Raw genomic sequence first — 72,089 nt, 5'->3', positions numbered from 1 at the left:
ATAAGGCAAAAGTTAAAAGTAAGAGGGCATCCAGAAGGAGCCAGTTCAGGTTCGGAAATATTGGTCCGAACTTTGCGATGGTTAATTACGGTGAACTGTCAGTGTCCGCCTCATAAACTGACTGTAACCAGGATTTAATGCATGCTCATCTAATTGCAGAAATTCTGAAGTTTCAGTCAGTCATTCACTGCTCTGATGGTGGCTGTGCTGTGGACCCTACCCTCCATAGCTGGCAATCTGTGAAATTAGTGGAACTGATGAAAACTGGAGCATTCCGCATTAATATCACTGTTAAATACTCTATTAAATGTTAAGCCTTGTTGGAATAGGTGTAATTGTGGTTTTAACATCGTTGATCTGGCCCTGATAAACTCATTTTCATATTTGTGGAGTGTCAAATTTCTACATTGATAAAAAAAAATTAAATTAAAAAACTTACATCTTTTTAAAGTTTGTTCATAATAGTTCAGCTTCTACCTTATCCCCATGTGAAAATTCCAATATTTATTTTTCTGTCTGTAACATTTTTTATAAAGTATAGTTAAAAAGCTGCTTTTCATTTCCTGATTTGCTGCCTGTGAAAATTCTTCAATTGATTAGCTGCTTAGACAGATTGTTGACGTCACTGCAGCTCTTCACTGGGATTCCCTTAACCTGCGTTATAATCAATTGCATGTTGAGAAAGGTTAATGTGTCACCACAGTGATCTCTGTGGGCAGCTTTCTTGAAGGCCACAGGCAAGCGTCTTTCCTTCATCGCTGGCTGCAAATTATGGGCTTTCGTAATTCCTTTGCATATGTGTACAATAGTTTTATCAATTATATAGAGTATTGATTTTGGGACATGGGGCACATGTTTTATTGAAACCTGTTGAGTAGCACTGTGATAGACATTTTTAACGTTAAAAGTATCACACTGTGTGACACACAATAGCCACTATATTAGAGTGAAAATTTATCACCATGTGATTGCACAATCTAGCCATCAGCCAAATGCTCTGATTATGTCTGGTGTCAGGTGTGTCTCAGAGAATAATTCAATAATGGTGAAATATATAATTTTTCAACTCTTAAATGTTGTTTAAATCTTTATTTTGGACACTAGAGATTTCACTTACTGAGTAACAAATTGTGTTCTTTTAAGGAAGCATTTTGAATTTTGGGTGATTTGTGGAAACCATTTGCCAGAATGCAATCACAGGATGATATCATCTCACTACAATATTGTGGCTATTCTGTGTTGCACAGCGTGACACCTTTGTAGTTTTTGCTTTGTGTTTTATAAACTTTTTAAACTATATTAAGCTGATGAGAAATAGAAAGACTTCCATGTTCAAGTTCAATTTCCCCCCCAAAAATGTGAATTTCGCAGCCAATTATCCACCTATGTTTCATTAGCAGAAAAGATTACTCCCTACTCCTGTGAAACAGAGATCGTAATTACTAACACCCAAGCGAGAGAAAGGCAAAAGAAAGAAATGCAAGAGATAGAAAGGCAAGAGATAGAGAAAGGCAGTTAGACCGCCAGACAGAAGAGAAGCAGGCAGATAGTGCAGGAATCACCTGAGTCCATCTCGCTCTCCAACCAGTATTCACGGTAGAAAACACTAAAAACATCCCAATAGTGGATAATCAAGGGGCCATAGGTAGGAAGGAACTTAATACAATCACTATCACTAATGAAGTAGTAGTAGCGCGACAGCTACAGGAATAATGCAGGGAACAGCGCCAGCCCTTATACATGGCCTTCTTCAACCTTACAAAGGGTTTTGACACTGTCAACCGCGAGGGTCTATGGAGCGTCCTCCTCCGTTTTGGATGCCCCCAAAAGTTCGTCACCATCCTCCGCCCGCTCCACAACAACATGCAGGCCGTGATCCTTATCAACGGATCCATCACAGATCCAATCCACGTCCGAACCAGGGCCAAACAGGGCTGCGTCATCGCCCCAACCCTCTTCTCAATCTTTCTTGCCACTATGCTCCACCTCACAGTCAACAAGCTCCCCGCTGGAGTGGAACTAAACTACAGAACCAGTGGGAACCTGTTCAACCTGCGTCGTCTCCAGGCCAGATCCAAGACAACCCCAACCTCTGTCGTCGAGCTACAGTACGCGGACGACGCCTGCGTCTACGCACATACAGAGGCTGCACTCCAGGACATAGTCGACGTATTTACTGAGGCGTATGAAAGCATGGGCCTTACGCTAAACATCCATAAGACAAAGGTCCTCCACCAGCCTGTCCTCACTGCACAGCACTGCCCCCAGTCATCAAGATCCACGGTGTGGCCCTGGACACCGTGGACTATTTCCTATATCTCGGGAGCCTCCTATCAACAAGAACAGGCATCGACAACGAGATCCAACACTGCCTCCAGTGCAGCCTTCGGCCGCCTGAGGAAAAGAGTGTTTGAAGACCCTGAAAACTGCCACCAAGCTCATGGTCTACAGGGCTATAGTAATACCTGCCCTCTTGTTTGGCTCAGAGACATGAACCATGTACAGTAGACACCTCAAATCGCTGGAGAAATACCACCAACAATGTCTCCGCAAGATCCTACAAATCCCCTGGGAGGACAGACGCACAACATTAGCGTCCTCGACCAGGCCAACATCCCCAGCATTGAAGCACTGACCATACTCGATCAGCTCCGCTGGGCAGGCCACATAGTCCGCATGCCAGACACGAGACTCCCAAAGCAAGTGCTCTACTCGGAGCTCCTTCACGGCAAACGAGCCAAAGGTGGGCAGCGGAAACGCTACAAGAACACCCTCAAAGCCTCCCTGATAAAGTACAACATCCCCACTGACACCTGGGTGTCCCTGGCCCAAGACCGCCCTAAGTGGAGGAAGTGTATCCGAGAGGGCACCGAGCACCTCGAGTTTCAACGCTGAGAGCATGCAGAAATCAAGCGCAGACAGTGGAAAGAGTGTGAGGCAAACCAGTCCCACCCACCCCTTCCCTCAATGACTATCTGTCCCACCTGTGACAGAGTCTGTGGCTCTCGTATTGGAATGTTCAGCCACCAAAGCACTCACTTCAGGAGTGGAAACAAGTCTTCCTCGATTCTGAGGGACTGCCTATGATGATGAGTAGTACTCGGTAAAATAATGGGATGAAAGGCGAACAAATCCCCTGGACCTGATGGCTTGCATCCTGGGGTCTTAAAAGAAGTGGCTGCAGAGATAGTGGATGCATTGGTTGTAATCTACCAAAATTCCCTGGATTCTGGGGAGGTCCCAGCGGATTGGAAAACTGCAAATGTAACACCTCTATTTAAAAAAGGAGGCAGACAGAAAGCAAGAAACTATAGACCAGTTAGCCTAACATCTGTTGTTGGGAAAATGCTGGAGTCGATTATTAAGGAAGCAGTAGCGGGACATTTGGAAAAGCATGATTCAATCAACCAACATGATTTTATGAAAGGGAAATCATGTTTGACAAATTTGCTGGAGTTCTTTGAGGATGTAACAAGCAGGGTGGATAAGGGGGAACCAGTGGTATATTTGGATTTCCAGAAGGCATTGGATAAGGTGCCACATAAGAGGTTACTGCACAAGATAAAAGCTCACAGGGTTGGGAGTAATATAGTAGCATGGATCGAGGAGTGGCTAATGAACAGAAAACCGAGAGTCAGGATAAATGGGTAATTTTCCGGTTGGCAAACAGTAACTAGTGGAGTGCCGCTGGGTCATCAACTATTTACAATCTATATTAATGACTTGGATGAAGGGACCGAGTGTAATGTAGCCAAGTTTTCTAATGATACAAAGATGGGTGGGAAAGCAAATTGTGAGGAAGACACAAAAAATCTGCAAAGGGATATAGACAGGCTAAGTGAGTGGGAAAAAAATTGGCAGATGGAGTATAGTGTGGGAAAGTGTGAGGTTATCCACTTTGGCAGAAATAATAGAACAAATTATAATTTAAATGGAGAAAAGTTGCAAAGTGCTGCAGGTCGGAGAGACCTGGTGGTCTTTGTGCATGAAACATTAAAAATTAGTATGCAGGTACAGCAAGTAATCAGGAAGGCAAATGGAATGTTGGCCTTTATTGCAAGGGGGATGGAGTATAAGAGCAGTGAAGTCCTGCTACAACTGTACTGGGTATAGGTGAGACCACACCTACAGCACTGCGTACAGTTTTGTTCTCCGTATTTAAGGAAGGACATACTTGCATTGGAGGCTGTTCAACAAGGTTGATTCCGGAGATGAGGGAGTTGACTTATGAGGAAGTTGAGTAGGTTGGGCCGATACACATTGGAATTCAGAAGAATGAGAGGTGATCTTATTGAAACATATAAGATAATGAGAGGGCTCGACAAGGTGGATGCAGAGAGGATATTTCCACTCATAGGGGAAACTAAAACTAGGGGACATAGACTTAGAATAAGGGGCCGCCCATTTAAAACTGCGTTGAGGAGAAATTTCTTCTCTGAGAGTTGTAAATCTATGGAATTCTCTCCCAGAAAGCTGTGGAGGCTGGGTCATTGAATATACATATGGCGGAGATAGACAGATTTTTGAACAATAAGGGAATAAAGGGTTATGGAGTGGGCAGGGAAGTGGAGCTGAGTCCATGATCAGATCAGCCATGATCTTACTGAATGGCGGAGCAGGCTCGAGGGGCCAAATGGCCTACTCCTGCTCCTATTTCTTATGTTCTTATGCTCTTATGTGCCCTTAAATAAAAACAAATCTAGAGCCCCCTGGATGTTGAGGGACATTCAGGGTAGGATAAAGAAGAAAAGAGAGGCTTATGACAGATACCGAGGGCTAAATATTGTAGAATCTCTCGAGGAGTAAAGAAATTGCAGGGGTGCAATTAAAAAGGATATTAGGAAAGTAAAGAGAGAGCATGAAAAATTCTTGGCAAGTAAAATCAAGGAAAACCCAAAGATGTTTTATAAATATATTAAGAGCAAGAGGATAACTACAGAAAGGGTAGAGCCTATTAGAGACCATTAGTGTAATCTGTGTGTGGGGACAGAAGATGCGGGTATGGTTCTTAATGAATACTTTGCGTCTGTTTTCACAAAACACAGGGGTGATGCAGACACTCCTTTCAGGGAGGAGGAGTGTGAAATATTAGATGGAATAAACATAGTGAGAGAGGAGGTATTACGGGGTTTAGCAACTTTGAAAGTGGATAAGTCCCCAGGCCCAGATGAAATGTATCCCAGGCTGTTAAGCGAAGCAAAAGAGGAAATTGCAGAGGCTCTGACCATCATTTTCTAATCCTCTCTAGCTTCAGGTGTGGTGCTAGAGGACTGGAGGACTGCTAATGCGATACCTTTGTTTAAGAAGAGAGAAGGGATAGACCCAGTCAGTCTAACCTCAGTGGTGGGAAAATTATTGGAAAGACACGGATTAATCAAGGACAGTCAGCACGGATTTGTTAAGGGAAGGTTGTGTCTGACTAACTTGATTGAATTTTTTGAGATGGTAACAAGGAAAGTCGATGAGGGTAGTGCGTTTGATGTAGTGTATATGGATTTTAGCAAAGCTTTTGTTAAGGTCCCACATGGCAGACCGGTCACGAATGCAAAAGTGCATGATATCCAGGGCAAAGTGACAAGTTGGATCCAAAATTGGCTCAAAGGCAGGAAGCAGAGGGTAATGGTTGATGGGTGTTTTTATGTCTGGAAGGCTGTTTCCAGTGGGGTTCCGCAGGGCTCAGTACTAGGTCCCTTGATTTTTGTGGTATAAATCAATGATCTAGACTTGAATATAGCGGGTATGATTAAGAAGTTTGCAGATGATGCTAAAATCGGCTGTGTAGTTGATAATGAAGAAGAAAGTTGCCGACTGCAGGAAGATATCAATCAACTGGTCAGGTGGGCAGAACAGTGGCAAACGGAATTTAATCCAAAGAAGTGTGAGGTAATGCATTTGGGGAGGGTGAACAAGGAAAGGGAATATATATTAAATAGTAGGACACTGAGAAGTGTAGAGGAACAAAGGAGTGCATGTCCACAGAACCCCGAAGGAAGGCCAGGTAGATAAGGTGGTTAAGGCATGCGGAATGCTTGCCTTTATAAGCTTAGGCATAGCATACAAGAGCAGGGGGTTTACACTTGAACTGTATAAAACACTAGTTAGGCCACAGCTGGAGTACTGCTGTTCTGGTCACCGCATTACAGGAAGGATGTGATCGCACTGGAGAGGGTACAGAGGAGATTTACGAGGATGTTGCTGGGAGTGGAGAATCTTAGCTATGAGGACAGATTGAATAGGCTGGGTTGGTTTTCTTTGGAACAGAGGACTGGGGGAAGACCTTATTGAGGTGTATAAAATTATGAGGGGCCTAGATATAGTGGATAGAAAGAGCCTTTTTCACTTAGCAAAGGGGTCAACAACCAGGGGGCATAAATTTAAGGTAATTGGTAAAAGGTTTGGAGGGGATTTTAGGGGAAATGTCTTCACCCAGAGGGTTATGGGGGTCTGGAACTCACTGCCTGAAAGGATGGTAGAGGCAGAAATCCTCATCACATTTAAAAAGTACTTGGATGTACTCTTGAAGTGCTGTAACCTGTAGGGCTACAGACCGAGAACTAGAAAGTGGAATTAGGCTGGATAGCCACCTGTTGGCCAGCACGGACACAATGGGCCAAAATGGCCTCCTTCCGTGCTGTAAATTTCTATGATTCTGTGATTCTATGTATCTTTTCTCATTCTAATTTGATTTTTTTAAAGTTGAATTCTGAAAGCAACCTAGCATATATAAGCCAAACAGATACAAAGGAAAAGAAGTATAGGAGGAAACAAGTTGAGGATCATAGAATCATAAAAATCTACAACACAGAAGGCGGCCATTTTAGCCCATCGTGTCCGCGTCGGCTGACCAAGAGCTCTCCAGCCTAATCACACTTTCCAGCTCTTGGTCCATAGTCCTATAGGTTTTGGCACTTTAAATGCACAACCAAGTATCTTTTAAATGTAGTGAGGGTTCCTGCCTCTACCACCCTTCCAGGCAGTGAGGTTGAGACCTCCACCACTCTCTGGATGAAGAAATTCCCCCTCATATCTCCTCGAAACCTCCCCCAATTACTTTAAATCTATGCCCCTTGGTTGTTCACCCCTCTGCCAAGGAAAACAGGTCCTTCCTATCCACTCTATCCTGGCCCCTCATAATGCAATCACATCGTTCCTGGTAATGTGGTGACCAGAATTGCACACAGTACTCCAGCTGTGGCCTAACCAGTGTTTTATACAGTTCAAGCATAACCTCCTTGCTCTTGTATTCCATGCCTCGACTAATAAAGGCAAGTATTCCATATGCTTTCTTAACCACCTTATCTACCTGGCCTGCTACCTTCAGGGATCTGTGGCCCTGCACTCCAAGGTCCCTTTTTTCTGCTACACTTTTCAGTGTCATACCATTTAATGTGTACTCCCTTGCCTTGTTAGACCTCCCAAAATGCATTACCTCACACTTACTCAGATTAAATTCCATTTGCCACTGTTCTGCCCATTGATGAGCACATTGATATCTTCCTGCAGTCTACAGATTTCTTCTTCAGTGCAAGGGACCCTGCACTGTGTCCTGCGGAACCCCACTCGAAACAGCCTTCCAGTCATAAAAACACCCATTAACCATTACCCTTTGCTTCCTGCCTCCAAGACAATTTTGGATCCAACTTGCCACTTTATCCTGGATCCCATGTGTTATGTTTAGAATAACTCTATAAGACTGTATATCTTAAGCTCAAACTGTTGTGACCTTGGTCTCTTTATTGTAACTCCAGAGTGATAAGGCAGCATGGTGGATTGCCTTTGAAACCTGCTTGTCCAGAGTGCACAGGTGACCCTTAGGTCTCCCACAGGTGTGCCCCCTGGTGGCAAGTCTTACACTTTAGTAGTGTTTACATACATAACATCATTCTCCCCCCCACCTCCAAACTCTTATGTACAAGTTATTTACAAGTTGAGGCGATCCGGGGCTCTGCTTTCATAGAAACATAGAAAACAGGTGCAAGAGTAGGCCATATGGCCCTTCGAGCCTGTACCCCCATTCAATAAGATCATGGCTGATCATTCACCTCAGTACCCCTTTCCTGCTTTCTCTCCATACCCCTTGATCCCTTTAGCAGTCAGGGCTATATCTAACTCCCTCTTGAATATATCTAATGAACTGGCATCAACAACTCTCTGTGGTAGAGAATTCCACAGGTTAACAACTCTCTGAGTGAAGAAGTTTCTCCTCATCTCAGTCCTAAATGACTTACCCCTTATCCTTAGACTGTGACCCCTGGTTCTGGACTTCCCCAACATCGGGAACATTCTTCCTGCATCTAACCTGTTCAGTCCCGTCAGAATTTTATATGTTTCCATGAGATCCCCTCTCATTCTTCTAAACTCCAGTGAATACAGGCCCAGTCGATCCAGTCTCTCCTCATATGTCAGTCCTGCCATCCCGGGAATTTGTCTGGTGAACCTTCACTGCACTCCCTCAATAGCAAGAACGTTCTTCCTCAGATTAGAAGACTAAAACTGAACACAATATTCCAGCTGAGGTTTCACCAATGCCCTGTACAACTGCGTTAAGACCTCCCTGCTCCTATATTCCTAGGTTGATCGCCTGAGTTGAAGTTCTGGCATGGGTGAGTCGGTCGGATCATTGCTGCACTGCGGTGTGGCTGGTCTGATAGAACTGTCAGGCATGGTGCTTGAGGTCGATTGCTGGTTGCGTGTGTGTGGGTGGATCAATGATGGTTATGTCCTCTTCAAACTGTTCTTGGTTGTCAGTGAACCGCAGTTTGGTCTGATCCAAGTGCTTTCTGCACATTTGTCCATTCAAAATTTTTACAACAACACTTTATTCCCCTCCTTGGCTAACACAGTGCCAGAAACCCATTTGGGACCATGACCATAATTAAGAACAAACACAGGGTCATTGACCTCAATGTCACGTGATACAGCCACGCGATCGTGGTACATGTTATGCCGGTGATGCCGGGTTTCTACATGATCATTGAGATCCAGATGGACTAAGGAGAGCCTGGTTTTGAGTGCTCCATTGGCATTGAGTGCTTCATTGTCAATTCTGCAGGGGGAACCCCGATAAGCGAGTGGGGTCGCGTGACCCCGATAAGCGAGTGGGGTCGCGTGCGGTAGCTCAGCAGAATCCGAGATAACCGGGTCGGCAGGGAACCGTCCATCACGTGTTTCAAGCTCTGCTTGATGGTTTGGACTGTCCGTTCCACTTGACCATTGGCTGCGGGCTTAAATGGCGCAGACCTGGCATGCTTGATGCCATTGCGGGTCATGAACTCGTTGAATTCCGAGCTGGTGAAGCATGGTCCATTGTCACTAACAAGGACGTCGGGCAAACCATGGGTGGCGAACATGGGCGGAGGCTTTCAATGGTGGCAGTGGATGTACATGACAACATTATTATACATTCAATCCACTTAGAGTAAGCGCCCACTGCTACTAGGAACATCTTTCCTAGAAAGGGGCCAGCAAAATCTATGTGAAACCTTGACCACGGTTTGGAGGGCCATGACCACAGACTCAGTGGGGCCTCCCTTGGTGCGTTGCTCAACTGTGAACAAGTTTTACATTGTTGTATGCATGACTCCAGTTCCGAGACAATGCCGGGCCACCAAACATGCGACCTGGCGATAGCCTTCATCATGACTATGCCTGGGTGGGTACAGTGAAGGTCGAATATAAACATTTCCCTGCCTTTTTTTGGCAAAATTCCCCCATAGGAGGCAGTCCGAATGGATGGACATTTCAATTAATTTTGTGACCAGTCTGCCATGTGGGACCTTATCAACAGCTTTGTTAAAATCCATATACACTACATCATACGCACTGTCCTCATCGACCCCCTCCTGGTTACCTCTTCGAAAAATTCAATCAAGTTAATCAGACACGACCTTCCCTTGACAAATCCACACTGACTATCCTTGATTAATCCATGTCTTTCCAAATGTAACCAGAGAGGATTGGAAAATGATGGTCAGAGCTTCTGCTATTTCCTCTTTTGCTTCTCTTAACAGCCTGGGATACATTTCATCTGGGCCTGGGGATTTATCCACTTGCAAAGCTGCTAAGCCCCTTAATACTTCCCCTCTCACTGTGTTTATCTCGTCTAAAGGATGAAGGGCCTCTAGGGTCTCACAACCTACCGTTTGAGAAAGTTAATGAAAATGGGAAGGGGACTGGATGAAGAACTAATGATGAGGTGAATGACAGTCGAGCAAGGGGAGGGGGCATACATGGCTGTAGTTCAAAAGGGGAAAGAGGAGATAGTAAGAAGTTGAAAGAGGGACTGTGATGGGGGAGGGGCTTGAAGAAACTTGATAGTTGGGGAGGGAATGGAAAGAGGCCACTGAGGGTCACATTTTCTCCAGAACCCCCATTCCGAATGAAGCCGACAGTCATTTGTGGCTCCTTTCTGCACAGCACACAGCAAACCACATTACACACCTCCCACCCAAAATGGGGAAAAAAGATGTTGGAGGTGATAGAGAAAAGCAAAAAAGAAGTTAGGGAAGAGAAGCAGAAAAGGGAGAGAGAGGCAAAAATCAAAGCGACCAGAGAGAGAAACAATAACAGAAACACGAGAGATAAGAGTTAGACCATATTCTCCGACGCGCAGCACCAAGGAAGGTTGACGAGTATTATCAATAATTAGGAGTTCAAATACCAATATAAAAACAAATCAGATGAATTAATACAATTTACAGTAACACCACGATTCGCACTTTTAAATTAATATTTCCCACATTACAACAGTGACTGCACTTCAAAGGTCCTTGATTGGCTGTAAAGCGCTTTCGTGAAAGGTCCTGAAAGGTGCTGTTTAAATGCAAGTCTTTCTAATATGTTTCAATGGATCGATTTGTTTAAAATTTTCGACTATTATTTCGAGGTACTTATAAATTACCATACTTTTGATATTCTCTCCCCTTAATAATCCCTAAAATACTGATTACTCGTTCTAAGCAACTTAATACATTAAACATAGCGACATACTGCACCTTCCCAACACTAATTTAGAGATACACCGATTATATATAGCATTATCTGTCCAAAATGAACTGAAACTGTATGTAAATGAAATATACAGATCGGTTATTTCCTTTAAAATACATTACAGGAAGAAGGATGATCTGCTGGCTCTCAGATAATATCTAAGATAGTGTCTTCAAATCAAGAACAATCGGAAGGTAGTATAATTCCGACAATAAACCAGGATTCCGAAAACAAGAACCGAAAACAGTGCCCAGCCAGGATAATATTAAGTACAAATCGCTGCTCCAAGTGAAGCTGATGATCTGACGGTCCCTCCGCCAGGCTGCTGTCGGCACCAACTCTCCACCTCAACTCGTTTCCAACAACACACCATCACCATGCTCTCTGATCCGCCTATCACACCATTCGACGCGCAGAATAGTTTATATGTTCCATTACTAAAAAAAAAATCCAACAGCAGCTTTCACTGAGCAACAGGTTCATCCTTTTATCTGCATATTTAGAATACTAACTTTTCGCTAGCGGTAAGAACTACGGATGAAAGTTATTACGTTCAGGACTTTTTAAGTGTAGTTATTTTATTGCAGATCATCGCCCTGACCCAGGCATTCTTTATGTTTAAGATTTCCGCTAACACACCATGAAGCTTAAAAATTGCCTAATATTACAATAGCCATCGGTGTCTAACTTCGTGTTAAACTATTTAAAAACAAATGCATGTTTCCTCAAACCAGATCTTCAAATATTGAAGCAATTCAATCGTGACTCATCTCAGTAACTCCTGGTTGCATTAAAACTGCGAGGGCCACATTTTCAGCCAATTGGGAAACTACCTGAAGTTTGACCTGATTGTGTGGTGAATCATTTCATTCCACTCAGAAACTGTCGTACTGTATATGATGAGGTTTACTTAGCAGCCTTGATAGGTGGGTCCGTGGAACAAGTTCTTTCATTAACAACATTTTGTCAGGATGCAGACTGTGGATGTGTTGGTTCAGCACTTTAGTGTACCTGACCATAAGGTGCCGGTTTTTTAGATGCACTGGAGAAGGTGCAGAAAATATTTTTTTTAAGCGCCTTCCCGAAATTGCCTCGCGGGAAATATCCCTTTTGCGGAATTGCCCCGCGGGAGCGGCGCTGCCGCCGCTCGGTGCCCCGACAGCTTTTTGTGTCGGTGCACTTCTGGTTGATCAGCGGCACGGCCGTCCTTAAAGGGGAGGTGGCGCTGCTGGCGAACCCATTTTATTTTTGTCAGTCGGCCTCACAGTTATGCCCCGTGGGTTTGGCCGGGCCGCCATCAGGCAGCCTGGCACCCGCTCTTGGGTGTCAGGCCGCTCGCCAGGCTTAAACCCTCCCTACTGGCCCAGTGAACCTATCTGAAAAATATGCAGAGCTCGCAGTGGCCCTCCCCTTTAAGGCACTGATGACTGTTCGGGGCAGCCGATCTGCTGCAAGGGCACCTCCACACACTCAGCCGCCACAACATTCGCCCCAACCGGGAAAAACTTAAAAAACAGAGGGTGCTCCCTGTTTTGGGCGCTGGGCAATTTCAGCCCTGATTTTTCTGGTACACTCATAATAAAGGATGAAACTGAGTACTGTGCACAATGAGCAAGTGTGATCTTAGCTCCTTTAATAAGACCAGAGTGCAGGTGGGTGGCCTGCTTATATATCGTGCTCCCAAGGGATGCTGGGATCCCCTGGGACGCCAACAGGTGGGCCCTCTGGTGGTCAGGTGTCATACAGGTTACAAGGGGTTAAATACATAACATCACTTCCCTGTGAAGTCAACAGTACACTTATTTACAAGGTGAGACGATCTGGGGCTTTTCGCTCCCTTGTCGATCGTCTCGGTACAAATGCGGGTGTGGATGGGTTGGTCAGTTCTTCACTGGGCTGTTGGGCAGCCGGCCTTGCCGGGCTGCTGGGGATGATGAGTTCAGTTTCGTGGTAAACCATGATGTCAGTTGCCACTTGTGTGTGTGTTGGAGGGTCAAATTTGGTGGTGTCTTCTTCGGGTTGTTCGTAGCTGTTGGTGAACCGTAATTTGATTTGGTCCAAGTGTTTTCTCTGCATTTGTCCATTGGTCAATTTGACCTGAAACACGCTACTCCCCTCTTTGGCTGTGACCATGCCAGCGAGCCATTTGGGACCATGTCCACAATTGAGCACAAACACAGGATCATTGATCTCAATATCGCGTGACAAATTTGCGCGGTCATAGTACACACTTTGTTGATGCCGCTTGCTTCCACGTGATCATGGAGATCAGGGTGGACAAGAGAGAGCTTTGTTTTTAGCGCCCTTTTCATGAGCAGCTCGGCTGGGGGAACCCCGGTGAGTGAGTGAGGTCTGGTGCGGTAGCAGAGCAGCACTCGGGACAGCCGGGTCTGCAGGGAGCCTTCTGACACTCATTTCAAGCTTTGCTTGATGATCTGGACTGCCGTACTGCCTGGCCGTTGGATGCGGACTTGAACGGGGCAGATGTGACATGTTTGATCCCATTGCGGGTCATAAATTCCTTGAATTCAGCACTGGTGAAACACGGCCCATTGTCACTGACGAGGACATCAGAGGCAAGCCGTGCATGGCAAACATGGCTCGTAGACTTTCAATGGTGGCCGTGGACGTGCTTACTGACATTATTGCACATTCAATCCATTTTGAGTAAGCGTCCACGACAACCAAAAATATTTTGCCTAGAAATGGGCCCGCATAAGCCACGTGGATCCTCGACCACGGTTTGGAGGGCCACAACCACAAACTTAGTGGTGCATCTGTGGGTGCATTGCTCAGCTGAGAGCAAGTGTTGCACTGGCACACGCATGACTCTAAATCTGAGTCGATGCCAGGACACCACATATGGAGTCTGACTATGGCTTTCATCATTACAATGCCAGGGTGGGTGCTGTGCAGTTCACATATGAACGTATCTCTGCCTTTCTTGAGCAAGACCATGTGATTGTCCCACAATAGACAGTCCGCCTGCAGGGGCAATTCGTCTTTGAGTTTGTGGAACGGCTTAATCGCTTCCTGCATCTCCGTTGGGACACCGGACCAGCTCCCATGGAGGACACAGTTTTTTACCAAGAACAGTAAAGGATCCTGACTGTTCCAGGTCCTGATCTGGCGGGCCATAACGGGGGACTTCTCGTTCTCGAATGCCTCCTTGACCATGAGCAAGTCCGCTGGCTGCCCCAGTGGTGGGCAATGGCAGCCGACTGAGAGCATCTGCGCAGTTCTCTGTGCCCGGTCTGTGGCGGATTACATAGTTGTATGCCGACAGCGTGGGTGCCCATCATTCGATGCGGGAAGAGGCATTGGTATTAATCCCTTTGCTCTCAGGGAACAGCGATATGAGCGGCTTGTGTTCAGTTTCAAGCTCAAACTTGAGGCCAAATAAGTACTGGTGCATTTTTTTCATCCCGTAAACGCACGCCAGAGCCTCTTTTTCAATCATGCTGTAGGCCCTTTCGGCCTTGGACAAACTCCTGGATGCATAAGCAACTGGTTGCAAAATCCCCGATTCGTTAGCCTGTTGTAACACACACCCGACATCGCAAGCTAGCAATAATCGTTTACAAGGGTTATACAGGACAAGCAGTTTGTTTGAACACAACAGATTTCTGGCTTTCTTAAAGGCAGCCTCTTGTGAATTCCCCCATACCCAGTCGTCTCCCTTGCACAGTAGCTCATGTAGGGGTTCTAGCAGGGTGCTTAACCCAGGTAGGAAATTACCGAAATAGTTAAGGAGTCCCAGGAATGACCGCAGCTCCGTCATGTTCTGTGGTCTCGGCGCGTTCTTGATGGCCTCCATCTTGGCGTCGGTGGGTCTGATGCTGTCTGCTGTGATTCTTCTTCCCAAGAACTTGACGTCCTGCACCAGGAAAACACACTTCGAGCGTTTCAACCTGAGCCCACACGATCCAACCAAGAACCTCTGCCAGATTCTTCAAGTGCTCAATGGCGTCCTGACCTGTAACCAGTATGTCGTCCTGGAAAACCATGGTGCAAGAACCGACTTTAGCAGGCTCTCTATGTTCCGCTGGAAGATAGCCGCGGCCGACCGAATCTCGAACAGGCACCGGCTATAGATGAACAGACCTTTGTGCGTGTTGATGCAGGTGAAGCCTTTCGAAGACTCCTCCAGCTCCCGCGTCATGTAGGCCGAGGTCAGGTCCAGCTTGGTGAATGCCTTCCCTCCAGCCAGGGTCGCAAATAGGTCGTCTGCCTTGGGTAGCAGGTACTAGTCCTGTAGCGAAAAACGGTTAATCGTTACTTTATAGTCCCCACAAATTCTAACCGTGCCGTCCTCTTTAAGTAGTGGGACAATCGGATTAGCCCACTCGTTGAATTCCACTGGTGCGATGATGCCTTCTCGCTGCAGCCTGTCCAGCTCAATTTCCACTTTTTCACGCATCATATGGTACCGCCCGTGCCTTGTGGCGGATGCATCGCGTACCAAGAACCAAATGGATCTGCACTTTCACCCCCAAGAAGCCTCCAATGCCTGGCTCGAACAACGATGGGAACTTGCTCAGGATCTGGGCACATGAGGCATCGTCGACCGACGAAAGCGCTCGGATGTCGTCCCAGTTCCAGCGGATTTTTCCCAGCCAGCTTCTGGCAAACAATGTGGGGCCATCCCCTGGCAAAATCCACAGCGGGAGTACGGGTACTGCTCCATTATAGGAGATTTTGACTTCTGCACTGCCAATTACAGGGATTAGATCCTTGGTGTAAGTCCTTAGTTTGGTGTGAATAGGGCTGAGCTTGGGCCTGTGTGCCTTTTTGTCCCACAGCCTGTCGAAGGCCTTTATATTCATTATGGACTGACTTGCACCCGTGTCCAGTTCCATAGATACTGGAATACCGTTCAGTTCAACTTTCAACATTATTGGTGGACATTTCATAGTGAAGATGTGTACCCCGTACACTTCTGCCTCCTGAGTATGAGTCTCCTATTCAGCCTGATCCACAGTGGATCGATCTTCCTCTGCAATGTGGTGGTTTGCAGGGTTTCTAGCTTGCCTGCACATTCGCTGGAGGTGTCCCATTGTTCTGCAACCGTTGCACGCAAAGTGCTTGAAGCCGCATTGATGGGGCCGATGATCACCTCCACAATGCCAACAAGGTGTTAACTGCCTCGCATTAACGATTGATGGTGGACTCTGGGTCAACTGAGGTTGGGCAGCAGCAGTAGGCGTGTACATTCTGCCATACACACTTCTGCTCGAAACAGACGTTACTTTATGCACAGTACTGGCCGAAACTTCTTTACTCTGCGAAATCTGTTTGGTGTTGTCGCTGGTGGACATAAATGCCTGGGCTATCGTTATGGCTTTACTTAGATTCAGAGTTTCTACAGTCAACAGTTTGCGAAGGATTGTCTCATGTCCAATGCCCAGTACAAAAAAGTCTGAGCATTTGTTCTAGGAATCCCTCGAACTCACAATGTCCTGCGAGGCGCCTTAGTTCGGCAACATAACTCACCACTACCTGGCCCTCTGATCAGTGACACATGTAAAACCGGTATCTCACCATCAAAACGCTTTCCTTTGGATTTAGGTGCTCAATTCTTCGTACACAATTCTTCGTAGGATTTCTCTATTGATTTTGCTGGAGCCGGGAGATTCTTCATGAGGCCATAGGTTGTTGCCCCACAGACAGTTAGGAGGATCGCCCTTTTTTGATAGCGTTCTCGTCCCCTTCCAGCTCGTTGGCTATGAAGTATTGGTCGAGTCTCTCCACGAAGGTCTCCCAATCGTCCCCCTCTGAGAACTTCTCCAGGGAACTGACTGTTCTTTGCATTTTTGCGTGGTTGTTCGTTACCTTATCGCCAATTGATACACTCATAATAAAGGATGAAACTGTGTACTGTATACAATGAGCAAGTGTGACATTAGCTCCTTTAATAAGACTCTAGAGTGCAGGTACCTCGTGGGTGGCCTGCTTATATACTGTGCTCCCAAGGGATGCTGGGATCCCTTGGGACTCCAACAGGTGGGCCCTCTGGTGGTCAGGTGTCATGCAGGTTACAAGGGGTTAAATACATAAGTTTCCATTTGTGGAGTCCAAAACTAGACGATATAGAGAGTTCTGGAGAACATAAGAAATAGGAGCAGGAGTAGGCCATTTGACCCCTCGAGTCTGATTCGCCATTCAATAAGATCATGGCTGATCTGATCCTGGCCTCAACTCCACTTCCCTGCCCACTCCCAATGACCCTTGACTCCCTTATCATTCAAAGATCTGTCTACCTCCACCTTAAATATATTCAAAGACCCAGTCCCCACAGTTCCCTGGGGTAGAGAATTCCAAAGAAATTCCTCTTCATTTCTGTTTTAAATGGGTGACCCCTTATTCTGAAACTATGCCCCCTGGTTCTAAATTCCACCATGAGGGGAAACATCCTCTCTGCATCTACCCTGTCAAGCCCTCTCAGGATCTTATATGTTTCAATGGCCCTGAAATCCCAGTCCTCTGCTTCCCACGGGCGCGCGACAGAAAATGGTAAAAAAAGATACGCACCTACCTTGTCCTGCTGCGCCCACCAGCGATCCCGGTCCTGAAGCCTCCTCTCCCTGTACATCGGAGCATGTCGGGACATCCGTAAGCTGGAGCTGCAGTCACATGGCTCTGGGCAGCAAATCCAGGTACAGTATTTTCTCATTCATAATAATGGGAACTCCGTAAGTAGGAGTTCCCATTATTATGATTGAGGAACACACCCCAAACACCCAAACACAAATAAAAAAATAGAAAAAGTACACCACATATTTAAGATTAATTTAAATTAAAGTTAATAAACGTTTTATAAAAAAATGTGTTTTCTGATTTTAAAAGTTTTTTAATTATGGTTTAAAATAAACTTACCTTAGTGGGTAGGGTTTTTAACATTAAAAAGTGTTTTTTTAATTTTATTTTACTATGTTTTTGTATGTTTTAAAATTCTTATGCCTGTAAAAGTAGACTATGCACCTGCTTTTACCAGGTGCAAGAGTTTTCAGAACATCAGCTGGGCAAGGTATGGATAAGTACCGTAATCTTGCCCATGCGAATGTCCTGGCTGCAGGGATATGGAGGATCTGTCAAGCCAGAACTTGACAGATCGGAACAGCCAATTTTCAGCGCATGCTGAAAACCGGCTTTTGCATACCTTCCCTGGTCCGTACACACTCTGTACGGATCTGGGGAGGCCGGGATTTCTAGGCCAATAAGATCACCTCATTCTTCTAAACTCCAATGAGTATAGGCCCAACCTGCTCAACCTTTCTTCATGACAAATCCCTTTAACTTCTTTATGCTGTGGCTTAGTGGGTAGCACTCTCACCTCTGAGTCAAAAGTTTGTGGGTTCAAGTTCCACTCCAGGGACTTGAGCACAAATATCTAGGCTGACACTCCAGTGTCGGAGGTGCCGTCTTTCAGATGAGACGTTAAACCGAGGCTCTGTCTACTCTCTTAGGTGGACGGAAAAGATCCCATGGCACTATTTCGAAGAAAAGCAGGGAAGTTATCCTCGGTGTCCTGGACAATATTTATCCCTCAATCAACATAACAAAAACAGATTATCTGGTCATTTTCACATTGTTGTTTGTGGTAGCTTGCTTGTGTGCAAATTGGCTGCTGCATTTCCTACGTTACAAGTGACTCCACTCCAAAAATACTTAATTGGCTGTAAAGCGTTTTAAGACGTCTGGTGGTTGTGAAAGGTGCTTATATAAATCCAAGTCTGTCTGTCTGTCTGTAAGAGTGGTGAGAATATGGAACTTGCTACCACATGGAGTAATTGAGGCAAATAGCATAGATGCATTCAAGGGGAAGTTAAATAAGTACATGAGGGAGAAAGGAATAAAAGGAAATGCTGAAGTAAGGTCAAAGAAGGCTTGTGTAGAGCATAAACACTGCATGGAACAATTGGGCAGAATGGCCTGTTTCTGTGCTGTAAATTCTATGTGATACCTTTAGTGTTTACTAGATAATTGTCTACTACTAGATGCCAAAGACCACTCCTGTAAGTGATCTGTGGTTCCCTACAAATGTAGTGCGACTTTATACACAATTGGCCAAATTTTGCTACAGAAATAACGGTGAGGCTATCAGCAGTCACCGTTAGTAACATGTAAATAAGACAGCAACGTCTGGTGACTGCACATGCGCAGCCAAATGCAGAAATCCGGAAGTTGCTGTCCAGGATGCGATGCTCCTCCACAATGCTTCCTGAAAACATCTCGCTGTCTGGTTCCCCATTCAAATACATTGAATAGCGTGAAGTTGCTGTACCTACCTCATAGATAAGGACTAAATTCGCTCCCAAAAAGTTAGGGCTTGTTCATTCCAGTGTAAGTACCCTTTTGATTGCGTGGCAAGTCTTAATTACTGCCAAACAACCTCTCTGGCATTGAAAGTGAACGTTTGCAAGTGTTGAGTCTCATTCCTTCAGATTTTAATAATTGTTGGAGATTTAATTAAATGTTTTAAACTTTTTCTTTGTCTCTCTCTTAATCCAATCATTCTTTCCCTCTATTTCTTTTGCTTTCTATACCTGACTGACGTTTCCTGGTTCGAACTCTGTGCTGCTCATTAACAATTCTGATTGGTTAAGGAGGTACACAGTTTCTTGTCCTCTTCAGACAAGTCTTAGATGCCCTGTACCAGGCACTGCGCTGTTTCAATAGTTGTCTGACGGGAACTTCCAGTGCAAAATCCCAAAGAAAGTATATGGGCAAGTGCAAGTATAACAAACGGGCCCAATATCTGCTAATTAGCATTGCTTTCGGGTAAAACAGAAACACTTGTTATTGTATTTAGTTTACTAGATATGATGCAAGCCCTTTTGTGATCTTAGACATTAGATCCTCGCAGAAGAAACACCATCAGACCATGGTTTAACTTACAAACTATTAACAGGTTTATTAAAAGTAGTAGGTAGCTGACAATACAGCAGCCTGCAATGTTTTGCTGAATTTTTAACTCAGACTCTCTTTGGGTACAAAAATAACAAAGGGAACAGGAAAACTCCTTGAATGCTTACAACAAAGCAAGTCTCATCCGCCTGCCCCATTGAGGAGTTATCCTGTCAGATTCCCGGACCAATTCTGGCTACTGAATGTCAACCTGATTGTTACAGTTTACTCTAATGACATGACCAGAACAAACCAGTGTTCAGTCTATTGGCAGACTTAAAAGAAACAATCTTGGGGTTAGTTTTTTAGACCATAATGCATTAAAGTTACAGGGATTCGAGGCTTAATGGAAAACAGGAGGATGGAGAACTAAACAGAAACAGGTAGGAGTCTTATTTAAAGTTAAGTTTTAAAAAAAAGCTGCAAAATGCTGCCTGGGCTCATAATTAATGACCAAACAAGCAAATATTGGTTTTATTCCCCTTTCCTGGTGGCCTTCTTTATTCCTTTTTGGAATGTAGCAATCCTTAAGCTAATATTAAACATGAGCGATTAGTCTTCTAGCACTTCCTGCTGACATTATACCATCTTTCACTCAAACGTACTTTTTCTGCCAGAATGTTAGGTCCAATTAAGTGTTAGCATGTAGCAGCTGGATAGCAAGCATACTGTCCCTCCATGGTGACAAACTTTGAGCTCTGAAAGCAGTGGTTCACTTAACACACGTGCAGGACAGTGATGTTGGTGTGGCGACACAAGCATCCGAACATTCATGCGTGCAAGCGCATAGCGCACTAGCACCTGGTTTACAAAGTTAAAGCATGAACTTAAGGAAGAAAGTACACAATGTACATTTACATTTCTAGAAAACTTTACAAACTTCTATTAAAAAGAAATTGATCAAGGTCAAAAATAAAGTTATAAGTATATAAGGAAATTAATTTACCAATATTTTATGCAAAGTGGAGCAGAAAAGTGAAAAAATCTGCACTTGCTTATGAGAGAGAAAAGAACTGTCATGTGCCAACCAATGCTTTGGGCATTCCTGACGTGACAACACTGTCAGGGTGCACCTGGCAACATAACGCCATTTTGCAGCATGACTATATGGTGTCCTGGTCTTCACCCTGGTTAGCTAGATTAGATTCATATTCCAGCCTGGATGCAGAAGGTGGTGTGCTGATCTGATTTCCAAGTTATACTTAGCCTTTTTCCCTGATTTGAAGTAGAAACTGTTTTGCATCAATCCACAAGTAGCAGCATAAAATCAAAAATAAAGATGACAAGTTGTAGGCCACATTTAGTAAAAGTTTACAATGTAAGATTTCATAGCAGAGATATAAATCTGTGCAATCTCTAAGCCATGCCTTCACTAACATTAAACTTACACTAAAACTTATTCAGGAAATCATTTTTGACATTGCTTAATTAAAAAAAATGGTACACACAAACACAAACCAATGTTTATCATCTAGCTGCCGCATCTCTAGCATCCTTTACTTTCTTTCTCTTTTTTATCTATTAGTGTCTGTTCAAGACTCAATCTAGCATCTTTAAAGTCTGGATTCAAGGCCAATGCTTTCTTGAAGTCTTCCAATGCCTGGTCAAAAAATCCTGGAAAGGAAAAAATTGCAAGTTAATTTTGTTTTTTCTATTATGTAGTAATGTGCTGTTTTTTTCAGAACTGATTAAACTACTGTGGACCTTAGAAAGTGGCCATTTTTCACAAGAAAATGTGAAAATATCTTGTGTTTAAAAGGGACAATTGATTAAAAATCCCTTAGAGCATTCTGTCACAAATAACAAAATAATAATGTGATGCGAGAGATTATAATTTTCTTTTGAATTTGTTCTCAGGATGTGAGTGACACAACAAGGCAATATTTATAGTCCATGCCTAGTTCTCCTTGAACTGCTGCAGACCTTGTGGTAATGGTATTCCCACAATCGTGTGAGGAAGGGAATTGCACGATACTGATCCAGTAGCAATGAAGGAACAACAATGTATGGCCAAGTAAGGATAGTGTATGACCCGGAGGGCAACTTGGAGGTGTTGTCTATAAATGAAGATGATCAGATACAGCAGAAAGTTGTTGCAAATACAAATTAAACCAATATATTATAAAGCAGTGATAGTGACTCATATTTAGTTTTTTTATTGCAGTGAAAATGCAAAATTCCTGTCAAATAAACCACTTTTTCATCTCAATCAAGATATTTTTCAACCAAATAAATATCTGAAAGAGTTACTGAAGATAGCATGATGGCTTTAATGATAGTGAACTTTCAACTGCAGTATAAATCTCAGCACTCATTGCCATTCAAACGTAACCTGCCCTTACTGGATGAATGATAACAGACTTCTGTCTAGCCATGAGGTGGTAGACTGTGCATTCTCCTCAAAGGACTGGCAAGATCAGTCCTACTATATAGCAGCTAACACTGATCTTTACTAGCAGTCCAAGCCAAAAGAAGCAGCAATATAGTAGGAAGTAGCCTTTAGGAACCTTTTTGTTCCATGTTGAGAAGTCAACATACGACGTATCAAGGACCATAATGTAGGACACCACCAAGATTAGAAAGAGTAAAAAGAAAACAAAGTAAATGGGCGGCCCCTTATTCTAAGATCATGCCCTCTAGTTCTAGTCTCCCCCATCAGTGGAAACATCCTCTCTGCATCCACCTTGTCAAGCCCCTTCATAATCTTATACATTTCGATAAGATCACTTTTCATTCTTCTGAATTCCAATGAGTATTCAATCTTTCCTCATAAGTCAACCCCCTCATCCCCGGAATCAACCTAGTGAACCTTCTCTGAACTGCCTCCAAAGCAAGTATATCCTTTTGTAAATATGGAAACCAAAACTGCATGCAGTATTCCAGGTGTGGCCTCACCAATACCTTATATAGCTGTAGCAAGACTTCCCTGCTTTTATATTCCACCCCATTTGCAACAAAGGCCAAGATTCCATTGGCCTTCCTGATCACTTGCTGTACCTGCATACTATACTTTTGTGTTTCATGCACAAGTACCCCCAGGTCCCTCTGTACTGCAGCACTTGCAATCTTTCTCCATTTAAATAATAACTTGCTCTTTGATTTTTTTCTGCCAAAATACATGACCTGACACTTTCCCACATTATATTCCATCTGCCAAATTTTTGCCCACTCACTTAGCCTGTCTATGTCCTTTTGCAGATTTTTTGTGTCCTCCTCACACATTACTTTTCCTCCCATCTTTGTATTGTCAGCAAACTTGGCTACGTTACACTCAGTCCCTTCTTCCAAGTCATTAATATAGATTGAAAATAGTTGGGGTCCCAGCACTGATCCCTGCGGCAGCTCACTGGTTACTGATTGCCAACCCGAGAATGAACCATTTATCCCAACTCTCTGTTTTCTGTTAGTTAGCCAATCCTCTATCCATGCTAATATATTATCCCCAACCCCGTGAACTTTTATCTTGTGCAGTACCCTTTTATGTGGCACCTTGTCAAATGCCTTCTGGAAGTCCAAATACACCACATCCACTGGTTCCCCTATATCCATCCTGTACGTTACATCCTCAAAGAATTCCATCAAATTTGTCAAACATGACTTCCCCTTCATAAATCCATGCTGACTCTGCCTGACCGAATTTTGCTTTTCCAAATGTCCTGCTACTGCTTCTTTAATAATGGACTCCAACATTTTCCCAACCATAGATGTTAGGCTAACTGGTCTATAGTTTCCTGCTTTTTGTCTGCCTCCTTTTTTAAATAGGAGCGTTACATTTGCAATTTTCCAATCTGCTGGGACCTCCCCAGAATCCAGGGAATTTTGGTAAATTACAACCAATGCATCCACAATCCCTGCCACTACTTCTCTAAGACCCTAGGAAGCAAGCCATCAGGTCATTTGCACTTCCAGACAGTGGCAGTTATTCTACTATGGAAGGCACATGTGGCATAAGAGGAGCTGCACACTTACTCAATCCTTCTTCTTGCTCTTATTGTAGGCCAAGTCAGCGCATAATCGGCGGAAGCAGCAGCGGATCGGAGGCAGAGAGCCTGATCTGTAGGACCTCACCGAGGTAGAGCAGTGAGTGTCGGCCCTCATGGGCACCCCAGTTCGCCTGGTGGCCAGCGGCGAGGCCGAGCCCGCTACGGGTAGTGATGGTATGTGAATGGCTTTTGTGATTGATGTGAGTTCCTTGCCTGCTAATATCAAGTGGCCTTGCCCATATAGATGTCCAATGCCACCTTCCTCTTATCAACCTGCCCCCTCCCCTGCTGCCAACCACACGTCTGTTGCTTTGTGCTTACAGATGACCAGCCAGAAGCGCAGTAACCTTCCCTTGAGCCATCGACATCTGGGCACGGGGGAGATGAGAACAGAGGGGACGAAAGTGTGTTCACTGAGCGGGAGACCCCATCAGTCCCACCGAGTGTGGGGACTCCATCAGTTCCACCGAATGTGGAGACTCCATCAGTCCCACCGAGTGTGGAGACCCCATCAGTCCCACCGAGTGGGGAGACCCCATCAGTCCCACCGAGTGCGGAGACCCCATTAGTCCCACCGAGTGCGGAGACCCCATCAGTCCCATCGAGTGGGGACACAAATTTGGGGGGAACGACGTTTCCTTTGAGGGCTTTAATGAGTCTGAGGCTCCTGGCCCCAGTGGCCTACAGCAACGCCGAGTGGGAAGGGAAGCTTCGGAGGCCAGCTCCAGTCTGGGTGAGTCGGCCCAGTAGTCCTGCTCAGACAGGCAGACATAGAAACATAGAAAATAGGTGCAGGAGTAGGCCATTCAGCCCTTCGAGCCTGCACCACCATTCAATGAGTTCATGGCTGAACATGCAACTTCAGTACCCTATTCCTGCTTTCTCGCCATACCCCTTGATCCCCCTAGTAGTAAGGACTACATCTAACTCCTTTTTGAATATATTTAATGAATTGGCCTCAACAACTTTCTGTGGTAGAGAATTCCACAGGTTCACCATTCTCTGGGTGAAGAAGTTTCTCCTCATCTCGGTCCTAAATGGCTTACCCCTTACCTTAGACTGTGAACCCTGGTTCTGGACTTCCCCAACATTGGGAACATTCTTCCTGCATCTAACCTCTCTAAACCCGTCAGATTGTAAACGTTTCTATGAGATCCCCTCTCATTCTTCTGAACTCCAATGAATACAAGCCCAGTTGATCCAGTCTTTCTTGATATGTCAGTCCTGCCATCCCGGGAATCAGTCTGGCGAACCTTCGCTGCACTCCCTCAATAGCAAGAATGTCCTTCCTCAAGTTAGGAGACCAAAACTGTACACAATACTCCAGGTGTGGCCTTACCAAGGCCCTGTACAACTGTAGTAACACCTCCCTGCCCCTGTACTCAAATCCCCTCGCTATGAAGGCCAACATGCCATTTGCTTTCTTAACCGCCTGCTGTACCTGCATGCCAACCTTCAATGACTGATGTACCATGACACCCAGGTCTCGTTGCACCTCCCCTTTTCCTAATCTGTCACCATTCAGATAATAGTCTGTCTCTCTGTTTTTACCACCAAAGTGGATAACCTCACATTTATCCACATTATACTTCATCTGCCATGCATTTGCCCACTCACCTAACCTATCCAAGTCACTCTGCAGCCTCATAGCATCCTCCTCGCAGCTCACACTGCCACCCAACTTAGTGTCATCCGCAAATTTGGAGATACTACATTTAATCCCCTCGTCTAAATCATTAATGTACAATGTAAACAGGGGGGCCTCAGCACAGAACCTTGCGGTACCCCACTAGTCACTGCCTGCCATTCTGAAAAGTACCCATTTACTCCTACTCTTTGCTTCCTGTCTGCCAACCAGTTCTCAATCCACGTTAGCACACTACCCCCAATCCCTTGTGCTTTAACTTTGCACATTAATCTCTTGTGTGGGACCTTGTCAAAAGCCTTCTGAAAGTCCAAATACACCACATCAACTGGTTCTCCCTTGTCCACTCTACTGGAAACATCCTCAAAAAATTCCAGTAGATTTGTCAGGCATGATTTCCCTTTCACAAATCCATGCTGACTTGGACCTATCATGTCACCTCTTTCCAAATACGTTGCTATGACATCCTTAATAATTGATTCCATCATTTTACCCACTGCCGATGTCAGGCTGACCGGTCTATAATTCCCTGTTTTCTCTCTCCCTCCTTTTTTTAAAAGTGGGGTTACATTGGCTACCCTCCACTCCACAGGAACTGATCCAGAGTCTACGGAATGTTGGAAAATGACTGCCAATGCATCCACTATTTCCAAGGCCACCTCCTTAAGTACTCTGGGATGCAGACCATCAGGCCCTGGGGATTTATCGGCCTTCAATCCCATCAATTTCCCCAACACAATTTCCCGACTAGTAAGGATTTCCCTCAGTTCCTCCTTCTTACTAGATCCTCTGACCCCTTTTATATCCAGAAGGTTGTTTGTGTCCACCTTAGTGAATACCGAACCAAAGTACTTGTTCAATTGGTCTGCCATTTCTTTGTTCTCCGTAATGACTTCCCCTGATTCTGACTGCAGGGGACCTACGTTTGTCTTTACTAACCTTTTTCTCTTTACATATCTATAGAAGCTTTTGCAGTCTGTTTTAATGTTCCCTGCAAGCTTCCTCTCATACTCTATTTTCCCTGCTCTAATCAAACCCTTTGTCCTCCTCTGCTGAGTTCAAAATTTCTCCCAGTCCCCGGGTTCGTTGCTATTTCTGGCCAATTTGTATGCCACTTCCTTGGCTTTAATACTATCCCTGATTTCTCTTGATAGCCACAGTTGAACCACCTTCCCTTTTTTATTTTTACGCCAGACAGGGATGTACAATTGTTGTAGTTCATCCATACGGTCTCTAAATGTCTGCCATTGCCCATCCACTGTCAATCCCTTAAAGTATCATTCGCCAATCTATCCGAGCCAATTCACGCCTCATACCTTCAAAGTTACCCTTCTTTAAGTTCTGGACCATGGTCTCTGAATTAATTGTTTCATTCTCCATCCTAATGTAGAATTCCACTATATTATGGTCACTCTTCCCCAAGGGGCCTCGCACAACAAGATTGCTAATTAATCCTCTTTCATTACACAACACCCAGATGGCCTTCCCCCTAGTTGGATCCTCGACATATTGGTCTAGAAAACCATCCCTTATGCACTCCAGGAAATCCTCCTCCACCGTATTGCTTCCAGTTTGGTTAGCCCAATCTATATGCATATTAAAGTCACCCATGATAACTGCTGCACCTTTATTGCATGCACCCCTAATTTCCTGTTTGATGCCCTCCCCAACATCACTACTACTGTTTGGAGGTCTGTACACAACTCCCACTAAAGTTTTTTGCCCTTTGGTGTTCTGCAGCTCTACCCATATAGATTCCACATCATCCAAGCTAATGTCCTTCCTAACTATTGCATTAATCTCTTTAACCAGCAATGCTACCCCACCTCCTTTTCCTTTTATTCTATCCTTCCTGAATGTTGAATACCCTTGGATGTTGAGTTCCCAGCCCTGATCATCCTGGAGCCACGTCTCTGTAATCCCAATCACATCATATTTGTTAACATCTATTTGCACAGTTAATTCATCCACCTTATTACAGATACTCCTTGCATTAAGACACAAAGACTTCAGGCTTGTTTTTTTAACACCCTTTAACACCCATGGACCTGGACTTGGTGACTATGTCCAGGGAGAACACGGATATGCACTGTGACCTCATGGGTGCATTGGGTAGGGTCCCGCAGAGCATCACTGCACTTGTTGAGTGGCGGAGGCTGCCTCACGCATTGCTGGTGTATCTCAGGACTCCAGCGAGCCCATCATTGACCACTCACAGAGGCAGATGGGCTAAGCATCCGCTCACAGAGGCAGATGGGCTAAGCATCCGGAGCACGATGTATGACCACAACTTGCTGACCTGCTGTCCTCTCTGTGTTCCCTACTGTCCAGCAGGGAAGTGACGGTGCCGAAGCAGGCCAGCAAGTTGTGGTCACACATCGTGCTCCGGATGCTGACGCTCTGCCCCGTGTGAGTAGCACTGGTCCACTGGAAATGGAAGGTGCTGTTTTCCCTCAAGATGACAGCATTCCGGTTTCCACCACTGCCACTCCGACCTTGCACGTAACGTGGTCTACCCCCGAGACATCACAGACTGCTGTCGCCGATGCTGAGGCGGAGGCGTCCGCAGCTGGATCTTCCAGGCCCAGAGCTGGTCCAGGGCGTCCTTGTAGCCATCTGTACTGCCTAGCCCACACACACAGCAGCCCTCAAGCAGCCTTGCTGTAGGCACTGAGGCATCATTGAGGAGGAGCAGTAGGCGTAGGAGCGAGGTAAAGGTTAGTGGGGCGGAAAGCTAAGCCAAGTCGGATTAACGACTGGGACCACGATGGGGACATGCACTGAAAATTGTTAATCCCGCCTGTAAATATTTAAGGTACATTGCTGCAGTTCATTGTTGTTGAGTGCTTTGCAACAGGACATTGTATTTTGTTTGTTTTTTTCTTGGGGGGTGGGGGACAGGGCCAGGGGGGGGGGAAGGTGTTTGTTTGTTTCAGTAAAATGTGACTTTGACCATTTGCCATTGGTGTATTGTGTATTGTAGTGTCTAACTTCATTTTTTTTTACATAGAATTACATAAGTTGTACAGCACAGACAGTCCATTCAGCTATTTTCTGATCGTTTTTCTGCTCAGCCAGAATGGGGACCAATTCAGTCTGGGCTGTTATAGTGCATATAGTATCGTGGTGGAGGTGCGGCGAATGTTTGTGGCAGAGGTGCGGCAAATGAGGGTACGGGGCCCAGAAGAGCCGAGGGCCCAGGGGCAGCACGGGCCAACCTACACTGCGATATGTGTGCACTCTAGGTCCGTGCAGCAGAGCAGGTCTCCAGTCGTCGTGGTTAACCTTTGCCACTGGATAAAGGCCTATCTCTGTCAAGCCCGTGTGGTGGCTGATGTGCAACGGTCACCACACGTTAAAAAAATCCATGCACAGGTATCTTCCACCCCCTCAACTGGAGTTCAGGACTGGAATAATGGGTCCTTCATTGAAACATCTGTGAACTCATATGGAAGCAAGTCATCCTCGTTCGAGGGACCACCAATGATGATGATGATGATTGTGTATCATTGCAAAATTCACCGGAGATGTGCCATTATGGCACATAGCTTGGCCAGTAGTAGCTGCATCGCTCAGTTTCCTCCATTCCATTATGAGCTGTCAATGTGTGGCTCTTGGTCCAGCAGCATTGCGACGCTGTCTCCTCCGTGGATGGTGTGACTCATTCGGGGCCTCGCCAGGCTCCTGTTCATCATCCTCCTCCTCCTGAGGTGGTACTGCAATCCCCATTGGCATTTTCTGGCCCCTCATGATGGTCAAGCTATGTAACATGCAGCACACCACAAGGAATTCCGAGACCTGTTGAGGGGAGTATTGAAGGCTGCCTTCAGAGCGGTCCAGGCATCGGAAACGCTGCTTGAGCACCCCAATTGTCTGTTTAATGATGTTGTGGGTGACCGCATGGCTCTCATTGTAGCACTGCTCCGTTTCTGTGGTGGTGTTGTGGAGGGGGCATCATGAGCTAGGTGGCTAGGCCGTATCCTTTGTCCCCGAGCAGCCAGCCGTGCTATTCCCATGGTGGCCGAAACAATCGTGAGATAGTGCTCTCATGCAGGATGAATACGCTCCCTGGATAGCAGGCATTCACTGTCAGGATGCACTACGTGTGGTCGCACACGAGCTGCACGTTTAGGGAATGGTATCTGTTGTGTCCTTACACACAACAGCAAATCAACACGAGGCACCTACTGGAGACAAGGTCACTCTGTGACCTGTACCTTTATTCGCAGGACCAAGAAGTGATGACCCTGCGTGGGACCTCCCTTTATATACCTGGATGACCAGGTGAGGAGTGTCTCCCACAAGTTCACCCCCTGTGGTCAAGGTGTGCATTTCTCAGGTGTATACAGTGTACAGTGTTGTTACATAAAGGTTACAGTTATGTGAGGTTACAAACATGACATCACCTCCCTCCCAACGTCTTTGGGTCAAAGATTGAGTCTTTCAGGTGGTCGACATTCTCTCGTGGAGCGCCGCAGTTGGGGCTCTGGTTGTTGAGCCTTGGCATGCATCTTTTTCACCTATGGTGATTCCGGCTCGTCCGAGCTGACCGCAGGGACTGTGCATGTTGCTGACGGTTCTTGTTGCTCGTTCATTGGCAGTGGTGTGGGCAGCATTTCATGATTTTCCTCAGGTTCCTCAGTGTCCATGCTGAACCTTTTTTTTACTTGGTCCAGACGCTTGCGGCATATCTGCCCATTGTTGAGTCTGACCACTATGAACCTATTCCCCTCTTTACCAATTACAGTACCCTCGAGCCACTTGGGCCCCACAGCGTGATTCAGAACAAATACTGGATCATCGATTTCTATCCATCTCCCCTTTGAGTTATGGTCGTGGCACTCATTTGGGACTGGCGCTTGCCCTCAACAATGTCTGACAAGACTGGATGAATGAGGGACAGCCGAGTTTTTAGTGTACGTTTCATGAGTAGTTCCGCTGGCAGGACCCCCGTGAGCGAGTGCGGTCGGGACCTGTAGGCCAGCCAGAGGCGCGATAGACGGTATTGAAGGGAGGGTCCTTGAATCCGGAGCATGCCTTGCTTTATGATTTGGACCGCACGTTCCGCCTAGCCATTGGAAGCCGGCTTGAACGGTGTTGTCCTGACATGTTTGATGCCATTACCCGACATGAACTCCCGGAATTCATAGCTAGTGAAACACGGGCCGTTGTTGCTAACTAGGATGTCCAGCAAGCCGTGGGTCGCAAAGACCGCACGCAGACTCTCCAATGTGGTGGATGTCGTGCACGAATTCAATATGATGCACTCGATCCATTTCAAGTACGCATCAACAACAATGAGGAACATTTTTCCCATGAACGGGCCCACGTAGTCTACGTGAATACGTGACCATGGCTTGGTGGGCCAGGGCCATGGGCTGAGTGGGGCCTCCCTGGGGGCATTGTCCAGCTGGGCACACGTCGTGCACCTACGAACACAGTGTTCCAGGTCTGCATCAATTCCCAGCCACCATACATGTGACCGGGCAATGGCCTTCATCAGCACAATGCCTGGGTGCTCGCTGTAGAGTTCCCTGATGAATGCCTCCCTGCCCTTCTGGGGCATAACTACCCGGCTGCCCCATTGTAGGCAGTCGGCTTGGATGGAGAGTTCATCCATCCGTCTGTGAAACGGTCTGACCTCTTCAGGGAAAGCTCCGTGTGCGGGCGCCCAATCCCCAGTCAGGACACATTTCTTAATCAGAGATAGGAGGGGATTTCTGTTTATCTGATGTGCTGTGATGGGGGAGCCTGCGCTGTCAAAAGCATCGACAGTCATGACCATCTCAGCGCTTTGCCCCACTGCCCCCTCAGTGGTGGCCAGTGGAAGCCTGCTGAGCGCGTCAGCGCAATTTTCGGTGCCTGGCCGGTGCCATATGGTGTAGTCATACGCAGCCAGCGTGAGAGCCCATCGCTCTATGCGAACTGACGCATTGGCATTGACAGCTTTGCTGTCGGACAACAGGGATGTTAATGGCTTGTGGTCCATTTCTAACTCGAACCTTCTGCCAAAAAGGTACAGATGCATCTTTTTCACCCCGTAGACACATGCGAGTGCTTCCTTTTCAACCATCCCATACCGCCTTTCTGCTTGGGAGAGTGACCTGGAGGCATAAGCCACAGGTTGGAGTTGGCCCTCATCATTACTCTGCTGCAACACGCACCCAACCCCATAGGATGATGCATTGCATGTCAAAACCAATTTCTTACAGGGGTCGTACAGGTTCAATAACTTATTAGAACAAAGAAGATTCCGCACCCGATTGAAAGCCCATTCCTGACAGTCCCCCCAAAACCAATCGCAACTTTACGCAGGAGCACGTGTAGCGGCTCCAGCAATGTACTTAAGTTCGGTAGAAAGTTCCCGAAATAGTTCAATAGTCCCAGAAATGAACGCAACTCTGACGTGTTGCCGGGCCTGGGCGCGCAACGGATCGCCTCCATTTTGGATTTTGTGGGCCGGATCCCGTCTGTGGCAACCCTCCTGCCCAAAAACTCGACCTCTGGGGCCAAAAACACGTACTTGGACTTCTTTAGTCGCAGGCCTACCCGGTCCAGTCGGCGTAGCACCTCCTTCAGGTTGTGGAGATGTTCCTCGGTGTCTCGACCCATGATAAGGATGTTGTCCTGAAATACGATTGTTCCGGGGATGGATTTTAGCAGGCTTTCCATGTTTCTCTGAAAGATAGCGGCTGCTGAACAAATGCCAAATGGACACCTGTTGTAGACAAACAGCCCCTTGTGCGTGGTGATGGTGGTCAGTAGCTTGGATTCTTCGGCCAGTTCCTGGGTCATGTAGGCCGAAGTGAGGTCCAACTTGGTGAACAGCTTGCCGCCTGCCAGCGTGGCAAAAAGATCCTCCTCTCTCGGAAGCGGGTATTGGTCCTGAAGGGACACTCGGTTGATAGTGGCCTTGTAGTCACCACAGATCCTGACCGAGCCATCCGTTTTTAGAAAAGGGACGATAGGGCTTGCCCAATTGCTGAATTCAATGGGCAAAATTATGCCCTCTCTTAGCAACCTGTCCAACTCACTCTCAATTTTCTCTCGCATCACAAATGGCACAGCTCTGGCTTTGTGGTGCACTGGTGTGGCGTCCGGGGTGATGCGTATCCTTACTTTGGTGCCTTTGAAAGTCCCGACGCCAGGTTGAAATAATGACTCGAACTTTAGTAGGACCTGTGAGCATGAACTTCGCTCCACAGATGAAATGGCGTGCACATTCCCCCATTTCCAGTTCATCTCAGCTAGCCAGCTCCTCCCCAAAAGCACGGGACCATTTCCTGGGACAATCCAGAGTGGCAGCCGGTTCTGAGATCCATTATGTGTGACCACCAACATTGCACTGCCTAGCACTGGGATGATCTCTTTGGTGTACGTCCGTAATTGCGTGTCAATGCGTTCTAGTTTGGGTCTGCTAGCTCTGAGTGGCCAGTTTCTCGAATTGTTGGATACTCATAAGTGACTGGCTGGCTCCTGTGTCCAGCTCCATGCGTACCGGGATGCCGTTTAACAGTACTCTCATCATCATAGGTGGCGTTTTTGTGTATGAGCTGTGGATGTTTGCCACCTGGACCCAGTGAACTTCAGCGTCCATTGCTTTGTCCCAGGCATACCCCTGCCTTGCAGACCACTCTTGTGGTTCATCCACTTCGTAAACCAGCCTCGCTGCGGGCTTCCTGCACATCCTGGCTAAATGTCCACTCAAGTTACAATTTCTGCAGATGAATTGTTGAAACCGGCAGGTCTTCGCAGCATGTTTGCCCCCGCACCTCCAGCATGAGCTGAGATAGTTGTGAACAAAAGAGCTGTTATCAGGCATTCCTCTCTGATTGTCTCTTGAGCACTCTGTTTGTGGATGTCAATGGTCCCATCCCGGGACGTATTGTCCCTTGTGATGGTGTAAATGTCTGTTCAACCTGCCATTGTCTCTGTTGCGGACCCACCCTAGAGTCTGTTATTGCCTGGTTGGTGTTGACTTGCCCTCGCCTGCCTGCGGGGTTCTGAGTCGCGTTTACCATGTTAACTCCCTGCTCCATCGCCACATTGGGAGCAGAGTTGCGCACGTATATGATCTTGGTTTCCTCCTTCCCCGCCATGAAGGTTTGAGCCATCAATGCCGCTGCTTCCAAGGTCAAGTCCTTGGTCTCAATTAGCTTCCTAAAAATCCCGGCATGACCAATGTCCTCAATGAAGAAATCCCGTAACATCTCCCCCCTGCAGGCGTCTGTGAACTTACAGAGGCTGGCCAAGCGCTGAAGGTCCGCAACGAAGTCCGGTATGCTCTGCCCTTCCCGACGTCGGTGCGTATAGAATCGGTGTCAGGCCATGTGTATACTACTCGCCGGTTTGAGGTGCTCATCGATCAGTTTGCTGAGCTCCTCGAAGGTCTTGTCCACCAGCTTCTCGGGTGCAAGCAGGTCTTTCATCAGCACGTACGTCTTAGGTCCACAGCTGGTCAGTAGATGCGCCCTTCGCTTGTCAGCCGCTGCCGCTCCCAGCCAGTCCTTCGTGACAAAGCTCTGCTGGAGCCTCTCAACGAAATCGTCCCAGTCCTCACCAACACAGTACCGTTCCTCCGTGCTACCGGTGGCCATTCTCTTGAGTCGTTGATTCCCATTTCTCGTCGCCAAATGTTGTGTCCTTACACACTACAGCAAATCAACACGAGGCACATACTGGAGACAAGGTCACTCTGTGACCTGTACCTTTATTCACAGGACCAAGAAGTGATGACCCTGCGTGGGACCTCCCTTTATATACCTGGATGACCAGGTGAGGAGTGTCTCCCACAAGTTCACCCCCTGTGGTCAAGGTGTGCATTTCTTAGGTGTATACAGTGTACAGTGTTGTTTCATAAAGGTTACAGTTATGTGAGGTTACAAACATGACAGTATCCCTTTCGGTTTCTGAACACCTCTGCATTGTGTAATGGTGCTCGCAAGGCCACATGTGTGCAATCAATGGCTCCTTGAACCCTTGGAAAGCCCACAATTCTGCCAGACCCACATGCCCGCTCATTCTGGCTCTCACTGCTTATTGGGAACATTATGAAGTCCATTCTGCGGACGTACAGAGCCCTTGTGATGTGGCGAATGCAGCGATGTGCAGCATATTGAGAGATGCTGCATATGTCCCCTGCTGCAGCCTGGAAGGAGCCAGAGGCATAGAAGGCCAGCTCCACAGTTACCTTCACTGCGATGGGCAGCGCAGTCCTGTTGCCACTGTAAGACTGCAGGTCTGCCTGTAGGAGATGGCATATCTCTGTCAGCACTTCCTTTTGGAAATGCTGCCTTCTCACACATTGCTCCTGAGAGCTGGAGGTATGAGTGTTGCTGCCTGTAAACCTGTGAGGGGTAAACCCTCCTCCTCAGACAACTTCGGCCTCTCCTCATCTGTGGGCCAACATACCCAAGAGCACTTCTATCTTGACGCCGCTTAACAATAGCATAGAGCAGGATATGCTGGAGAACTAGTAATGCCCCCATTAATATATTTCACTGAGATTATAAGGCAGATACCGCTTTAAAGTCTGAGCTTCACGCAGCGTGCTGTGCACAAACATTGCAATCAATGTGACCTCCGATTTAAGATCCTTCTCCCTCAATTTAAACATGCAGCAAATAGTGTCTACTTAACCGTGGGACCGGTTGGTTTTTCAGGCGTCACTTGGGGCAGACTTTAAATGCGGCGGTAGCAACTAATTTTGCAATTGGGGCACCAGCGGAATGTTGCATACCAATAAGTATCATGATCTGAATGAAACTACAGGGCGGGGGGTGGGGGAAGTTTTTGCGCTCCCGGAAACCCTGTGTCGAATTTGCCGGCTGGGTGGTAAAAGCTGGCCGCCCGGCGGTAAGCATTTAGACACTTTTATCGTCCCTCCGGGGTGCTAACAGAGGCGCAAGGCAGCCGAAAATCCAGACTAAAATGCCTGAAAGGCAGACAAGAAAATAGGACATTTTTACCAATGCCAAACTACCAGTATGATCAAAGGTACAGTTAAACACAATTTAAAGGCAGAATTTCAAACAGTAGATATCAAAAACATATGATTCACAATCTAATCTCACAAAATTGATTTCACTATTCTACTATGGAAACACATGTAGACTGTAAAAGAAAAATGTTACCCAGTCTATATCGTGTCAGTCCTCGATTATAATATGGAACTTCAAAATCTTCTTTGTTTTGAATTGCTAATGTGTAATCATCCATAGCTTCATAAAAGTCTACTCTGAAGTACTTGATTTGGCCTCTGTTGTTGTATGCTTTAGCCAGGTCCTTGGTACAACACTTGCTGAACAAGAAAGAACAGTATTTTAAGTTACAAAGATGTTATTAACATCAATCTTACAAGCTGTGGAGTAATTTTCTGACTTTAAATTTCAATAAATGGTTGGAAAATCATATGCATCACATGGCCAAACTTCTGCTATGTGCTTTTGGCAGGTAAGGCAACTCAGAAAATGACCACTAATATCCCAGGGTCAAATGCACCAAGTGCCTTCTTGTGAGGCTGAATTGGCTTGTCTTTGAGGAGCTGAATACAAGCGATTGCACTTGTAACCAGGAAATGTCTAACACTATCTTGTATGGATGAGGACTGAAAATAGCACGTTAAATGGGTTTTAGATGTATTATTCTATTGATTTTTTTAACTCACCTTGTTGTGTAAATATTCAAGAGAAACTCAAGATGAACAATTGTTTGATTGAAATAAAAAGTAAAACTCAATTCTGGAAGTATGAAAGAACAGAAAAAATTGAAAATACATAATAAAAACAGAAAATGCTAGAAATACTCAGCAACACAGGCAGCATCTGTGCAGAGAAACAAAGTTAACGTTTCAGGTCGATGACCTTTCGTCAGAACCGGAAGTTAGAGATTTAACAGTTTATAAGCAAGTACAGACACAGGGGAAAGGGGGATGGGAGAAAAAAACAAAAGGGAAGGTCTGTGATCAGGTGGAAGGCAGAAGTGATTAAATGACAAAAGTGATGATGGTACAAGGTGGTAATGGGACATGCAAAGAAACAAAAGATGTGTCTAGAGGAGCTGTAAATGGCAACAGCATAGTCATTACCAGCGCCTGCTGTCCAAAAAAAAATAGGAGCAAGGTTATGATCACAACCCGCCTGCCCGAGATGTCTGCGCTCCTCTAATTCTGCCCTCTTGAGCATCCCTGATTATAATCGCTCAACCATTGGTGGCCGTGCCTTCTGTTGTCTCGGCCCTAAGCTCTGGAATTCCCTGCCTAACACCTCTCCGCCTCTCTACCTCTCTTTCCTCCTTGAAATCTACCACTTTTTCCAAGCTTTTGGTCACCTGCCCTAATTTCTCCTTATGTGGCTTGGTATCAAACAAGTTGTTGAAATTGTTCAACTCGATGTTGAGCTCAGGAGGCTGTTAAGTGCCTAATCTAAAGACGAGTTGCTGTTCCTTGAGTTTCATTGGAACAGTGTAGGAGGCCGAAAACAGAGAGGTCAGAGTGGGAGTGGGGCAGAGAATTCAACCGGCAAATGACCGGAAGCTCAGGGTCATGCTTGTGGATTGAATGGTGGTGTTCAGCAAGGCAATCGCCCAATCTGTGTTTAGTCACCCCAATGTAAAGGAGATGGCATCGTGAGCAGCAAATACAGTATACTAAATTGCAAGAAGGCATTCGATAAGGTGCCACGTAAAAAGGTTACTGGACTAGATAAAAGTTCACGTGGTTGGGGATAATATATTAGCATGGATAGAGGATTGGCTAATTAACAGAAAACAGAGAGTTGGGATAAATGAGACATTTTCCAGTTGGCAAACAGTAACTAGTGGGGTGCAGCAGGGATTGGTGCTGGGGTCTGAACTATTTACAATCTATATTAATGACTTGGAAGAAGGGACTGAGTGTAATGTTGCCAAGCTTGCTGATGATACAAAGATGGGTGGGAAAGCAAATTGTGAGGATACAAAAAATCTGCAGAGGGATATAGACAGGCTAAGTGAGTGGGCAAAAATTTGGCAGATGGAGTATAATGTGGGAAAATGTGAGGTTATCCACTTTGGCAGAAAAAATAAAAAAGCAAATTATAATTTAAATGGAGAAAATGCACTACAGAGGGACCTGGGGGTTCTTGTGCATGAAACTCTTTTTGGAGTTCACCTGCAAAAACATAAAACATTAAACGGTGCCACCCGACCTGGGTGACACTCCAGACATTTACAAGGCCCTTTTTTTTTCCCCCCTTTTTTTTTTCTTTCTTTTTTTGGGTTTTTTTTGGGCACTAAAATCACAATTTTCCCCAGTGCCCCCTATAAAAGGGAAGGGGGACACTAAAAGCACCGGCAATTAAAACAAATTAAGCTTAAAAACATAAAATCAAATAAAAATTTGGTTGCCGGGCGTGATGATGCACTCCAGTCCCTCCGGTGCCCACCTCTCGTTCTTGTGCATGAAACACAAAAAGTTAGTATGCAGGTACAGCAAGTAATCAGGAAGGCAAATGGAATGTTGGCCTTTATTACAAGGGGGATAGAGTATAAAAGTCCTGCTACAACTGTATAGGGTATTGGTGAGGCCACACCTGGAGTACTGCGTGCAGTTTTGGTCTCCGTATTTAAGGAAGGATATACTTGCGTTGGACGCTGTTCAGAGAAGGTTCACTAGGTTGATTCCGGAGATGAGGGGGTTGATTTATGAAGATAGGTTGAGTAGGTTGGGCCTATACTCATTGGAGTTCAGAAGAATGGAAGGTGATCTTATCGAAACATATAAGATAATGAGGGGGCTCGACAAGGTGGATGCAGAGAGGATATTTCTACTCATAGGGGAAACTAAAACTAGGGGACATAGTTTGAGAATAAGGGGCCACCCATTTAAAACTGAGATGAGGCGGAATTTCTTCTCTCAGAGGGTTGTAAATCTATGGAATTCTCTGCCCCAGAGAGCTGTGGAGGCTGGGTCATTGAATATATTTAAGGCGGAGGTAGACAGATTTTTGAGTGATAAGGGAGTAAAGGGTTATGGGGAACGGGCAGGGAAGTGGAGCCGAGTCCATGATCAGATCAGCCATGATCTTATTGAATGGCGGAGCAGGCTCAAGGGGCCAAATGACCTACTCCTGCTTCTATTTTTTATGTTGTTATGTACAAGTAACAGTGATTTACTTTGCTAAAAAAAAATGGCTGAACAATGATTATTACAGTGAGAGGCAATGGACGCACTTCAGATGGACTATTTTTGGGTGTGATGTACAGAGGGGTTTTTCTGTAAGTTATAGTCCGAGCTGCAGTTCACTGGCTTTATTTAACACTGGGTTTGGTGCTGTTTATCACTCGTCACTCCGAAGATTTTGCAGCTGTACGGAAGATTCCACGCAGTGTGTTATGTATAAAGAGCGGCCCGACTTGTGTTCGTTAATAAAGTCACTGCTCACAATTCCCTGGGTGCTCGTCGCTGCACTAAGATCCTGACTCACTTTTTCCATTCCCCTTCCGTGCAAATATGAATGAATTTGGTGTAGAATTCTTCTGCCGCTCTGAAGTTCTGCTTGTGGAATTGCAACTCTGCTTCTTTCAGAACGGCCCCACATTCCATTTCTCACACATTCCTTCCGCGTTCCTGTCTCACTTCCTGTAACAGACAGACCTTCTGGCCCAAGCCGGAATACGTCATACATTACAGGAGGGTGGGGCTTGTTTGACCTGCGGTATCTCAATGTATAAATAACGCAAGGAAATTTACTTTGAAGAAGCCAAAGTGTAAAGAGAGATAGAGAAGGCTTGACATGTTACATTTTTGTTTTAAAACATTCACAATTAATTTAATATGTTAAACTGCTACACTGTGCAATGTAGTGCTCACCATAAAGGGATGTCAGATTTGTTTTTGGTCCATGATAAATACCGGGGACCAATGCAATTAAGCTTTCATTATATTGGAGCATAAACAACCATGGGACTGAATTTCCACAGGGTTTCTCAAACTCATTCACAATAACTTGGGGGGGGGGGGGGGGGGAACTGTCAAACCCGTGGACGGCATAAATGGTTGAAAGAAAGAACTTGCATTTATATAGTGCCTTTCAGGACATTCCAAAATGAGACCCAGACCAGACGGGTCCGTCCGTTCCAGAATAGACTTCCTGTTTGTGTCCCACATGCTCAAGATCAGATTCACCGACGTCACGTCTTCTCTGACCACTGCCTCCGACTGGCCGACTGCCTCCCACAGGAAGACCAGAAAGTTGGCAGAGGGATATGGAAGCTCAACGTAAAACTTTGAGGAACTCAAAAGGGATTACAAAGGTTGGAGAACCGTAAAACCCCTCTGTGATTCCCCAATGCACTGGTGAGAAATAATCAAGACAAACATCAAGAGGTTCTTCATCCTCAAAGGTGTTCAGGAGGCGAGAGGGAGACAGAGGGAATTGTCCCAACTCCAGAAGAGTATGCAAAACCTGCTCCTGCTGCAGTCGATGGGGGTCGATGTCGCGGAGGAACTCGAAGAGGTGAAGGGCCAGCAAGCCTCGCTCTTTGCCTCAGAGTCCTCCAAAATCATTTTCCGCTCCGTTGAGCAGGATGAGACGTGTTCGCGTTTCTTCTTCCAAAAGGTACACAGGGGGAGCTCTGTGATCAGCAGCCTAAAGGAAGAAGGTGGTTCTGTGATGTCTTCACAGCCCGACATGCTGAGGATCAGCAAATCCTTCTATGCAGGGCTGTACGACGTCAAGCCCACAGGCCGCGTGGCCTCCCTGTCTTTCCTGTCGTCTATCTCAGAGGTCTTAGATGACAGCGAACGGGAGAGTCTGGACCACCCGCTAATTCTGGTAGAGATGACAAAGGCCGTCCGGTCCCTTGCGACGAGTAAAACTCCAGGAAGCGACGGCTTACTGGTCGAGTTGTATTCGGCTCTGTGGGACTGGATGGGCCCAGACCTGCTGGAAGTATACGGGGGTATGTTTCTGGTCGGCAGTATGTCAGAATCAATGAGGAAAGGCATCATCACCCTCATCTACAAGCAGAAGGGGGATAGGGAGGAAATCAAAAACTGGCGGCCCATCTCGCTGCTCAATGTGGACTACAAGATCCTGTCAAAGGTCATTGCAAACAGGGTCAAGTCTGCTCTAGAGCTGATGATCCACCCGGACCAGACCTGCGCTGTCCCCGGCAGGAAGATCTCTGACAGCCTTGCGCTACTCAGGGATACGATTGCCTACGTGCGGGACAGGAGGGTGGACACCTGTTTAATCAGCCTGGACCAGGAGAAGGCCTTTGACAGGATATCGCACACGTACCTGATGGACGTGCTCTCCAAAATGGGGTTTGGGGAGGGTATCCGCAATTGGATCCAACTGCTCTACACAGACATCAGAAGCACAGTTCTAATCAACGGGTGGGAAAGTGAAAGCTTTCTGATCAGGTCTGGAGTCAGGCAAGGCTGTCCCCTCTCCTCTGTCTTGTTTGTGTGCTGTATCGAACCAATTGCCGAGTCCATCAGGAAGGATGCGAGCATTAGAGGGGTGGCGATCCCAGGCAGTGGAGGCGCTCAGGTCAATACCTCCTTGTACATGGACGATGTCACTGTCTTTTGCTCGGATCCGCAGTCAGTCCGCAGGTTGCTCACAATCTGCGACCAATTTGAACTGACCTCGGGAGTGAAGGTAAATCACAGCAAAAGTGGGGCCATGTTCTTTGGCAACTGGGCCAACCGATCCTTTATTCCCTTCACTGTTAAGCCAGATTACCTGAAGGTGTTGGGAATATGGTTCGGAGCGGACGGGGCGTGCGCCAAAAACTGGGAAGAGCATACTGCCAAAGTGAAACAAAAACTGGGATGGTGGAAGCCGCGCTTCCTCTCCATCGCAGGAAAGAACCTGGTCATCAGGAGTGAGGTGCTCTCGGTGTTGTACGTGGCACAGGTCTGGCCCATACCCCGCTCCTGTGCTGCGGTAGTCACCCGGGCCGTCTTCCACTTTGTCTGGAGGTCCAAAATGGACTGTGTCCGCAGAGACACGATGAATAAATCTCTGGACAGTGGAGGAAAGGATGTTCCTAATGTGGCCCTCATTCTGATGGCCACCTTTGTGTGCAGCTGCATCAAGCTGTGCACCGACTCCCAGTGCGCAAACACTAAGTGTCACTACGTGCTGAGGTTCGACCTGTCCCCGGTGTTGCGAAGGATGGATCTGGCCACGCTGCCGCGAAACGCCCCCACCAGTTGTACCATGCCTGTCCACCTGTCCTTCGTGGAAAAGTTTTTCAGGAAAAACCCCTTTGACCACAAAGCCATAAAGCAGTGGTCGGCATGTAAGGTCCTGGACGCCCAACGAAAGAAGGAGAGGGTGGACCCTGCCGGGTGGTTCCCCGAGCAGACTGTCAAACTCGTCTGGCAGAATGTCTCATCGCCAGAGCTTTCACACAAGCACCAAGCCGTAGCTTGGTTGGCGGTAAGGAGGGCCCTACCTGTCAGATCCTTCATGCACTGCCGGGGTTTCAGAGACACGGCACTCTGCCCCTGAGTTGGCTGTGATGCGGAAGAGACAGTCATCCATCTCCTTTGGGATTGCCCCTTTGCAAGGCAGGTCTGGATGGAGATGCAGTGGTTGCTGTCGAGGTTCATCCTGAGCAGCTCCGTAACACAGGACTCTGTGCTCTACGGGCTGTTCCCAGGGACACACGCCGAGACAGACATCATCTGTTGCTGGAGGGCCATCAACTCGGTGAAAGACTCACTTTGGTCTTGCCGAAACTTGCTGGTCTTCCAGAGCAAGGAGATGTCCATGTCTGCATGTTGCAGACTGGCGCAATCCAAGATCCAGGAGTACGTGCTGAGGGACGCACTAAAAATTGGTGCAGTCGCCGCAAAGGCACGGTGGGGAAGAGCCACAGTGTAAAGCCCTTCCACCACGGTAAACCCAGGGGCTGGTATCAGTATAAAACTCCCCTCGGGCTGCAATGATAAACCCTTTGTATACATAGAGCACCGTGATCTGAAAAAACTTATGCAGTGCCATGTATAATGCAAGTTCTGTTTAGTAATGTATGTTGCAAAGAAATGTAACTGTACCCTCACTGTGTCCCGTATGGTGACACATGTAATGTAACTTGGTGAACGTACCACAATGTATCCTGGATTGTATGAATTGTACCTTGAAATGTAAAGTAAAGAAATGTACTGAACGGAACTGCGGTCAGCATCCAAATGTACTGAACTGCTTTCGAATGTATTGTGCAAATTTTTTATATGAATAAAGTATATTTTGAAATTAAAAAAAAGACATTCCAAAATGCTTTATGGGCAATTAAATACTTTTGAAGTGCAGTCATTGTTGTAATATAAGCAATGCAGCAGCCAATTTGCACACAAGATCTCACAAATAGCAATAAGATAATGACCAAATCATCTGTTTTAGTGTTGTTGCTTGAGGGATAAATATTTGCCAAAACACCAGGGAGAACTCCTCTGCTCTTCTTCAAAATAGTATCATGGGATTTTTTATGACCAATTGAGAGGACAGACAGCACCTCGGTTTAACGTTTCATCCGAAAACCGACATCTCCAACAGTGCAACTCTCCTCAGTACTGCACTGGACTGTCAGCCTACATTATGTGCTCAAGTCTCTGGAGTGCGACTTGAACCCAGAACCTTCTGACTCAGAAGGAAGAGTTCTACTCACTGAGTCACGACTGACAGCTTGAAGCATAGAAACTCTTAGGACAACTGAAACTTAGCCCCCCACCGACTACTATGGCAGAGGTCTTAGCATCTCTCATCAATGCCCCACGATCGTCTCCTTAGATAGGCTTAGCGATAATCTTATTGCTATCTTTGAATCCATTGTCATGTAGTTTAGTGGACATGTTGAGACACTACCCAATGACACGGGTAGTCATAACATGGCCATTATTAAAGCTGCCAAATCTAGATACATTTTTTTCACCCTTCTGTCAAACTGACTGATTGAGCAGCTGCACAGTTGCGAGAAAGCTTGCAGGGCCAGGCTCGAGAGGTGGGTGCCGGAGGGACTGGAGTGCATTGTCACCCCCGGCAACCAAATTTTAATTTGATTTTATATGTTTTAAAGTTTAATTTGTTTTAATTGCTGGGTTTTTAGTGTCCCCCTCCCCTTTTATAGGGGGCACTTGTAAATTATATGATTTTAATGTCCCCCAAAAAAAATCACAAAAGGAAAAAAAAGCCAAAAAAAACAAACAAAAAAAAAGCGGGCAGTTATAAGTGTCTGGAGTGTCCCCCAGATCGGGGGGCACAATTTAATGTTTATTTTGTACTCCCTAAAAGAGTTGCAGGGCCAGGCTCCCAAAACAAAACACAAAAAAAGCACAAAAAAGGGCCTTGAAAAATGTTTGGAGTGTCCCCCAGATCAGGGGGCACTTGATTTAATGTTCACTTTTTCTCCCAAAAAGAGTTGCAGGGCCAGGCTACCATTGCAGTTGCCAAAGTGGGACAGCCTGCAGCCCTGCTAACTGAAGCCCCTTCTCACTAAATCAAGAGTCAATTCAATCTTACAACATCTCACAGATACACAGCAACCAGTCTCCTCACATGTTGTAGCAACTAGGAGAGCATTTGGAAGTAGCAAATCAAGTAGTGGAGCACACCAGATATACATGGGGAAGCACTAGGGTGGCAAACACTAGCCACACAGATCATATTTTGGGAGAAATAAAGTTGGTGTCATTTTTGTTGTACTGTTTTCAGAGTGTTCTTATTATGGTATTGGATACTGTATCGTCAGATGACAGAAATAGCATGATTTGCAGTAGGTGTTGACAAATGAATAGTTGAGATGTACAGTTGTTGACGGCATGGTGTAGATGCAAGTTAATGCAAAGGGTCAATGGAGTAATTATGAGGTCTTCTCAGTCATGTATTCAACCAGCATTGTAACCCATGTATAATCTGACCTAAGTTGTAAACTGTGAGAACACTGACCACTAGGTGGTGAACTTGTGGGAGACACTCCTAACCTAGACCTTCAGGTATAAAAGGGGGAGCTCTACCCACTTCCATCACTTGAGTGCTATGGAATAAAGGACAGATCACAGACTGACCTTCACTCAAGCATGGGCCTCGTGTGCATTTATACTGTATAGTAAGGATGTATCAACGGCGACGAGAAACTGGGATTTAAACCACGCGAGCATGGCCACAAGCAGAACAGACGAGAGGTACTGTGTTAAGGAATGGTTGGGACAGAGATTCAACATTGTTAAAGCAGCACACAGTTCTCCAGGCAGACAAGGGCAATCGGGCATGTAGTCGAACCCAGAGGGGGAGTTCGACAGAGACAATGGCAAGCTGAACGGCGATTCACACCATTGCAAGGGACAATGAGGCCAGTAATGGGGCCATCAACACCTGTTAATGGCGCACTCAAGGGCAATAACAGGGGCAGTCAGGGACGATCGACTGGCAAGGGTCCTTTTGTTTCAAACAGCAGCTCATGCTGGAGGCGTGGAGGCACACACTCAGCCAGAGTTTGCAGAGATGAGCAAAATACCTGCAGAAATTGCAGAAATGAACGCTGGGGGAAATCGCTGGAAGCTGAAGTTCAGCGAGTTCATGTGGAGCACATATACAGTTCATACACCAGGACGCCACCGATAATGATGAACGTGCTCCTCAATGGCATCCCAGTATCAATGGAGCTAGACACGGGGGCTAGCCAGTCCCTGATGGGTATCAAACAGTTCAAAAAGTTGTGGGCATCCAAGGCCAGGAGGCCAAAATTATCGCCGATTGACGCACAGCTACGGACATACACAAAGGAGATCATTCCGGTGCTAGGCAGCGCCACGGTAGTCGTGACCCACAAAGATTCGGAGAACAGGTTGCCACTCTGGGTTGTCCCGGGGGACGGTCCCGCACTACTGGGGAGGAGTTGGCTTGCTGTCATGAACTGGAAATGGGGCAATGTCAATGCAATTTCCTCTGTGGAGCGAGTATCATGCTCACAGATCCTGGACAAATTTGACTCATTATTTCAACCTGGCATTGGCACTTTCATGGGGGCCAAGGTAGTGATTCACATAAACCCGGTCGCCAGGCCAGTACACCACAAGGCCAGAGCGGTGCCGTATGTGATGCGGGAAAAGATAGAAGGCGAATTGGACCACCTGCTGAGGGAAGGCATCATCTCGCCAGTCGAATTCAGTGACTGGGCGAGACTGATTGTGCCGGTGCTCAATGCGGATGGGTCGGTCAGGATATGTGGTGATTACAAGGCCACCATCAATCGGGTGTAACTCCAAGAGCAGTACCCGCCACCGAGAGTGGAGGACCTCTTTGCAATGCTATCCAGTGGCAAATTTTTTCAAAATTGGACCTGACCTCAGCTTACATGACCCAGGAGCTGGCGAGTGAGTCGAAGAAGCTGACCACCATCACGACACACAAGGGGTTATTTGAGTAGAACAGATGTCCATTTCGGATTCGCCCGGCGCCGTGATCTTCCAACGAAATATGGAAAGCCTCCTCAAGTCGATTCCAGGGATGGTGGTTTTTCAGGGCGACATCCTCATCACGGGTTACGATACTGAAAAACACCTCCACAACCTGGAGGAGGTGCTACGCAGACTGGACCAGGTAGAGCTGCGACTGAAAAAGGCGAAGTGCGTCTTCCTAGCTCCAGAGGTAGAATTCCTGGGGATGAGGATAACAGCAAACGGGATCAGCCCTACTGCGTCCAAGACGGAAGCGATCCAGAGAGCACCCAGACCCCGTAACACGACGGAGCTGCGTTCATTCCTGGGGCTCCTGAACTATTTTGGTAACTTTCTTCCCAAATTGAGCACGCTGATAGAGCCACTACACGTGCTCCTACGCAAAGGTCGTGAATGGGTCTGGGGGGACAGCCAGGAAAGGGCTTTTAATAGAGCACGCAATTTGTTATGTTTCAACAATCTGTTAACGCTATATGACCCATGTAAGAAACTTGTGTTAATGTGCAATGCGTTGTCCTATGGTGTTGGGTGTGTGTTGCAGCATATCAATGCCAAGGGTCAGTTACAGCCGGTAGCTTATGCCTCCAGAAGTCTGTCCCAGGCAGAAAGGGGCTATGGGATGGTAGAAAAGGAGGTGCTCGCATGTGTATATGCATTAAAGAAAATGCACCAGTACCTGTTTGGCAGGAAATTTGAGCTGGAGACAGATCACAAACCCCTAACATCCCTTTGCAAATGCATCAGCCCGCATACAGAGGTGGGCACTCACGTTAGCCGTCTATGACTCCACAATTCGGCACAGACCGGGCACCGAAAACTGCACCGATGCACTCAGCAGGCTCCCACCACTGAGGGGGCTACCGAGCATGCTGCTGAGATGGTCATGGCTGTTGAAGCTTTCGAAAGTGAAGGCTCACCCGTGACAGCCCGTCAGATTAAAGTCTTGACAAATAGAGACCCGCTATTGTCTCTAGTCAAGAAATATGTCCTGAATGGGGACTGGGCAGCAATGTACAGGGCATGCCCTGAGAAATTTAAACCATTTCACAGGCACAAGGATGAACTCTCGATTCAGGCCGATTGCCTATTGTGGGGAAACTGCGTAGTCATGCCCCAGATGGGCAGAGAGGTGTTCATCAGAGAACTCCACAATGAGCACCCGGGCATTGTCACGATGAAGGCAATTGCCAGGTCACACGTTTGGTGGCCGGGGATAGACGCAAATCTGCAACTTTGTGTTCGCAAGTGCAACACGTGTGCCCAGCTGGGTAATGCGCCCAGGAAAGCCCCCCTTAGCCCCTGGCCATGGCCTGCCAAGCCTTGGTCACGCATCCATGTGGACTACGCAGGTCCTTTCATGGGAAAAATGTTTTTGGTTGTAATAGACGCCTACTCCAAATGGATCAAGTGTGACAGTTTAAATTCAAGCACATCCTCTGCCACGGTAGTAAGTCTACAGGCAATGTTCGCCGCCCATGGTCTACCGGACATCTTGGTCAGCGACAATGGCCCGTGCTTCACAAGCACTGAATTCCAGGACTTCATGGCAGGCAATGGAATTAACCATGTTAGAACGGCACCCACCGTTCAAGCCGGCCTTAAACGGCCAGGCAGAACGAGCAGTGCAGATAATCAAACAGGGGATGCTCAGAATCCAAGGGGGTTCCCTACAATGCCGCTTATCACGCCTCCTGTTGGCCTACAGATCCCAAGCACACTCGCTCACAGGGGTTCCACCTGCAGAGCTGCTAATGAAAAGGACGCTCAAAACCCAGTTATCCCTTATACACCCCACCATGAAAGAAATTGTCGAGAGCAGGCGCCAGTCACAATATGACTACCATGACAGGAATGCGAGGGCGTGATGTATTGATGTAAATGACCCTGTTTTTGTCCTCAACTATGCTGCAGGGCCCAAATGGCTCGCAGGCACTGTGGTTGCCAAAGAGGGAAATAGGATTCTGGTAGTTAAACTTACCAATGGACAAATCTGCCGCAATCATGTGGATCAAACAAAAAGGAGGTTCAGCAACCCCATAGAAGAAGCAAAGGAAGAACATGATATAGAGTTCACTCCACCACAGGTGACCGAACACCGGAACCAAAGGGAGGAGAGCCCAGTCACTGTGGGCAGTCCGGACATGCCTGAGGCACCGCAAACAGCTGACACTCAGGCCAGCGCCCAACAACCGGAGCCCCAACTCAGGCGCTCTACAAGAGAGCGTAAACCACCAGAGAGACTCAACCTGTGATCCCAATGACACTTTGGGGGGGGAGGTGATGTCATGTATTCAACCAGCATTGTAACCCATGTATAATCTGACCTAAGTTGTACACTGTGAGAACACTGACCACTAGGTGGTGAACTTGTGGGAGACACTCCTAACCTAGACCTTCAGATATAAAAGGGGAAGCTCCACCCACTTCCATCACTTGAGTGCTATGGAATAAATGACAGGTCACAGACTGACCTTCTCTCAAGCATGGGTCTCGTGTGCATTTATACTGTATAGTAAGGACGTATCATTCTCAATCATAGCTGCCATATAGATTGCACAAATGCAAATATGGGCCACCAGCAGCATCCTCAGCCTCCTGCAAGTCATCTTCTTGATGAGGCTCAGGGCCCCCCATCTCTGGCTGTTCCATATTGATTCCTTTTTGTACAATAACGTTATGAAATAAACGGCAAACAACAATGCTGAGTGATATTTTTGCTGGGCTCTCCCTTAGACCATCCCAGTTGTTATACCACTATGGGCTTGAAGCCTACAGTGTCACCGTCCTAAAATTAAAGTTAATTCGATCACCATATTAAAGTCAACAAATTTTAAGTTACCTAAAGCTATTCACTCAAAAAGTGAACTACATCACAACATGGACTGCACTTCAAATGTACTTAATTGGCTATAAAGGTGCTATATAAATGCAAGCCTTTCTTTTATGATTATATAGTATCAGATTAGGGTCTCAGATGTTGAATGACCTGATTTTATAGGCTTCTTCCCATGAGGATCAATACCAAGGAATAGTTTTTCTTCTAACTTGCGAAAATGACAGACAAGACCAGCTGGCCCATCGAGCCTGTCCCATACAGTCATGTTGCAATTAAGTATCAATGACCCCTATGTTTCCACCCACCAGCAGACATCTAATCTGGGAAAACAGAAAAGAAAATATCCCAGACAAATTCAGGAAAATAAATTCTGGGATAACTAGGTTTGTGACTGGTTCAGCAAGGATTAAAGGTAATGTAAAATTTTAGAAATGTACTAATACCCATATTGATCCTTTTAATTGTGATACCATACAGCAAATCTCTTACACTTGGAATTGCAAGCTTTAGGTTTAAGGGATTTTTCAAAAAAAAAATTTCTATTGAAGGCAAGAAGCTTCCTCCTTGGAGTATGTTGCTCGCAAGAGCTATTCCAATCTGTTGACTATTGACACTGGGTGACATACTTGTCTTTTCAGTTTTAAAACAGAAGTTACTGTGAGGAAAAGTTAAAAGTTGATCCGTATTCTGTGCTCAAGCCAGATCTCAGAACCTGTTTTTGACCAATAACAAAATAAGCGAGCCCCAATTGTGACGAGAAATTTTCAGAGATCCTACAAAGTAATGTGCGTACAGAAAAAACTCACAGCAAATTCAGGGAATGCTAATTTGATTAACTCCTTTAACAAAGGATTTGGATTAATCAGTTCAGGACCAGGACTGTATGTTGTAAGGGTATACACAGATAGGAACATAGGAACAGAGATTAGGCCATTGAGCCCGTCAAGCCTGTTCCGCCATTCAATGAGATCATGGCTGATCTGTGAGCTAACACCATTGGCTAGATTTTCCACGTTTTTTGCATGCTTAACGTCCACTTAACGTCCATTTTACCGCTGAAATGGCGTATAACGCCCATATATCGCCCATTTAGCCACAAAATGGAAACTGACAGGCATTTTTCGGAAACTTATCGCCGAGCATTACTTTCCCCATGTGCGTAACGCTGGGAAAAAAATAATACCACCCGCTCTCTTTTTTCGGGCGGAATCATCAGAATAGGCAAAATCAACGGCCATAATATTGCCCAGCGTTACTTTCTGCACATAATTAACGCCGAGATTCAATAATACCGCCCGCCCATTTTCTTTTGTCGTAAAGAGCACATTTGGCGAAACTAACGCCCAGGAGATCGCCCACCGTCACTTTCATTATCTCGCACACATATCGCCCACAATATCTCTTGTTCAACAAACCGCCCAGAAAAAGTGGAACTGTTCTGAACTAAAGCCAGCGGTGTAGCTGCCATTTTTTAAATTGCAGGTCGCTTCATTCAAAAGGCTGCTTCAACTTCGGGGGAGTTTGCATTTACTCTGGAGTTTTTCTCAGTGAAGTGACCATCTCAAAAGACATATTTTCAGACTCTGGACTATTGGGGATTTACTCTAAGAGTATTTTAGTGAGGAAATTACTGCTTCTGATCAATTGCTATTATACTTTCATTGCAATGGGGCCAGCTATTTTTCAGCCTGCATCAATTAATACGCAGACGCTGCAGAGTGCAGATGGCTCAATGTGCGATGCACATCATTATGTCCCCAATTTAAGATGTGCAAGAATGAGGAGAAGGGCCAGACCATACACACCCCGCAAGTACAGGGAAAAGAGGTCTTACCTCGACCTCTCCGACCACACCTACCTTCAGAAACTGCGCTTCCATAAGGTGGTGATCAATGAAATATGTGAGCTCATCAGGAGGCCACATATGCAGCCTGCCATCAGGAAATCAGTGTCAGTCAAGGTCACCGCAGCACTGTCTTTCTACGTGTCCGGTTCCTTTTGGGCCTCCGCGGTCGAGATTTGCCCTCTGTCTCACCATGCCACCCATCGCTGCATTAGACAGGTCACGGAGACTCTGTATGTGCGAAGGATACGGAGGCTCAGACTGACAGGGCTGGAGCATTCTACCGCATTGCTAAGTTCCCCAGGGTACAGGGAGCAATACAGTGCATTCACATCGCCATGCGGACACCTTCTCAGGATCCGTAGCTTTTTCGTAACAGAAAAGGATTTCATTCCCTGAAGATCCAACTAGTTGTCGACCACAATTAGCTCATACTGGCAGTTAATGCCAAATGTCCGGGCACCTTCGATGAGGCTCACATCCTGTGTGAGAGCGCTGTCTCTGACATCTTTAAGAGTCAGCCACAAGGACAATGCTGGATGCTTGGTGATAACCGATATGGCCGAGCCATCTGGCTGATGACCCCTCTGCGTTATACCCACACTGAGGCCGAGAAGCGATACAACCGGAGCCACAGAGACACACGCAATGTGGTCCACAAAACAATAACTGTGCTTAAGCAGAGCTTCTGATGTGTGGACCACTCAGGAGGGGAGCTACAATACAACCCTGAGCAAGTAGGTAAATTCGTGGTCGTGTGCTCCATGCTGCACAACCTGGCTATCAGGAGGGGACAAGAATTGCCAGAAGAGACTGATGCTCCACCTCAGGAGAGAGAGGCAGAGGATGACGAGGAGCTGGACGCTGACCTAGGGCCAGACAATCAGACATTCAACCATGTCCCCGACCCCCTCCACACCGCAGGAAAGAGCCCGCGGTGGCTACATAGCTGCAAGACTCTTACGTGAGGAGCTGATATCTGAACGATTTGTCTGGAAGAACGTTGCTGTGAGTGACAATGCTGACACACTGCTGTGTGTGTGCAGCTCAGACATCAATGGTGCCCATCAACTTGATGTCAGTTAAAGTTTACGTTGATTGAAGTTAAGTTTTATTTAACACTTTCATGTTAAGGATTCACCAGTGTGTAACTGTCCAGCTATCTGAGACAATGCACAATAAGTTTATATTCAATAAAAAAAAATTTATACCAACATTGATCTGAAATCATAAGCATCACGGGGAAAAACACCCAACCCCCGCCCACACCCCACTTTTTCCACCATTGACATCAATCAAATGTTCAACATGTTCAGCAACACAGAATACAAAGGCAAAGCAGGAGGGTGGCCCCCCTCCCCCCATACATTACAACAAATTGCGTACACCCAGATGGCGATATAACACAGCCATCACCTGCGGACATGCACCTCACTTTCCTTCCCCTCTTCCCTTCTTCTCGCCACCTTTACCCCTTCCCCTCCTCGCCCACGGTGCTTGGCCGAGGAGCTCCACAGGCAGTGCCTCATTGGGGTTGATGAAGGCAGATCCGTTGGTTGCACAGGTACGGGAGCAGGGGGTGAAGAGGGGGCAACATTCTCTGATGCAGAAGCAGGATCTTGGTCCTTCCTCTCATCTGTCGTTCGCAGTGGTGGTGCGGAACCTAGGGGTGGAGTGCCGCGCTCTGGGACCACTGGGAGGCCTGTGCCAGCAGTGTTCCTGACTATCGCCTCCACCATCTGCGGAATGTACTCAGTTATGGTGGCCAGCTGTTGGGATATGCCCCCCCAATGCTTCAGTGAGCTGGTCACCAATGTTTACAATCCTTGTGGACAATTGTACCATCTCTCTGCTCTCATGTGGCGCTCGTGGAACAGACCTGCCGCATCCATGAGACCTCCGCGAGGTCGGCGCCGTTCTGGGGACAAATGGGGTGCCCTGTGGTGCGGTCCTTGGGGCCGGCACCTCCAGAATGGAGGGGGGAATGACCGAAGGAGCACTAGATGGCCTTGGGGTGGAATGGCTTCTTGAGTGTGACGATGCAGGTTCCTCGAAGTCCGTAGAGAACAGATCCAGTGGATTGACGGGCGAGAATCGGAGCTCCTCAGCACCAGGTGTAGGATTGTCCGGAGAGTCGGGCCCCGCGCCCCACCTTCTGACCTCTGTGGTCTTGCCTGGGGCCGTGCTGATGGCTGAGCTGCAAAACACAAATTAGGTTATTAGACGAGAAGAGGGTGCTCGGGTCACAAGGTGAGTCCAGCGCTACACACAACATATGCTCGACAAAAGCACCACCGCTATCAAAATCATCACAGACATCACATTTCATGACCATCAACACATTTGCATTGCAGTGATTTTCATGAGGCCAGCATTATTTCTAGGACAATTTTAGAAATCATCTGTGATATATGATTGTTCGGATATGAGTGGGTGAGGCATCTATTGATTTTACATCACGCAATGGTGTAAACTTTATTCATGTGGCATCACTTTAGGGTCTGCAGATACTTCCATGGCTGTCTGGGTGTGCTTCCCCATGAGTGCGAGCACCTGCTCCTCCATCTCAGTGATGTCACTGGGGACTGGTGGCCCCCGACCCGTTCACCTCTTTACGGACCTCATCTTCGACAGCTTCTTCTGTAAAAGGTGTCAGGGCGACATGGCATGAGATCATTGCGTGATATCATTGCTAGGTACTGTCACAGAGACTGATACAACACATAACCTGTCATGTATCTTACATGGCCACTGTTGGTACTATATCAAGGTGCGCCACCAGAGGGCATAGCAGTGGGAGACTCATAGGTTACCTGTACAGGTATGCCTGGCCTAGTATAAAAGGCAGGCCACCAGATGTGATCCTCGCTCTGGAGTTAACTAATAAAGGACTAAGGTCACTACAGTTCAAGTACAACATACTGCCTCGTGGAGTCATTATTCGAGCATCTAAGGACACAACATAACCGACAGATGTAATCATGATTATTAAGTTAATTATCATTCTTTAACTAAAGGCTGCAGGCTTTGAATAAAACATTCCCGGTAAAAGTGAAAGACCTCACATCTGCTGATAGTCACTTATGACTGTTACAAATCAAATGATTTAAATACATAAGTACATGTAAATAAATGTAATACTCTCGCAGATCCCACAAGGTCATTCCATCGTTTGCGGCATTGGTTGCCCTCACGCACCTTGTTGGTCGTCAACAAGACCACCTCTGCTATCTTGGTCCAAATCTTCTGGTAGGCCTTTGGGGTGGACTTCCCATGCCCTCCCTTTATCAAATCAACTCAGCGTAACTTGACCTCCTACAGGAGGGAGGCATTTGCCTCGTCCAAGAACCTCCTCACTCTTTTGCGCCCTCCAATGTGCTCCTCTCCCACCGCACTGCTCTCGCCAGCTTCAGTCTCCACAGCGTGCTGTGATGCCTCCTCCTCTCCCTCCATTATAGGCCAAATTCGGGCAAATATGTGGCTAATTTTTGTTTCCCTATTTGCTGTAAAGCTCTAAACTCTCCCTCCTTCCTCCCAAAGCAGCCACACCACACCCACACACGCCTTCAGTCCCTCTCAGCTCCCTCTCTCTGTCTTCTCTTCTGCGCATGTCATGATGACCCTTGACCTCCTGAATCGCGGGAATCGAGCGTTGCCATGCCGTTGCTAAGGACGGTCACACTTTATGGCAGAAAGTCAGCGAGATATAACGCTACCGCTCATTTCATATCGCTCACGGTAACGTCCAATTTCAAAAATGGAGACTAGACGCTTTGAGAATGGGCGAGAAGCTGGCGATCTGAAAACTCATTTTTACCGCCCACGCCGGAAATAATGCCCATTTTTGGGTGATAAGCACAAAAGTGTAAAATCTAGCACCATATCCCCACCTTTGGCGCATATCTCTTAATACCTTTGGTTAACAAAAATCTATCAATCTCAGATTTAAAATTAACAATTGATCTAGCAGCAATTGCTGTTTGCAGAAGAGAGTTCCAAACTTCTACCATCTTTTATGTGTAGAAGTGTTTCCTAATTTCACTCCTGAAAGGTTTGGCTCTAATTTTTAGACTATGCACCCTGGTCCTAGAAATAGTATCTCTCTATCTACCCTATCTGTTCCCCTTACTATCTTGAAAACTCCAATTAGATCACCCCTTAACCTTCTAAATTCTAGGGAATACAGCCCTAATTTGTGTAATCTCTACTCATCATTTAACCCTTGGAGTCCGGGTATCATATGCATAAACCTACGTGGCACTCCCTCCAAAGCCAATATATCCTTCCGAAGTCATGGTGCACAGAAGTCATAGATTCAGAGAAGCATAGAATGGTTACAGCACAGAATAAGGCCATTCGGCCCGTCGAGCCCATGCCGACTCTCAGCTAGTCCCACTCCCCTGCTCTTTCCCCGTAGATCTTTCCTTCAGATACTTATCCAACTCCCTTTTGAAAGATAAGATTGAGTCTGCCTCCACCACCCTTTCAGGCAGTGCATTCCAGATCTTAACCACTCACTTCGGAAAAAAGTTTTTTCTTACATTGCCTTTGGTTCTTTTACCAATCACCTTAAATCTGTGTCCTCTGGTTCATGACCCTTCTGCCAATGGGAACAGTTTCTCTCTATCTACCCTGTCCAGACCCCTCATGATTTTGAACATCTCTATCAAATCTCCTCTCAATCTTCTCTGCTCTAAGGAGAACAACCCCAGCTTCTCCAGTCTAGCAACGTAACTGAAGTCCCTCATTCCTAGAATCATTCTTGTAAATCTTTTTTGCACCTTCTCTGAGGCCTTCACATCCTTCCTAAAGTATGCTGCCCAGAATTGGAGACAGTACACCAGTTGGGGCCAAACCAGTGTTTTATGCAGGTCCATCGTAATTTCCACGCTTTTGTACTTTATACCTCTATTTATGAAGCCCCGGATCCTGTAAGCCATTTTAACTGCTTTCTCAACCTACCCTGCCACCCTCAATGATTTATGCACACATACCCCCTGGTCTCTGTTTGTGCACCCGCTTTAGGATTGTATCATTTAGTTTATATGTCCTCTCTTCATTCTTTTACTTTTCTGTGTTAAACTTCAACTGCCACGTGTCCGCCCATTTCATCAGCCTGTCTTTGTCTTCCTGAAGCCTATCCCTCTCCTCCTCACTGTACACTATACTTCCAAGTTTTGTGTCAGCTACAAATTTTGAAATTGTGCCCTGTACACCCACATCCAAGTCATTAATATATATCAAGAAAAGCAGTGGTCCTAGAACCGACTCCTGGGAAACATCACTGTATAGCTTCCTCCAGTTCAAAAAACAACCATTCACCACTACTCTCTGTTTCCTGTCACTTTTGTATCTATGCTGCCACCGTCCTTTTTATTCCATGGGCTTCAATTTTGCTGCCAAGCCTATTGTGTGGCATTTTGTCAAACACCTTTTGGAAATCCATGTACACTACGTCAACCGCATTACCCTCATCAACCCTCTTTGTTACCTCATCAAAAAACTCGATCAAGTTGGTTAAACATGATTTGCCTTTAACGATAATGTACTGGCTTTCTAAAAGCTTCCCCATTACTGAGGTTAAACTGACTGGCCTGTAGTAGTTGGGTTTATCTTTACTCCCTTTTTTGAACAATGGTGTAACATTTGCAATTCTCCAGTCCTCTGGCACCATCCCCGTATCTATGGAGGATTGGAATATTATGGCCAATACCTCTGCGATTTCCACCCTCAATTCCATCAGCATCCTAGGATGCATCCCATCCACTCCTGGTAAATTATCTACTTTAAGTACAGCCAGCCTTTCTAATACCTCTATCAATTTTTATCCCATCAAGTGTCTCCACTACCTCCTCCTTCACTATGTCTATGGCAGCATCCTCTTCCTTGGTGAAGACAGATGCAAAGTACTTATTTAGTACCTCAGCCATACTTCTATGCATACGTCTCCTTTTTGGTCCCTTATCGGCCCCACCCCTCCTCTTACTATCCTCTTACAATTTATATGCCTATAGAAGACTTTTGGATTACCTTTTCTGTTGGCTGATACTCTATTCTCATACCCTCTCTTTGCCCCTCTTATTTTCTTTTTCACTTCTCCTCTGTGTACGATTTCTAAATCTCTGACATTAAATTGACAGCAACACCAATTCTTTTAAAACAATTTGGAATAGTTTATTGAACACACAAATGCACATCTATCAGAGAAACAGCAGTTGTCAGCTATCCTGTGGATCTGCTTAGTTACAACAGATACAATATTGTTACAATAATGATTTATAAAAAGGTATACTTCACTGCCCTCTGGCAAAGCACACAGCCTGCTTCTTGGTCTGTAGAGGAAGGTCCTGCTTTTGCCGTGTGCATGAAAAGAGAGTGAGCAATCTTTCGCTTGAGTTTTTATATCCCTGAAGTCCATTGTTTCTCAGAAAGCCCCAGGATTGGGTATTGTTTCCAGGACCGTTCCTGATTGGCTTTTCCTCATACATGTGTCTGTCTGGAGGCCCAGTGCCATTCCTTGATTAGGTTAATGGCTTTCCAATTAACACCTTTTCTAGTTTGGTGAGTTTCAAAGCCATGCTTCCTTTGTTTCTTGGTCTCTGCCCAGCCACAGGAGACTTGAATTTGGGGAAGGTATCCATTTTGTCTCTTGTCTTTTCGTATAATCTCATTTATATATATATATATAATATATATAGAATCAATTTTATCTTTAATAAACACTTTTATTCTTACAAATTCCCCACCTTGAGGGGAAAATATCCTTATTGACTCCTCATATGGTTTATCTGGATAAATGTGAGGTTATCCACTTTGGTGGCAAAAACACAATGGCAGAATATTATCTGAATGGCGGCAGATTAGGAAAAGGGGAGGTGCAACCAGACCTGGGTGTCATGGTACATCAGTCATTGAAAGTTGGCATACAGGTACAGCAGATGGTGAAGGCGGCAAATGGTATGTTGGCCTTCATAGCTAGGGGATTTGAGTATAGAGCAGGGAGGTCTTACTGCAGTTGAACAGGGCCTTAGTGAGGTCTCACCTGGAATATTGTGTTTAGTTTTGGTCTCCTAATCTGAGGAAGGACGTTCTTACTATTGAGGGAGTGCAGAAAAGGTTCACCAGACTAATTCCTGGGATGGAAGGACTGACATATGTGGAGAGACTGGATCGTCTGGGCCTGTATTCACTGGAGTTTAGAAGGATGAGAGGGGATCTCACAGAAACATATAAAATTCTGACGGGACTGGACAGGTTAGATGCAGGAAGAATGTTCCCGATGTTGGGGAAGTCCAGAACCAGGGGACACAGTCTTAGGATAAGGGGTAAGCCATTTAGGACTGAGATGAGGAGAAACTTTTTCACGCAGAGAGTTGTTAACCTGTGGAATTCTCTACCGTAGAGATTTGTTGATGCCAGTTCATTGGATATATTCAAGAGGGAGTTAGATATGGCCTTTACGGCCAAAGGGATCAAGGGTTATGGAAAGAAAACAGGAAAGGGGTACTGAGGTGAATGATCAGCCATGATCTTACTGAATGCAGGCTCGAAGGGCTGAATGGCCTACTCCTGCACCTATTTTTCTATGTTTCTATCTCTTCAGGGCTCGCATATCATAAACATTGAAAGGGTTCTGATAGCTCTGCCTCCCCTTCCCGTATCTTCAGTGCACTGTCACTTCTCAAAGCACATTGATGATGTTCATAAGTCATGCTGCAGCTCCCGCTTCTCCATCTTCCCTTGGCTTCGCTCATGGCCAGTGTTGTCATAATCATAAGGATCCATATTATGGTCTGTGGGAAACAAGATCAGTGCAGTATTTACTCTTTGGCAGTTTTTAACTGATTAATGTGAGGACATTTCTTGTACTTAATGCCCTTTTTCCTCGGTAACTGAATAAAATAAACCGCGGGGTTCAATTGGTCTATAATCGTATGCAATCCCTGCTACATGGGCTCAAAGGCATGCTTCTTTTTCCCATAATTTGGAATCATTACTGAGTCTCTCACCTGATATTCAAAGGGACATACGTTCTTGTCAAAGTATCTTTTAATTTGTCTTTTTAATTTCCCCAATTTTGTGGCCACAAATCGATTTATCTGATCGGTGTGATCTATTACTTGTTCCAGCCATTTGGAACTACATGGTTTCATTGTCAGGGGACTCATCCCTGTTCATGTCAGCTGGCCTGGCATTCTCATGAGTCTTCCCGTTTTGGCCTGATATGGGGAGACTCCTGTTGTTTTACGAGGTGTGGACCTCATTGCCATTAATCACATTGGCAGCATGTTAGCCCATTGAATGGGGTGGTCTGCGCACAATTTTTTTAACATTAACTTGAGGGTCCTGTTCCTCCTTTCGACCCCTCCGGATGGCTAGGGTGGTGAGCAATATATAATTTGTGTTTTATCCCCAACATTTCCTGCAGGTAGGTAAAAATTTTACCAGTAAAGTGTGAACCTTGATCGCTGTCTACCTGTACCAGTGCTCGCCACTTACAAAACACATGATTTAATAGCTGCCGTGATTGCGGTGTTGGAATGGCAGGGGAATGCTTCGATCCATTTAGTGAATTGATCCACCACCGCTAGGGCATGCTGAAAAATGCCTTGTACCTGTGGAAGTGGTCAATGAAGTCTATCTGGAGGTGAGTCCATGGCCCTTGAGGTGGTGGTGCGCTTTGAAGCAAGGCTTGGTCAGTGCATGCGGAAGGATTGTGCTGCAGTCACGGTAGGCATCGTGCCACATATTGGTTGATTGTTTCCCTCATGGAAGGCCATCAAGCTGTGGATGCTACCTTATAGGTTACCAGGGCTGAATAGTACCCTGCCGTGGGGTGGGAATGAAAGATGGAGAGCAGTTCCTGACCCATCTCTGGTGGAACACACACCACTTGGCAGGCATCAGCAACTGCTCATCTGAGTCAGGGGCAGTGGCTAGTATGGTATTGGGAGCCCAGGCTGTCAGTTGAGGAAGGGTTCTCTGCCTTCTTCAGCCCAGGCACTTAGAATAGCATATGGCCAGTATTGCTGCAGCAGGGATTTTAAATCTAGGTTATCTGTTGGGGAGGCCTTGCTAAAAGCATTGCAGGGCTCAACAACTATATCCTCTATCTCCCCATCAATCACAGCGACCTTGGCTGCTCTGTCTGCTCTGGAATTTCTCTCACTAAGTGGACCCCCTTTTCTATGGACTGCTACCTTTCCTATGAAGCAGGACTGGGATCGCTGTTTAAGGTATGTCCGGAGCAGGTGTAACCAGGGCCCATGGACTTACTGTCCATCGTACGATAGTAATTTTTGTGGTGTAGCGGCAAAGAGAGTATGGTGTTTATAGCATAGGCACTATCTGACCAAATATTCACGTGTCTATCTGAGGTTTCCTTCACAGTGGTTAAAAGTGCGGCGATTTCTGCATATTGTGAAGACTGTTGCATCTTCGCTGGATGATTCTTTCTGGCAATACCACAGCATAACCGGTGTGAGGGGATCCCTCAATGTGATATGAGGACCCGTCGATGTAGACATCTGGGGCATCCTGTATGGGCTCAATCTACACAGGATGGGTCTCAAAGTTAATCGGGGTAACGGACATTCATGCGGGTCCCCCTCATAGATCAGAAATTGTGGCAGCAATGTGGTAAGTTTGGAAATAGTATCAATGTCTCTTTCCATAAATTCTAATGTCCATTTGCTCAGGTGCTCCGAGGAAACTAACGAATCTCCAGGTTTCATCAGTAATTTCAGAGGTGTGTGTACACTGTCAGGATTGTAGCCTGTAATCCAGTAATAAAAGTAGTGATGTACTGACCAGAAGACGGCCAGTAGGTGGAGCTTGCATGCGGTATATATTTTTTCTGCCCTCTGCAGGATTCGAGACGCATATGCAATTGGTAGTAGTCGATCAGCTCGCATTTGGCACAGAACTGCAGTGAGGCTTTGTTCTGTGGCCCTGATCTCTAAATGAAAGGGTTGCGTGGGATCGGGAGGGATCAGACATGCGGTCTGTATCACTCCAGTTTTTAATTGAGCCACGGACTGGGTGTGAGCATTAGTCCATGCCGGGCGTATGTCATCACCCTGCAGTTTTATCAAATCATACAGGGGCTTTGTGCACTCTGCAAAGCCTGGAATAAAGTTCCTTTGGTACCCCACCAAACCCAAGAATGATCGTAGGGCTATTTTGGAAGTGGATAATGGCAATCTCCACCTTGTGAGAGTTGGGGGACGATCCCTCTGGAGAAATGGACACTCCTAGAAAGGTGACCTGTTCTTTTACTAATTGAGCCTTACGGGGATTCACCTTTAGTCCCGCCTGAGCCAACAATATCAAAAGTTCATGCAAAAGGGACAGTTGCTCCTCCATGCTGTCTGTTGCCAGCAGTAGGTCATCTACATACTGCAGCAAGCAGGTAGTCTTTTAAAATTCTTTTGTGGAAGATCGTGGGACCATTGTGAAACCCTCCACAGTCTCTCGCTGCTCCTGCTGTGGAAAGAGGAGATATTAGGACACAGAACTACAGCCGAGATTGAAAATTTAGCACAGTGGGGAAGCCAAAACGACACTGCTCCAGCAGTTGTGCTGTTCCAATGCACTATCTTGTTCAGCAGTAATTACTAGTTACAATTAAATGTATTTAGCATTCAAAGCCAAGGTAGGCAGGCAACTGATGCACGAATAATCAGTCGCCAGCTGTTATCAGGCTTTTTAACCGGCCATGTGGGTGAATTGGTCGTGAAAATGCCTGTCCTAACAACAGCCTGCTCGACTAGAAATGTTATGGTGTCTTGGATGTAAGGGTGACTCTCCCTTGGTATGGGATACTCTTTGGTGAATGAGTGTGTGTGTGTGTGTGTGTGTGGGGGGGGGGGGCGGGGGCGGGGGTCCCTCAATAGACTCTTCACCTGCCATTTTTCCAGTCATGCTTGCACGTGGCGAACACCGCTAGGTATTCCTGAATTAATTTTGCCAAAGCTTCATTTTCGCTCCCCGGAGGGTCATACTCAGATGACTCTTTAATAGCAAAAACCAAGTGAGCATCTGAAATTTCTATCATCCCTGCATTATCTCTCAATCCCATCCAAATACAGTCCTGATTATAATCCATCACCGCGCCATACTGATCCAACACATCAGTCTCTACAATTCCCCTTCCGTCGGGGGTGGTCATCAGCATCGGCACTGGGATCTTACAGGTGAGGCCTCTCAACTGAAGTTCACTGGCCTTCCCTGTATACATGGTGGTTGTATCATCATTAAACCCTTTAAGGGTCATTCAACCCTTGCCCACCTCTGCATGGCGTTCAAGGTATGGGATGTGGATGATGGTAATGGCTGAGCCAGTATCAATAAGCATAATCTGCTACCAGCCCCCTTTTAAGACAACAAGGACTACTGGTCTCCCGCTACCATCACATCGGAACCCCACTTCTGACCAACCTTTAGGGGCCGGACCCCATCATAGGGTGGATCCTTGAAGTGGTCTCTCTAATGAGTGTGCATCGGCGATTGAGTGCACCGGTAAATGATTTTGCCTCCCCCGTGTCAATTTGGGATTTCATGAGGTTGGCCCTCGTATCTCCAAGGTATCCCATCGTTCACTACCCTCCTGGGGATTATACTGACTGCCTTCCTTTTCCCAATCTGTCTCCCCTTGTCCCCTTCTGTTGTCTCTGTTATGGCTCCCCATGTTACTGCGGATACCAGGGCCTGCTACTCCCCTAACTTACTTTTTAGCCTCGCTATTTCTAGTTGGCGCCGGGAGTGGTCTGTCTCCCTATGTGGCTTCTTAATAACTTCCCTTATTGCCCCACTAGCATCTTTTACCTCTTGCCAGAGCCCCAAGTTTTACAATTTGTATATTTTTTTAAAACTCTAATCTGTTTTCATTTGCTTCAACAACTGCTGTGGCATTTAAATTGGAGAGGCTTTGTTGCTGTCGCAATGAAACTGCCTGTTCAGCCCCTCTTTCTAATTGCCTAATACTGTGGTTGAATCGATCAATTTCTTGTCTCAAATGCTGTATTTCTCCTTCTTTTAACTGCCGAATAAGTTGAAGGCCTTCTTCGTTTTGTTCTTTTATACTTTGAATCTCTTTTTCTTTTAGTTGAACCTCTTTTACTTGTGATTCTTTAAAATCTTGTATCTCTTTTGCTCTTTGTTTTTTTAAATCTTGTATCACTTCCCTTAAATGTTGAATCTCTTTTGCATCCTGCCTCATTAATTCCTCATCTCTCTGACCGCAGTAATGTGCGCTGAATGCCAAGTGACCATTTGCCCGTTTTGGCCTTGGCTCTCCTTGATTTACTTTCTCCTGGATAAATGCCACGAGCTCCCCAAAGGACGCATGTTTGTCCTTAGGGAAGTACGGTGCCTGTAACTATTGTTTGTCATTTATGAATATCTTTTAGTATACTTTCTCCTGATAGACTACCTCTACATCTTTTGCTGGCTTTCTATACATGGCCGATCCCTTCATCCTGTGCCTTTTGAATTTAACTACTGGTGGGTCTCCACTGAAACAGATCCAACTATCGAGATGACTGCTCCTTAAGACGCAACTTCTCCCAATCAATTTAAAAGTTTATAGTTTAAGCTTCGCAACACAGGTTAGAATCGCAACTCTCGAAATTTCCAATTGTTCAAAAGAATGACCGAAAGCTGTCTCGTCAGATTCCGGACGTGCCCGCCATTTTGTAAGATTTCTAAATCTCTGGCATTAAATTGACAGCAAGACCAATTCTTTTAAAACAATTTGGAAGTTTATTAAACACACACACATGCACATCTATCAGAGAAACAGCAGTTATCAGCTATCCGATGGATCTACTTAGTTACAACAGATACAATGATGTTACAATAATGATTTATAAAAAGGTATACTTCACTGCCCTCTGGCAAAGCACACAGCCTGCTTCTTGGTCTGTAGAAAAAGGTCCTGCTTTTGCCGTGTGCTTAAGAGAGTGAGCAATCTTTTCGCTTGAGTTTTTATATCCCTGAAGTCCATTGTTTCTCAGAAAGCCCCAGGATTGGGTATTGTTTCCAGGGCCGTTCCTGATTGGCTTTTCCTCATACATGTGTCTGTCTGAAGGCCCAGTACCATTCTTTGATTAGGTTAATGGCTTTCCAATTAACACCTTTTCTAGTTTGGTGAGTTTCAAAGCCATGCTTCCTTTGTTCCTTGGTCTCTGCCCAGCCACAGGAGACATGAATTTGGGGAAGGTATCCATTTTATCTCTTCAAACTTGTCTTTTCGTATAATCTCATTTATATAAATATATACATACACAGAATCAATTTTATTAATAAACACTTTTATTCTTACATCCGACCGTTCTATATATAGCATGATTTTCAGATGAATTTGCAACCTGACATCTGTCATACACATTCTTTTTCTGCTTCATCATATTCTCTGTTTTGTCAACCAGGGAGCTCTGACTTTAGTTGCCCTACCTTTCCCCCTAGTGGGAATGTACCTCGACTGTATCCGAACTATTTCCTCTTTAAAGGCAGCCCATTGTTCTGCTACAGTTTTGCCTGCCAGATCTGTTCTCATCCTACTGAAATTGGCCTTCCCCCAGTTAAACATTTTTACTCTAGATTGCTCCCTGTCCTTTTCCATAACTAATCTAAACCATATGATACTATGATCACTGTTCCCTAAATGTGCACCTATTGACACTTGCTCCACTTGACCTACCTCATTCCCTAGAACCAGATCCACCAATGCCTCTTCCATCGTCAGGCCGGAAACATACTGATCAATAAAGTTCTCTTGAACACACTTCAAACATTCTTCCCCTTCTCTACCCTTTACACTATTACAATCCCAGTAATATTAGGATAGTTGAAGTCCCCCATTATTACTATTCTATAGTTTTTGCACCTATCTGTAATTTCTTTGCAAATTTGCTGCTCCATATTTTTCCCACTATTTGGGGATCAATGGAATACACCTAATAGTGTAATGGCACCTTTATTATTTCTTAACACTAGCCAAAAAGATTCTGTCCTTGACCCCTCTAGGATATCCTCCCTCTCCAGCACTGTAACATTCTCCTTAACCAATACTGCCACACCACTCCCTATCTTTCCTTCCCTATATTTTTTTAACATCTTATAACCAGGAATATTTAATACCCAATCCTACCCTTTTTTGAGCCAGGTCTCAGTTAATGCCACATCATATTCCCGTGTGGCTATTTGTGCTTGCAGCCCACTTACCTTGTTTACTATGCTTTGTATGTTCACATACATACACTTTAAACCCATCTTAGACCATCCTGTATTCTCTCTTAGTTGGACCCCACCTAATACCTTACTATTTCTTACTTTGGTGCTCTCTGCCTCTCCTAATCCTTTGAGCGCTTTATTTCCTCTTTCTAATGTTACATCCTGGTGCCCATTCCCCTGCCAAATGAGTTTAAACCCTCCCCAACAGCACTTGCAAACCTCCCCGCAAGGATATTGGTTCTGGCCCTATTGAAGTGCAACCCATCCAGCCTGTACAGGTCTCACCTCCCCCAGAACTGGGCCCTCCCTCCTGCACTCTCTCTCCAGCCACACATTCATCTGCTCTATCCTCCTAGCTAACCAAGGCTTTGTATTGCTGCAGCATAACTTCTACTCGCTTGCATTCTAGTCCTCTAGGTATAAAGGCCAGCATTCCATTAGCCTTTTTGATTATTTTCTGTACCTGATCATAACATTTTAATGATTATGTCAAGTCTCTTTGACCCACCACTTTTTTAGCTTTTCACCATTTAGAAAGTACCCTGCTCTATCCTTTTTAGGTCCAAAGTGGATTTACCAACATTGAAATCCATTTGCCACAGTTTTGCCTATTCACTTAATCTATTGCTATCGCTTTGTAATTTTATGCTTTCGTCTACACTGCCTACAATGCCGCCTATCTTTGCGTCATCGGCAAATTTGGCTATATGGCTTTCTATGTCATCGTCGAAGTTGTTAATAAATACTATGGTTTGCCACAGGATGTAAAAGATTTCTCACCCGGTGGTGGGGGGAGGTGTGGCTACTGGCTCCCACGGAATAGCATGGGAGTTCCGCGGTAGTCAGTGGAGGTGCAAAACCGGTAGCGCCCTGGGCCGCTGCGCCTTCGGTGTGATGTCATCGCCTTGCGCAGTGATCCACCCCCGACATTGCTCCACTTCCTCTCGGGGGTGGTAATCCAAATTTAGGTCTGGGGGCGGGACTTCCATTTGGTGCAATTTATTTAGAAAGTTGTTAAAGTGCGCAGGGAGTACTGCTGGATGCTTGCAAGGCTTTGGATGATAGAGGAAGGCCTCGGAGAAGACAGAAAATGTTGGAAATACCCAGCTGGTCAGGCATCATCTATGGAGAGAGAAACAGAGTTAACAGGCTGGAGATCTCCCGAGGACACCAACGCAGCCTGGTTGCATATTGCATATGAGGGCACAAGCAAGGATGTCATCAGGAGAACCTCGCTGCAGTGCCGCAAACGTTTCAATGATCTCAGTAGATCACAAAACGTAAGTACAAAGCCACACTCAACCTCATCCTGCTGTGCCTCTAATCACATCCACATCGTTCTGCCTTCCCTACGCTACTGCTGTACGTCCTTACTCACACCAACTTATCTTGCACCTCTACCCATCCCTCTCTATCTACATTATCATATCCCCATTTCACTAGCCACCCCTCACACTCATCCTAGTGCAATCATACCAATTAACAACACACAAGGATAGGCACTTGGGCGTTTTATGCAATCTTCATGTAAAGTTTCTGTTAATGTGGTGTCAAATATTGAAACCTTTATTTTCAACACTTTGTGTTCCTGGACAGATTTGTGTGCACTTTTGGAAGTGGCTTAGTGATTTGAGTGACTGGTAAGACATAATGTTACCCCCCCACAATGGTAATGAGTGTGGAAGGAATGGCATTGTAGGGATGCTTTATCTTGTTGGTGTGGGATGGTGCCAACCTGGTGCATCATGTGACAGCCAGGGTATACAGCGTCAAGTGAAGTAAATGTGGCCATGGTGAGGGCATCCCTGGCAGCATTGTGCTCAGGTGCTGATGTCCTGTGCAGCATCAGTTGATTGCGGAGAACATAAGAATTAGGAACAGGAGTAGGCCATCTAGCCCCTCGAGCCTGCTCCGCCATTCAATAAGATCATGGATGATCTGGTCGTGGACTCGGCTCCACTTACCCGCCCTCTCCCCGTAACCCTCAATTCCCTTATTGGTTAAAAATCTATCTATCTTTGACTTGAAAACATTCAATGAGCAAGCCTCAACTGCTTCCTTGGGCAGAGAATTCCACAGATTCACAACCCTCTGGGAGAAGAAATTCTTTCTCAACTCGGTTTTAAATTGGCACCTCCGTATTTTGAGGCTGTGCCCCCTAGTTCTAGTCTCCCCCACCAATGGAAACAACCTCTCTGCCTCCATCTTGTCTATCCCTTTCATGATTTTAAATGTTTCTATAAGATTACCCCTCATCCTTCTGAACTCCAAGGAGTAAAGACCCAGTCTACTCAATCTATCATCATAAGGTAACCCCCTCATTTCTGGAATCAGCCTAGTGAATCGTCTCTGTACCCCTTCCAAAGCTGGTATATCCTTCCTTAAGTAAGGTGACCAAAACTGCACGCAGTACTCCAGGTGCGGCCTTACCAATACCTTATACAGTTGCAGCAAGACCTCGCTGCTTTTGAACTCCATCCCTTTCGCACTGAAGGCCAACATTCCATTTGCCTTCCCGATTACCTGCAGCACGTGCATACTATCCTTTTTTGTGTTTCATGCACAAGGACGCCTCGGGGAAATCCCCTCCGTGCCTTTCAGTTCCGCGCGGAGGGGTTTCTTGTACGGGCTGCTCCTGCACACTCTCAACTTTGCCATCTTCGCCTGCCATCCGGACACGCCATGGCGTACCATCTTGCCGTCCGGAGCAGGCGGGGGTCCCCGATGGAGGGCACTCTACGCAGGGGTCCTCCCACTATTCATCGGGGACTTGGCCTGGAGGGTGGTGCACGGAGCAGTGCCGTGCAACAAATTTTTAAGCCGGTTCACGGACTCCCAGGCCGCCTGCAATTTCTGCGGTCTGGAGGAGTCCGTGTTCCATGTTTTTATTGAGTGCACGAGGTTGCAGCCCCTGTTCCATTACTTGAAGGGGCTGCTCCTGAAATTCTGGCTGCACTTCAGTCCCACTCTCCTGATCTTCGGGCACCCTGTGCGGAGGGGAGCGGGTAGGTCCGAGGGCCTCCTCGTAGGACTGCTCCTGGGCACGACCAAGGGTGCCATCAGCCGGTCCAGGCAGCGGGCGGTCGAGGGGGTCGTTCAACCTGACTGCCTGCCTCTCTTCCGCTCTTACATCCGGTCCAGGGTGTCCTTGGAGATGGAGCACGCTGTGTCCACCGGTACGCTCGCGGCCTTCCGCGAGAGGTGGGCACCGGAGGGACTGGAGTGCATCATCACGCCCGGCAACCAAATTTTAATTTGATTTTACGTTTTAAAGTTTAATTTGTTTTAATTGCCGGTGTTTTTAGTGTCCCCTTCCCTTTTATAGGGGGCACTGGGGGAAAAAGGTGATTTTAGCGCCCAAAAAAAAAAAACCCAAAAAAAGAAAAACATAAAAAAAAAAGAAGAAAAAAAGGGCCTTGTAAATGTCTGGTGTGTCATCCAGGTCGGGTGGCACGGTTTAATGTTTTATGTTTTATAGGTAGACTCTAAAAGAGTTTCATGCACAAGGAACCAATCGTGGAGCAGTGGAGGCGTGTCCTGCTCAGTTGGCTGAGTGAGCAGTGAGGAGAGGAGCTCCTGCTTTTGCTCCTGGCTGGGCCTGTGAATCAGCCCAGGAAGAGAAGGAAGGAAGGGGCTTCACCACCAACTTTCGCCCAGAGGGAGAGGAGGAAAGCAGAAATCTTTCAACAACTTTACCATTCTACAAAGAGTTGGAGAGAGGGGGAAAGACCAACAACAACATCCAGTGTGGAAGGAGGGAGACTCTACCATTCTACAGGTGGGTGTGGGTGCATTCCCCAATAGACTTTGCTGTATCGGTGGGGGGAGGAAAGAAGACCACTGAGGGCCGGAACATCGCGGGGGGTGTGTGTGTGTGGATAGTGTGTGTGGGGGCCTTGCTTACAACTAGGCCCCACACACAATTGAACCCCCCCCCCATTGCCTAGCCTGGGATAGCTGGAGCTACCAGGCTGAAGATTTCTTTAAATTACCCTAAGAACATCGTTGGGAGTGTGTGCCTGGTGGCTCTAGCTGCCCCAGGTGAAGACATCTTCTCCCCCCACCCGAAGACCAACCCAAAGACTGTGCTTGTGTGTTTTGCCATTTGGGGAGTGCACCCCAAGAAAAACACCCACCCATCGCTGTGAGGGGAGACCTGCCCTCGCAGCCTCCCTCTTTCCCGCACCCCTCCTTTCTCTATCTCTCTCTCTCTGTCTCTCCCCTCTCTCTCTGAGAGCCCTTTCCTCCAAATTTTAACAAAAAACCAAAAAAAAAAACAACTGAGCAGAGGGAGCAAGGCCCCTCCCCAATTACCAACTAGGGGAGAGGTGTGCCTCGTTAAGAGCTCCTCTGCTCAGTCTTTAGATAAGAGGCCAATTAAGACCATTAAGGCCTGTGACTTTGGGGTGGGTGTAGCCCTTAAAGGGACCCCGTGATGGCGACCCCATCCACGCCGGTGGCAGGGCCAGCGAAGACATATGCGCAGGTGGCAACCGCTTCCACGGCACCTCCTGCGCCACCCGCTGCCCTGCCACCATTCAGACTTATAACGAAGAAACACGGGGTCAAGAGCTACACTCACCCCACAATGAGCATCGAGGAGTGCGTGTGAGCGATGGCTGGGGTAGTCGGCCCCTCGGCCATTGTCGCAGCCTCCAAGATGTCTGGGAAGGCCGTGTTCTTCCTGGGGTCGGAGCGGGCGGTGTCCCTGGCCCTCGAAAAGGGGCTCACGGTGGGCGGGACGTTCCTGCCGGTGGACCCTCTCGAGGCCACCGCGCAGAGGGTCATCGTGTCAAACGTCCCGCCCTTTGTTCCCGCTGAGCTCCTCCTCCCTCACCGACACCAACTGGGGGAGGTAAGGTCGGGGATCAACCCCATACCGCTCGGCCTCAGGGAGAGCAGCCTGCGCCACGTGTTCTCCTTCCGCCGCCAGCTCTTTGTCCGGCTGGCGCGGGAGGAGACGACGGAAGGGTATTTTAATGTGGTGCACGAGGTGACTGCCTACCGCGTCTTCTGGACGTCGGACGGCGTGCGGTGCCATGCCTGTAGCGAGGTGGGGCATGTTCGTAAGAACTGCCCCGCCTCCAAGGCCGCCAACCACCGAAGGCGGACAAGGCTGGCACCGCCGCGACCCCTCCCCCTAGTTGCGTCCGCGTGCCGGGAGCTGTAGGTGCGCGGGCATCGTCGGAGGCCTTTGTTTTCATGGCCTCCGGCGGGGGGGGAGGGAGAGCGTCCGACCGGAAAGAAGGCGCGGAACAAGGCGAAACATCTAGAGGCGGGTCCCCTCTGTGCGCCAGAAAATTTGACCACCGCGCTCAGCCCAACCCCGTCACCGGCGAGCGCGGGGTGCCCTGAGCCCGTGCCCGAGCCCTTGACCAATACCGCAGAGGGGCTCGGGCGCGGGCAAGAAAAGAAAAAGGGGGGGGTGGAGCGGGAGGCCTCGGCAGACATGGAGGTCTCCCTGACTCCGCGCACCCCCAGCAACAAAAGGAGGCACCGCTCCTTTGAGGCGGAGGGGGAACAACATCCCTCCGCGGAGGAGTCGGTGCCCGCCGCGTGTCCCGCGTCCCCCACCAGCGCCCCCAAGCTGCGCTGTAGGCGAGAGGAGTCTGTCCCCGGGGAGGGTGAGCCGGTCGAGGCTGCCCAGCCTCTGCCTCCCGGAGATGGCGTGGAAGATCTGCCCATCGTGTGGGGCGTGGGGATCGCGGAGGAATGCATTGCCGCCGGGCCGGGCGTCCCGGGGACTGAGGCGGGCGGGGCCGAAAAGGCCGTACCTGAGCCCGCCCAGCCAATATCCAACTTCCCCCGGGATTTTCTCAGCCCGGAAGAAACCGAAATGAATGATGTTAATGACACTGTAAATGCTGGGGGTGGCAGCGGGGAGGCGGAGGAACACCCACCCTCGCCCCCTACTTTGGAGCTGGAGCACTTGGAGGGCCTGGGGATTACCTATAGCCGGGTCTCTCCTTGTTCCCCGGTTCCTGGGGCGGAGGGGGAACCCCTTCCGCTGTCGTTTCCCGACCCAGCACCATTTTTAAAAGAGCCCAGTGGGGACTCCTCCGCCGACGATCCTGGGGGTGGGATCGGGGCAGAGCCAGGGCCGGTTGGAGCGGCCGGGTCATTTGCCGTACCTTGTGTGGTCGATGGGCCGGCTGCTGGCGGCCACCTCCCGGAGGAGGACGGGGACTCGGTGGGGGACGCGGGAGAAGAACTAGAGACCACCGCCAGGGAGGCGGTGGATCTGCTCGCGGCCGCCGCTGAGGCCCTCCTCATTCCTGCAAAGGAACTCCGGGACTTTTTGGCCCAGAGCCGGGGTCGCTGCGACCAAGCCCGACTGGCCCTGGAAAAATGGTCCGAGCCAGAGCTGATCAAGGGGTCCGTCCGCGCCGCCGCTAAAACCTTGGCCGCGGGCGGGCCCTTGACAAAGGCGCAACACCTTGAGCTGTGCGAGCTCGAGGGACTCCTCGCTGGGCTGCGGAGGGAGTGGAGTTCAACAAAAGACTCCGCTCCCTCCCCCACAATAGGTTAAGGTAGAGGTTGCACTATGCTTTTGCCATGAAGATAACCATAGCCAGCCTCAACATCAACGGCGGCAGAGGGGCACGCCGTAGATTTGACAATTTTTCGCTCCTGCGGGAGGGGAAATATGCGGTGTGCTTCCTGCAAGAAACCCACACCGTTCCGGGAGACGAAGCCACGTGGCTCCTGGAATGGCAAGGAGAGGTCCGCATGAGCCACCTCACTGCCACTTCTAGTGGGGTGGCCATCTTGCTGGGCCCGCATTTTCAGCCGGAGATCTTGGGGGTCGAGGAGCCCGTGCCAGGCCGCTTGCTGCACGTAACGGTTCGCCTGGGGGATGTGCCGCTCCATCTCGTGAACGTATACGCCCCTCATCCCGGCCCGCAGCAAACGCGCTTCTTTGAAGAGGTGTCCGCTCTTCTTGGCTCCGTCGACGTCGGCGACTGTATTGTCCTCGGGGGGGATTTTAACTGCACCCTCGAGGCGAGGGACCGCTCCGGTGCCCCGCAGTGCATGACGGCGATGGAGAAGTTGAGGGACCTGGTCGGGTCCTTCGACTTGGTGGACGTCTGGCGAAATCTCCACCCCGACTCCAGCGCCTTTACTTGGGTGAGGCCTGGAGTTGGATGGTCCAGAGTCGACCGCCTTTACGTGTCTCGGGCGTACGTTTCCTGCGTCCC

At 47.0% G+C, this 72,089-nt stretch overlaps 1 protein-coding gene across 1 annotated transcript; it reads right to left on the bottom strand.

The window, feature by feature from the left end:
* Positions 1–19,877: 19,877 nt before the first annotated feature.
* ttc32 (tetratricopeptide repeat domain 32) lies at positions 19,878–39,139 on the bottom strand. The gene is made up of 3 exons (XM_070884392.1): positions 38,988–39,139; positions 35,658–35,824; positions 19,878–21,510 (listed from the first exon to the last, which is right to left on the bottom strand). Exons 1-3 carry the CDS (start codon positions 39,104–39,106, stop codon positions 21,383–21,385), a joined length of 414 nt encoding a protein of 137 aa, XP_070740493.1. The 5' UTR covers positions 39,107–39,139; the 3' UTR covers positions 19,878–21,382.
* Positions 39,140–72,089: the final 32,950 nt, after the last annotated feature.

Source organism: Pristiophorus japonicus, chromosome 7 (genome assembly GCF_044704955.1).
Source record: "Pristiophorus japonicus isolate sPriJap1 chromosome 7, sPriJap1.hap1, whole genome shotgun sequence".
NCBI lineage: Eukaryota > Metazoa > Chordata > Chondrichthyes > Pristiophoridae > Pristiophorus > Pristiophorus japonicus.
The sequence above is the reverse complement of the archived record's forward strand: the minus strand, read 5'-3'. Positions and strand labels throughout refer to the sequence as shown.

What these genes read in the sequence shown, in the direction of transcription:
- ttc32 (XM_070884392.1), bottom strand. Translation starts at nt 39,106, where the DNA reads ATGGAATGTGGGGCCGTTCTGAAAGAAGCAGAGTTGCAATTCCACAAG. An exon ending in ACGGAAGGGGAATGGAAAAA is followed by an intron (nt 35,825 to 38,987) that starts GTGAGTCAGGAT and finishes TTTCTTGTTCAG; the next exon opens with CAAGTGTTGTACCAAGGACC. An exon ending in ACTGACACGATATAGACTGG is followed by an intron (nt 21,511 to 35,657) that starts GTAACATTTTTC and finishes TTTCCTTTCCAG; the next exon opens with GATTTTTTGACCAGGCATTG.